The 72,089-nt window shown below is 34.8% G+C and overlaps 1 protein-coding gene across 2 annotated transcripts; it reads left to right on the top strand.

Annotated features, from left to right (window-relative positions):
* The first annotated feature begins 14,349 nt into the window (after positions 1-14,349).
* Positions 14,350-41,606, top strand: LOC149531949 (uncharacterized). Of its 2 annotated transcripts, none has more exons than XM_089808613.1 (5): positions 14,350-14,890; positions 24,818-25,027; positions 25,194-25,578; positions 25,759-25,907; positions 41,249-41,606. In XM_089808613.1, exons 1-5 carry the CDS (start codon positions 14,663-14,665, stop codon positions 41,315-41,317), a joined length of 1,041 nt encoding a protein of 346 aa, XP_089664739.1. In that variant the 5' UTR covers positions 14,350-14,662; the 3' UTR covers positions 41,318-41,606. The 2 variants fall into 2 exon arrangements, with proteins under 2 accessions (XP_089664739.1, XP_089664737.1); XM_089808611.1 differs by lacking the exon at positions 41,249-41,606 and adding an exon at positions 26,079-26,692.
* The last annotated feature ends 30,483 nt before the right edge of the window (positions 41,607-72,089 follow it).

The raw sequence follows: 72,089 nt of genomic DNA, 5'->3' as shown, positions 1-72,089 counted from the left end.
GTGTACTCTTTATAAAACCCACAATATTCCCTGTTGCTTTTGGCCTTCCATCAATGTATATAGCCACACTTTTACTTTGATTATTTTCTTGTTGTTGTATATAATTTGCCGAGAGGGCATACCTACGCATACTTTTTTTATATTGAACAGTATGCATCCAACTTTTGTAATCGTAACATGGTCCAACATACTCCATCAATTCAGAAACTTTGTTGTAAGACACCTTTATGCCGTCAATAGAAAATAGGCCCAAACCATGTAATGATGATGGTGTTATGTGATATATCCTCTCGTTAACACAAAAATTAGTGTTAATTGGAGGAAGTTCCTTGGGTACCCAATCTTTCTGTAGATGTTGGTACCTCAAGGGCACCTTGATGTCGTCTTCCATCTCATCATCATAAGAACATGACCCCCCTTGAGCAAGGAAAAATTTCATGCATTTGTTGAATTTCCTTCTAGTCCTTTGACCTCTAGTTAATCTCCCTGTTCTAGATAAACTGCATGTCTCACTTTCCTCTTGTATTCCTATATTTCCCTCACTTGAGGAAGACACTTCTGACAAATACCTATTCACTGGTACCTGCAAATGGGAGAGATCTTAGAAGACATCAATCTTACTATTGATAAGTGTATTAAATAGATTGTCTACAAGGAGTATTGACTTATACCTGTCGATCCATGAGACTGTGCGGGATGCTCCTGAAAGGGGTTCAATTTCTTGTAAATGTAATTCAATTATCGTGAGCATAATCACATCATAATCATAATCACATTCATCATAAGCATCACATAAAAATTAAAAACATTAAAAGGTACACAATATGACACTTAAATCAAGCTCACATTATAAAACTATGCAACCATATAAGACAAACTATGTAACCATATAAGACAATGAATAAACTATGTAACCATATAAGACAAATATATTTCTATCAAGAAATGAATATCAAATAGACTAAGGATTGATGGCATACCTCTAAATTTCATCATCATCATCCTCCTCCTCCTCATCATCATCATCATCATCCTCCTCCTCGTCATCATCATCATTGTTATCATCATCATCATCCTCGCCATCATTGTCATCATTTTCATCGTCGTTGTCATCATCAACATCATCATCATCAACATCAACATCAACTTCATCATCATCATCATCAGTAGCAGCAACATCGTCATCATCTTCTTCTTCTTCATGAAAATTTGTGTCAGGAACTTCATCCAATAACTGTCAATCGTGATCACCATCTACATCATCTTCTACTTCTTCAGTGTCTTCTTCTTCCGTCGCATTATACTTTATTGGCCTTCCTCTCGGTTCATGTCTAACAACAAATGACCAACCCAGTTTATGTGGAACCTCTGAGTAAAATACCTGCTCACATTGGCTTGGAAGAACATAGGGCTCATCCCCAACTGGCTCAAATGACCTTGTATTAACCATTGTAAATCCATTATCATGTTCAATAAAAGTTCTATTAGGATCATTTGGATTAATTCATAGCCTGTACCATTTGACAATGAAGAGTACTAATTTGAAGGAACTAAAGTCACAGTCAAGTATATCATCCAAAATGCCATAGTATCAATTTTCAGATAAGTCATTTCTAGATGAAATATTAGTCACTTGAAAGACTGCAGTTATTCCTGAATCACAAGTTTTCTTTGTGTCATCCAACACTTTGACGCAAAATTTCTGACCATTACAGAACATAGCCTTGTGGTGTTTAACTTGCAATAATATGTGAAACATGTCAAAATTACTGTATTGTGAGTTGATAAACATATGGGTGATTAATAAATTTGTACGTACCTAGAAATCTCTTAAACCACGTGCTAAATCTATTTCCATTTGCATAACATTGGAATCTCCATTACAATGAGCTTCTTTAACCAATGAAGATACACCTTCCCATGTTAATGCGCGACCAGAATGTTGACATCATTCAATCTATACCATCATCCAATCAAGATTGTTTGCAATATACAAATGTAGTGCATCCCACTCTCGAGCACCTGTACAAAAAAAAATAGACAACTTACAACCGATTTATTTTGAAGATTAAGAAATAATTTATTACAATAACATCTTATAATTTATTACCTCTCACTTTCCTCAATGTGCATTTCCCCATCAAGTACTTCCCTTCTAATTTTTAAAAGGCTCGAGATCCCAAATGCAATCTACATGGATATTTGATGCAAACTTAGGAAGATATTTAATAATGTACACCATAGTCTGGTATACCATATATCCCTCTACCACAGATCCCTCAGGATGTGCTCTTTGTTGAACTAAAGCCTTCAAAGATTTCAAGTGCCTCTCAACCATCCACATTGACCTAGTGTGTACAGGTCCACACAATTCAATGTCCTCAACTAGGTGTACGAGGTAGTGTTCCTGTGCATTGAAAAAAGTTGGAGGTAGACACTTTTGCATTTCACACAGTAAATGAGGAATTCTTCTCTTCCAATAGTTTATATCTTCTTTATGGATTTTTTTAGATGACAACCACCTACATTAAGAGATTCAAGTCACAAAAAATATATAGATACGAGACTTTACAAAATAATATACAATATATTACATATCAAGAAAAACAAATCGTGAATATAATAAATATATACAACAAATTGAATAGATATTATTGCTTACCTCATGTATTTTCCAAGATTGTATATCACTTGTTTGATGTTATTGTTGAAGTGCTCTGGGAGAGATAGAGGAAGCACGTACTGCAGTAATTATAAACCAATCATTTCATTGTTTTCCAACATAAAATAATGAACAATACACGTAGTTTATGAATATATTGTAAATACAAAAGAACATAACTTACCTTGATGAAAGTATGCCAATCATGTGTTTTGAGCCCTGGCCCAAATTCACTTTTTTTTAATATATGAGATTGTTTATGTTCGCAGCAAATCTTGTGGGAAATCAAAATTTTCATATGACTTCTTTTACGGCATCACTTTGCTGCTCCGTTAATAACCAAAGAAGGGCACTTATATTAATCTGATCTCTGTTGCTATTTGAGTGAATGAAATTCTTCAATGCATGATTGGATTCATGAATGTCATTACAAATTTTGACAATTTTTTCTTTTAGACCTGTCTTTAATGTTTCTTCATTGCTTTTAAATGTAAAACCCTGGGTGTTGAAGGGACAGTGACGGAAGGGAATTTTTTCTTTGTCATGTGTTCCATCCAATATTTTCCACAATGTCTCTGTTATATCCTTTCCAATATGCATAGTATCAAACAAATGCACAATTTGTAAGTGTTCATAGTAGGGCAACCTACTAAATTGTTTGAGATAGCTTTTTAGTCCCTTTGGAAGGTTGTCAGTACTGCCTTGATGACCTTCATGATCATCAATTACACAATTAGTAAACAAAAATCACAATAGAAATATATAAATTACAAACACAAACCATTAGGTGGAACGACATTACCTTGACGATTAATTCTATTATATTCCAACTTCCATAAGCAAGGTGACATTCTTCATGGCTTTGATGTAGTCTCTTCTTTTCCATTGAAAAGATATTTTTCTGTACTTTGATACTTATGATTCCTGTGGAGGAAGTGTCTACACTCATCAAACACCTACTTTCCTAAACTTTTTGAATGACGAGATTTCATCTTTGGACCACAAACTGGACATGCAAATTTTCCCTTTGTTTGAAGACCTACAAGATAATCATATAATTGGATTATTAAATATGTTGATTTTTATAATTAGAATTATCGTGCGCAACTTGAATTCACTATAACATACCACAAAAATGTGTTAGCCCTAGGGTATCATGTATTGTCCATGCAAGTATTGCATGCAATTGAAATTGTCTTTGTCCTATTGGTCTAGACACGTCATACATAGTGACACCATTCCATAACTCCACCAACTTGTCGATAAGAGGCTCAATATATATATTTATATCTTTAACTTGATATTTACCTACTTGAATGAACGATAACATTACATAATTATTGTGACCATTTTACTGCAAGATTTGTAAGTACATGTAAAGTAATAACTATCAAATGATAAGATACTTGGAACAATCATTGCCAACATAATGTGCTCCCTCTTTATTGACATCCACGGAGGAATGTTATTGTTGATAACAAAAATAGGCCACACCGAGTAAACAAATATCATCTCTCCAAATGGATTGACACCGTCCGCTGCCAATGGAAGCCTAAGATTATGAGGTTCTTCTTTGAAGTGTTGCCACTTTTTCTCTATGTGCATAAATGCCGAACCATCTGCAGGGATTCGAATAATGTCATCTCAACTTCTATTGTGTGCATGATAATCCATAAATTGAGCCAAGTTACTACACCTAAATAATTGTCACATCCATGGAATAATTAGGATGTAATGAAGAACCTTTTGAGGCACCTTTTTTGTTAGTTGATCTGTTCAATATCTACTCATATGACATATAGGGCATTGTGTTGCAAATTCATGTTCTTTATAATATATAATATGATCATTGGGACAAGCATGTATTGCTTCATACTTCATTCCAATATCTTTCATAACAGCAGATAATTCTTGATATGAGCGAGGTAGAATATTTGATGGTGGTAATAGAAACTCGCATATCAATCTATAGCAAAAAATATAAGTTGTTAATATAAACAATATTAGTGGTACATTATTCGCCCTTTGTTAACTATAAAGACATATATGACATACCTTAACATACATGACATTGTTATGTTGGATAAACCATTCATAACCTTCAAGTTCAACAACAACAATACAACAGAGAGAAGAGTTGTTTGGGAGTCTTTGTATAGGGGTTCGTATGCCTTCTCAAGTAGAGGTACATCGAGGCTATCATCATCATCATGATCAGATACGCTCAAACTAAATGTGTCTTGGATCAATGTATTTATACCATCATCTTCAATTGTGTTTTCTATCACATGATAGTCATCTTCCATGGGATCATTATCTTCACCTTGGATATTCGCACCTCCATGTTCCTCCACTTCAAAAACCATATTCTTCATATTGTTGTGGTTCATATCATGTACTTCCCTGGGGAGATCAACCTATATAAAATTGATTAACATAAATAAACCATGATCATCAACTCATCATCAAGGGATTTCATATGTATATAAATTTTTTAAATGATATAATGAACAACTTACCAGTGGATGATAGTCATGCCCCCCTTCAATGTGACCATTCTCCCTACAATGTCTCTTAATTGTTTTGATTAGCAATCTTCTACGGTTTAATCCCTTACAAATTTTGCAAGGACAATAACATTTTCCATCACCTTTTCTTTTCAAGTTAGACCACAATCTAGCGATTGTCTCCCTATTTTGTTCTTCACTTATATTATCTGACATGATCGTTCTTCGTAGGAAGCAAAAATTGGGCTATGAAAACTTTGGTCTACAACTTTCACAAGCTAAGAAAAATTGTCGAAAGTACACAAATCTTGTTAGACCTAGTTAAATACTTTAATATTTTAAAAATACTTTCTTTGACTTTATTCCTAAGACATTTAACCCAATCACCTTTTATAACATTCAGTCAATTGCTCTAGGCAAATTTGTGGATAAGATTATTTGTAAAACTTTGACCAACTGCTTGAAGATCTTATTTCAAGAGACCTTACAAAATTAAGCCACTAAAAGCAATTTCAAAACATATAAGCTAAAAGTCTAGTTAAAATATACATTAGATTAAAAAATATACAATTTTCATACCCGAGCGCGCGATTATAACTCGTGCAATGGTCTTCTTGCTTAGCTCTAGAAGCTCTCCAGCAATCAAATTATATAAGCTACAAGGCCTAACATCAATTTCAAAACATATAAGCTACAAGGCAAGACATATTACATGGCATGGCAAAAGGAACAAAATTTACAAGCTTTAGCAAGACATATTAAACGCCATCATAGTGCTAGAGAGAACACAATTATATGAGTCAAACATAGTCATGAAAAAGCACATAAATTAGTTATTATACACAATTAAAAGATATATAGTTAGATAGGGACATCCATAGGGCATAGTGAAGAAATGAAATGGTCATATAGATTTCATATAGGATTTTGAAGATGATAGTGTTCTAAGGCAAATAATCCATTCATATGACCATAATGACATTAAATGTTTAAGCATGGACAATCATCAAACATCAAAATAGAGCAGCAATAAATCATTAGCAATAGTATTTGCTTGAAAGTTTCTAAAGCCTTTTCAAAAAATCCATTTTGTTCTTTTAACTCTTAAATCATTTGCTTTCGTTTCTATCATGATACAATAGCAAGCAATGTTATTCAACATTATATTCAACAAACAATTCGCAGTGTAAATAGCCATCTCCTTTAAACTGGACTCCAGACACGAGGGGGCATGCACATACTCTTCCCCTAAAGGTATCCTGAAGAACAAAAGCCACTATTCTTGAGTTTGTGAATTGCACCTCGAGATGAATGAAGCTTAAAAGGAATGAATTTTTTTTTCATACTTTTAAATCAAGATGTAATATTTATTCATAAGTATATACCTTGCAAGCACTCATACTAGTGTTTGTGTGTTGCCAGCAACGACCATTATTTGTCAAGCATTCATTTGTCTCTATAGCTGTATTTATAAATGGGAAAAATGGATTACATCAGCCAAGAGTTTGTAAAAATATGGCATTCCAGATAAATGTGTAAAATAAATTGAGTCAAAAAAGGAATAAAACAATATACTATATTCTTTTTACCAAAATCAGTTGTTTTTAAGAAATCAATTCGGAGGTTTTCAATTACCATGAATTGGATTAAGAAAGCCTAAACACCTATATCCTAAACACCTATATCTCATGAGACTACATATAAAAGGTGTTAGGAATCTACCTCCAGTCAATCAAATTAGAGGTTTGGTAGTTTCTTCAAATCCTGCACATATGGCCTTCAATATAGCACTTCTCTCTAGCTTGCCTCTCACAATAGAAGAAAAGATGAAATTAAAATGAAAGCCAAAAATGTTACAAAGAGAATGAGCTTTTTTATATTGATTGTTTTTCATGATATTATAGAACTTCGTATCTATAAATGCTAGCAGGGTATTGAAGTGGGTGGTCTTCAAACCAGCCTTGGCCAGCACATGAAACACCATTTCATAATAATATTTTATCTCTACCCTCCCTTAAGCCACATTGCACCCATACCATAAGGAGTAATACACACCCAGGTCATATCACAAGCAGCATAAAGAACATTTAGATGTTTCCGTAGATAACACATCATGAAATGAAATGAGTATAAGTTATTATGTCATTCAAATTGTATTTGTTTGTGTTTGGCATACAGAAAACATTTTATGTCTCGGTTACTCTAAGTCTTGCTAGGCATTTTTGGTCAATTGATGGACTAATTTGTAATGTTTGTAATGCCTATCTAGTTCTAGTTGGGTCTTCTGTGTAATCTATGTTACTACTAAATCTTAGCATGCTTTCCTGAGTTTAATGTTAACTAACAAGATACAGATTTGATTATGGTAAGACTAGAACTTACAACATAGGTAAGAGTAAGTCAGCAGCACAAGGAACCAAAAATGAAAAGAAATACTTCAAAGTTTCATACCAACAACATGGAGTAAATGTACAAAGACATATAATTAAGCATCATACAAAAGTATAACTATACAAACATAGTAGAGAAAAGATCTGCAGTACATGGTACAACTCATTATCATTTGTATAAATCTTAGTATTGAGCATCCTACAGCCAGCATGTAAAATCCTTAACATTTGTGTAATTTTCACTAATTCTCCTTGCTGTTCAAGTTTGATGATATTTTGCCTGATTCCATCTTAAAAAAATAGTGCACTATAACAACAGAACCCAGCAAGTTTTTGCAAAAATTTATTTCATCACAATCCCAGTTTATCATGCATGGTTTATATACAGCTAGTAGTCTCTTTTGAACAGACCTTAACACAACACAAAAATATATATAGTCACTCTACACACAACTGCAATCCAGGTGTTTACAATAGGTGCCATCTTCCCAACCCACATTTATTAGCTGTGCAAGATTTAGTTTCTATGGAGTCCTCAGCTCCTGGGGTTTCATTATACATAGACCATGTCTCCTACTCTATGAAATTTAGACAATAGTATATAATATATGTATACCCAACAAGAGTACAGGCTATCACCGACGTAGGCGCCATAGCAATACATCCATAACTTCATTACCAGCAAGCATTTGGTTTAGTTTTAGGGGGAATATGCTTCAAGAGTTCAATGTTTGTCAGTTTGGGTCTGTTTTCATTCATAAACATAACATTTTGGCATACAAACTACAACATACTTAGTAAGAATTAAGAACAATGCATAACGAAAGGAAATTTTGGAATTGTTAGTATGTTGCATTGCTATGGACGGAGAGGATAATAGGTGATATTCTCTATCAATTTAACCCTAAACTGGTCTCTAAGGTGGAGTTATTTAGAACCTATGGGTGTTTCTCTATGGTTTCCCTCACATAAAATGAAAACCTTGATACCCTAAGATACACATTACCTACAGGTATGTTCCACAAAACGAAACAAGGAGAGAGAGAGAGCATGGAAAAAAAGAAAAGTTTCATTTTTATTGCTATCTATTATTTTCTTTCTGCAAGAAAAGGAGGAGGATTTAAGGAAACCTGTGATTAGCAGCCTCCACTCTGAGGAATTCCTCCCTTGCCACTGCAAATGAAGATCCCCCGCCCTCTATCTCAATGTGTAATACAATTACAGATGCTCGTACTTTGTCTATCCGTGCCTCCTCTTGAACAACAAAACAAAAATAAAAATTACAATGGCAATATTATGAGCAAGGTTTTTTTTGGTTTTCTTTCTCTTGCCTTGAACTCATGAGTTTCTGCCAAATGTTACCTTGGCCCTTTTGCCGCAAAGATGCCTGTGGATTCTAAACATACAAATTACCCAAATGAGCAACATTTTTTTTTCTTATATCCCGTTAGTGTCGCAATTGCAACGTTGTCGGGTTATAATTGAAAAAAGAAGAAGCCAAAAACACATAACATTTGTCTGTCGTCGCAATTTCACCCCAAATGTATTAGTGTACATTGGGGAAGCCTCAAGGCCGACTCAATTAATTGTTTTAGGACTTGGTACAAAGGAAAGATGTTTTCCTTTGTTGTAAGTGTCTCATGTGTTATTGTGAATATATGTAAACTTTGGATGTGAATTTGATGAGATCATAGCAGAGGATGATGTTGATGATGTGTTGAGAACTTCAAATGAGCTATATTGGAAAATAATTTGTTGTATTATTCAATTCACCCTTGGATATTTTATCCTGATAATTGATTTGTGAAGATAGTTCTGAAGCAATTTGGACAATGGGTTCAATTAACTTCCTATCAGCTCCTAATAGGGTTGAAGCAGCTCCTAACAAGGTTGGAATCTTCTAGCAAGGATTAAAAGTCTCCTAATAGGGACCACATGTACTGATTGTATGTAATTAGCTCCTAATAGAGTCTTACCTTTTCACAAGGAATATTTATATTAGTATATCATCTTGTGGGCATCATTCCCTCTAAGGATTTCCCTTTGATCAAGGGCTTGTTGGTGGACTTTAATTTCTAACAAATATAACTAGTTGAATATACAAAATAAAAATTTTGAGATTGATTTTAGTGTGTTATGAATGCCTTTGTCTTCCTATTTCAATGAGTTGGGTGGAGAAGGGGCCTCAAATGAACATCAAAATGTGGATCAAACAAAAATAGCAATGGAATACGAATAAGATAATTATGGAAAGACTTTTAGGAAGGGGTGAGAAATTACAATTTCTTGGAGCTATCCAAGATTCTAAACTTAGAAGAATTTCCCTTCTCAGCTTCAATTGCATGGAGGATCATGAACATGGGAAAATGCATGACCTTTTTATGTAAAAACTTCACTTAGAAAGGATAAAACATGAATGTCAAGTAGATGGTTAGATATGTGCAAGTTTTGTTTGTAAAAGAAGTTTCTTTATGTAATTTACATAATTATCAATATAGGATTCCACTCCCATAAAGATATAGAAAGAGAGACTGGGTTGGGAGTGGGTGGTGGATAATTCTATGTGTAGAAAAAGAGTAACTCAATAGATAGATCTTGTGTTGAGTATATTTAGATAAAGAATATGATAATAATTTGTATCATGAGAAATCATGCATATTCCAAATAGATAGAATTAATCATGATAGTCATAAGGGCTTTAATGGTGAATAAGCATGCTAGTGTTAATGCATTCTACCAATACACTATGTGGAATATATTTGAATAAATGAATATTGTATCATTTTCTAACTTTGAACATTCTAGAACATATATTTTTCTACAACACGTAGTTTTCCTTAGATAAGCCAATTGCATTCAACGTATTTATTTCCATGGTCCCATTAGATTAAATAATTGCATATTCCTCAATTATTGTATCAACATGAATTGAGTAAATGTGTACAGAACCATCACACCACATACATTCCATATTAGCATTAGTATAAGCATCCCTTGGGTTCTAAAATTTATCCACGTACTCATTAAACATTTTGTCACTTACTATTTTAGAGTACATGATTGTTACTTCTGTTACAACACTTAGAAAAACAAATGAATAAAGTGAAAGATGAAAAAATCACAAGTGAATAAGTTATGTTGATTGAACAAATATATAATATGAAACATAATAATTATTATACAAATAACTTATATAATCTAAAATTGTTACACTTTATACCCTGTACTTCATGTCAAAGTCCATTTTGGGTTTGAAAAATTTATAACAATTTTAATATTCAATAAGTACAAAGAAAAAGTCACTCACTTTTGGATCTCTTTCCTTACACATGGAAGACTAATTGTTTCCATACATACAATATTTCTATTTTTGATAGAGACTTTATTTTATGAAATATCAATTATTCTTGAGTTTCTATATCACTCTACTTCTCCTATATCTTCTCTATTTTCTTCCCCCTTCCCCCTCTCTCTCCTCATGTGTATGTGCACATTATACACACACAACCTGCTTCTTCCTCTCTACCCTTATCTATTTATCTTATCCCTCTTTATCTTTCTCCCTCTTTCGTTATATCTTTCTAACACCTTGTTTCTCTTCCAATATTGACATTTTTATCTCTCACCTTCTATTTAGAATTTACTATCTATACCTCTATCTAATTCTATATTTCTCTCTTCCACTATCTTCATTTTGCTCCTCTCTCACTTTATATCCATATCGCTCACAATATTTCCCGATATCTCCTTTGCTTATTCTCTTCTAATATCCTATTTAATATTTTTTACCAAATGGTCCATCAGTTGACTCCTATATTCCACAAACATATGCAAACAACTAGAGCAATTTTTTTTCCTAAGGGCTCATTTGGTTGCGGAGATACAAATTGACAATTGGGAATTGGTATTCTAGAATTGCTATTATGGAATTGGATTTTTTTCTCTTTGTTTGGTTAGAAAAAATAGAAATGAGAATTTCATAGGCCACACCAATCCCATACTCCAATTTTCAAAGAATTTTGTCACTAGAGGTATGAGCTTCAAGGGCCATGGCTATGGTTATGGAGTTGATGCTGAATCAAACCTTGGATGAGCACATTGAGAAAAGAAATAGGAAACTTCAGATCATTAAGTTTCAAATGTCATAGCAACCAAAATTCAACTTTATTTTTTGATTAAATTTTGTATTTTTTCTGCCATTGGGGTTTCTTCATCTCTCTTCTACAAACTGAGAATTTATTTATTTGAGGATTGCTGGAGGTGGTGCAGGAGCACCTCAAATGTTCAAGCCACAGTTGAAGGTTATTAAGACTGCAAAGATCCTCAAAACAAATTAGAAGGAAGGAATGTATAATCAAGGTCATCAAATCAATTGGGCAGTCTTGGAACCTATAATGATGCTAAAATAATATTAGGTCTTCAAGATAGGTTTAGGTATAGGAAAGAGTTTAATGTTTAATAAAACCATTGTATGGCTTTTCAAGTTCAAACATTAAATATAAAAAAGGTAATGGTTGGTTTAGAGGGAAGTTTAGGTTGTAATAATTTTAAAATACCCAACTCAACGATGATAGTTGGTTGGACTCAATTATTATAGGGTGTCTTATAAATTGGAAAGAGTCTCTGATGTAAAGAGGAGAGAAAATATTGGAAGACTGGTATGTATGGACTCGTGAACAACAATATTAAAACTTAGATATTCTACAACTCAAATTCCATATTGTGGTCCACAAACTGATTGGTTGGCTCTACAAATGTGTTAATAAGGTTTCCTTCATCATTCCAAGTACTTTGTTGATAAGTTTCATGTTATTATAGGTTTGCTGTTACGCCTGTTGCAGAACTAGTAGATTTCTCTTAATTATTTATTTGTTGTAGTAGGTTTTAAAGGAAATGAAGATCTTTCCATGAGGATGAAGGCCTGATACTCATGGAAAGAGTTATTCTAACATTTATGATATATTACTAACCAAGCATATGTAGAATTAAACAAGATAGAGATTCTACCCAAACAAGGGGTTTATTTGCTGATTAGAGACATTAAACAATGCACATGTGAAGGTGAATTCATTGTTAGTTGGGATTGGAAGTGTGTGTAATCAAGTGATTGAGAAAACCCTAGTTCAAGAGTAAGAAGTGCTAGGAGGAGTCTACCATATGGTTCCCTTGTAAATTGTGTCATTTATTATTTTATTTTCATTGTTGTGAGCTCTCTCCACATCAGGAGGTGTGGTAGAGAGGACAAATTTATTTATATGAGGATTGTTGGGGGCGTGACAGAGAGGACGAAGTGCCCTCGTCATGATTGTCCGCAACCCATTTCACATCATGAATTGAAACGGTCCAATATCTTGTTGGGCATGGACTTATGAGCTCGGGATTGTCGATATCGAGATTTCCATAATTCTAAACTACGATGACACGAGCTGTGGATTTAGTAGTTGGATTTTGTGAAGAATGTCTCCTCGGTGATTGCCAAGATACTTTCTTAGTAAAAATGTATGCTTACAAATCTTTCAATTTTTTTCTCAGTATCATTAGTTTGAAGTGGATGTATAAACAATATCTAATAAGAAAAAATAAAAAAGGGAATAGGAATAGCTATTCCAATGACAGGTATTTTTTGGAATGAACATATGCTCATTTGAGGGGTAAAATAGGAATATGTATTCCTATTCCCAATTCTGATTTGGTGCACCAAACAAGAATACAATATATATTCTAATTTCCTATTCCTATTCCGGTTGTATTCTAGTAACCAAACATGCCCTAATAGAAATTTTACAATTCTTGAAGACAACCATTAGACACAAAGGTGCATTTCTAATATGTTTAATACAATACAAAATAAAATATTAAATAAAAATAAGAAAAAGATAAAAAATTTCATTCTTCAAAGATTGGACATAAAGGTGACTTTAGTCGCAAAAAGTTGATTAAGTTTTCCACACAATGTACCAAACAATAAATGTATTTAAAAAATAAAATAAAATTGTATAAACATTTTTTTAAATAGCTTTACAATATTAAAAATTTAAATCATCTAAAAGGGATGAGGTTAAGGCCACGATCGAATTTGGCCAATAGATTCCTCTAGATCTTTGGTTCTTAACCAAAGAAACTAGACGAAAAAGCTGACCACCATTAAAAATAAATAAATTTAAATGATGAATACAATATACTAAAATTCAAAAAAAATCTGTTGCATTTTCCATATTTACCAATATACATTTGTAGAGAAAATTTCCACATTTTCTTCCATATAATCACCAAGCCATATATAAGAGGGAAAAAGGGGAAACGGAGATGTGACCCTTATATAACTCGCTCAACGGTGAAGATTTCGAAGAGATATCGTCTTTGAATTTGGGAGAGAAAACCGTCGAATACTGAAAAAGTGGGCGCCGGTGCACAATACCAAGTTTAACATTGGTACGAAAATTCTACGTGGAATTGACGTTTTCACTGGGGGCACTTTTTACCCGAAGTCAATTAAAATAGCAGCTTTTCACTGGGGGCCTTTTTCCCCGATGTGGGCCCGCACCCAATCCCACTCTGTTCCACACAATATTTACCCCCGCGAGAGATATTTTACATTTTACGAAAATATCTCCATCACAAATATCTCGGAGTGCGGGCCCCGCCGCCGAGCAGATATTTCCCAGCGATATATCGAAGTGTCAGTTAACTGTTTCTTTTCCGACATCTGTAAAACACCAGTTTCCTTCTGAGTCGGTGCCGTTGGATCGATTTCCTCACCTCTTTTATCTCTTACATCCCCTATTTTCTCGTCTTTCTAGCACTGCTAAAATTGGAGCGGGTAGGTTCAAGTGCAGACGTACGAACCAGATAAGTACTTTCAGCTGTACATATTCATTTTCCTTTGCCGTGTGTGGGGATTGTGCGGTGGGCGAGCTCGTTATCTCGGATTGCCTCTCCGATTGCGGAAATGGGGAGTTCTGTGAGCGCCTTTTGTTGATAATTTCTCTCGATTTTCCTGTTTTCTTGTGCTTGTCGATGAATCATGTCCGATGTGGGCAGAGAGGGATGTGTGTATATCCATTGAATATATTGATTTTCTTGGTGTGGAAGGCTAGTTGGCCATGGCTTCTTCTGATTCTTCGGCCGGTGAGTATGACGCAGATCCTCTGCCGCCGAAGCTGACGGCAACTAATTCTCGCTGTAGTTCGCCGTTAGCTGGCAAAGACTATGAAGAGGGTGAATGTTGTGGGGATTCAGGTGATTTGGTAAGGGCTGAGGAAGTGGGTTTCAAGCGAGGAGAATCTACTTCATCCAATTCAGGAGGACAAGATGAGTCTGCCAGTGATTCGGTAAGCCGTTTTCCTTCCGACAGAACTCTTAATTTAAAACATCTGTGACTCTTTATTCAAAACATCTGTGATCTTTTTTTATGTCTTGTTTGAAATTTGTATGATGACTGCTTTTATGAAATTTGACACCACCTTTTGGTCTCATAAACCGAGTTGAAAATCTCAATTCGAGCAAAACTTGGTCATCGATGTGACCTTTTAATCCGAAGCATTCTTGCTCACTGGTACAGTCTATGGAAATATTGTGTCTATTACCCACAAAATTGTTTTGAAGTAGTGGGCATTTTAAAAGTTCATCCTTAACAACAGAGAGATTGGTACGTCTACAACAAAAACGATTTACCACCTCATGTTGTTGGTGTTTTTCTGATTACTTTATTCTTAGTGACCACCGATTCGTTATCCCGAGCGTTTTTGACTGTAGCGAAGCAACAATCTTTTTTTCCGTTTGGGCCTTTGGAAAGGTCCAGCCAAGGAGTGAACCCTGGCTAGATTTAAAACTGATAAACACAGTTTTCTATGACAATGTTTTAGATGTTCATCTTTATGTCTGCAAGTTACCAACACCCCTCCTTCCCTTGTTTTAGGGTGTTAGTACTAGTGGAAAAATATTCCACAATAAATAGTTTAGAACCGCCTATACATTCTCTACTCGTCGGAGGGCATCATTGTGGATTTTCTTAATTGAGGTGTCTTGAATTGGAATTTTTTTTAATTCTTTAATGATATGAAAAGTTGGCAAGACATTTCTCCAAGTGGCATGCACTTTGGGATAAATTTTCCCTTTTGGACTCCATTTCCAAGGGAGATTTTTGTTGTTTGAAAAGTGACTTGTTTTCTGGAACCTAATGATGAAAGTTGCGGACGGCCTAAGTTGGTCATGGAGGGAAAATTGGATAGAAGAAAGAGCATATGGATGAAGCAAACGACAATTAGATGAAAAAGAGAGATGTTAACATTTAAGCATGCCTCGTTAGCAATGAAGAAATATGAAATCTGTGAGAATTATTTTGGAGTACCATATGCTCAAAGAACAATGGGTGGTAATAAATATATTATATAAAAGAATTTCTCTGCATGGTGGATCACGAGGAATAAACATAAATAGGGCAAATATTAAATGGAGAGCAAAGATGCTCATAGCTCAACTTAGAAGTTAGAACTAGTTCTCACCATTTGAGATGTGAAACAGATAGATGGCTGGTGCCAAAAGAAGAGTGAGGAAATAGGACTTGTCTATTTTGCGTCATGGAGGTGGTTGAGACAGAGCATTATTTTATCATGGAGTGCCTGGCTTACAATGACATCAGATTTGGGTATGTGGAAATTTTATGAGAACGCAGCTTAGACTAGCTATTTGAGGGAAAGCAATTAGGCAGAACTGTGAACTTGACTATCAAAATCCATCGTCAGAGAGAAGATTTAATCAAGAGGTTACAGCTGAACGTCTTAGGTTCTTGGCCTCTTTTCTGTGTGTGTGCTGGCTTTTGTGGGTCCCATAGGCTGCTTTGGCTTTGTGGGCTTTATTAATATCTTTCATTGTTCATTCATACCTGTTATTGCCTCACAAAATCTCAGTACCTTGGGAAATGTAAGGAGAGCTCCCCCTTGGTCCTTGAGATGCCTTTTGCTCATCTCAGTCTATATTATTATAAACCTTGATGCTGATCACCAATCTGCCAAGAGTCCTGTTCTCGGAGTCATTCCAATCTAATTTACAGCACAGTCAACATAGATTGCTCAATTATTGCAGGTTTTTTAAATCGACTGTTGAGTATATCCTTATGAATGAGGGGACTGAAGGGGGTGGATGGAGTGGAAGTAAACACAGATTCTGAAATAAATACAAAAATATATTAACTCAGTGCTACAGTACTGTTTTTCATTAATCAACATAACTAAAATCTATTACATCTCCTTTGAAATTTAGAATGCTTCAGCATTCTTTCTAGCAATATTTTTCATTAATCAACATAACTAAAATCCATTATATCTCCTTTGAAATTCAGAATGCTTCAGCATTGTTTCTTCCACTCATGACCCACACTGATCAGATATAGATCTGTTTCTTACATCCTTACATAATGTGTCTATTTGTACAGGTCTTAGAATGGTCTAGAATTTTCTAGTCATACTGCACAGTATGGATGGTAGTTGGCTGGAAAGTTTTAGACAAGCGCTGGAAGATGTTTCCATTGTAAATGCAGTGTTTAATAGACAATGATATTTAGTAAGAGAAGTTTTGTACTTTTTACATTTGTTGACAATATGAAGAAGTCTGGTGGCAGAAATTAATAATGCTCTGCAACACTCTCCCTTAATTTCTGCTACATAAGCCTGCAATTTTCTTCCCTACCACAGAAATAAGACTTTGCCCTCTTCAACGATTAAAAAACGGCAATCCTTCTTTGGTATAAATGTTTGTTGAAGCTTGAACAATAGATTGATCTTCCCTTTGTCGACGGGGATTAAAAAGTTAAAACCCTTGTCTTTTTTCCTTAGCAATTCTTCCTTTCGATGGCAGCTTCCAAACAAACGGCTCTGTCATTTCCTTCACCATGTTCAGATCCCCTAATTCTTCTTTTACCCATTCCTCTGTATTTTTGTGACAAAAGGATTTACAAAACTAACTTTGAAGATAACATTAAATGACTAAGTTACTTGGCTTGTCTATCTCTAGTTGATCCAGTTCTGGAATACACCCTCCCATTTAGAAGGCTTTAGGTTTCCAAAATATGGCAATACACTAGATGAGATATGAATTCTATCTTATTTCTTTCATACCTCTTAGTTCTGCATAGCTTAGCCATTTCAAACCAACATACAACTTTTGCCACTGTCCCTCTACTTGCCCTTGACTAGAATAACTGTAGAACTATTGGATTATTTAACATTTGTGCTTTGTGGTTTATTGAGATATGACTTCCATCTTGGTTTTTCCATATCCCTTGGTTCTGCATGGCTCAGCCCTTTCAAATCAACTTACAGCTTTTGCTACAGTACCTCTACTTGCCCTTGACAATGAATAACAGTAGAAGTAGTAGATCATTTTGAGATATGACTTCCATCTTGGTTCTTCCATACCCTTTGGTTCATTAATCCCTGGCCCTTTGAAATCAACTTACAACTTTTGTGACAGTCCATCTATTTGCCTTTGACTAATAACAGTAGAACTAGTAGATCATCTAACATTTTGTGCAATGGCTTTCAAACCAAATAAGAACAAAGAGTTGCTGACTTTTGCAAAGCAAAAGAATGATAATAGGCAGTGTCTTTAAAACCATAAGAACATGCTTTACTAATCTATATCTAGCAGAGGAAATTTGTTTTTCCTCACTAATATATGATGCTCCTGAAATATTGCTCAAGTTGGGCCAGCTCATGTTCAAGTGTTGTCTTCGCATCTCCTCTCATATTGAGTTCTCTATATCTGTACCCTCACCTTGATAGAGGGGTTGTTGGAAGATTTCATTTGCAGTGGGGGTGCATTATTCGTAAGAAACAACTCCTCCTTAGCTTTGGATTCCTTAGGCTACTCTTATTTTCACCAAGAGTGGTACCATTGCCTTTTCTAGCTTCTATGACCTTGAAATGCTTGCCACATCCTATAGATTGAGAAACCTCTCTTTATCCCCAAAAGGTGGTGCATCATGTGTCATGCCACTGTCTTACCTAGTCTCTATATTTTATCTCCTAGCAGATAAAATAAATCTATGTCTCCCCTTGAACTAGCTGGCCTGGTATTGTTCCAACGGCTTGGAAGGATCTAAATTGCTTCTTTAGTGTCTTTATCATGATTTGATACACAAGGTTTTTTTTTCCTAGAACAAGGCTTATGAGGAACTCCTGCTTGCCTTTATTGGCAATGACATTCAGCAGACAAGCTCTTCAATGCTTTCACACTAACATCTGCACAGTTCTCAAAGATTCTTATATATTACCAACAACATGCCTTTACAACCAACATTTTTATAACAAAAATTGAACAAGGAAACCACAGTGTAAGAATCTAGAAGGAATCTTTTGAAAACATTCTTAGTTGCAGTGAGAGATCATAGAACTTGCTCTCCTTGCCCACTTTCATACATGCAATCCTTGGCCATTGTTTCACATCTTGAATGGATAATCTGTAGGAACTATTGTCATTGCTTTGTGTCAATTGGGTGGTTACTGCTAACTCAAATCAAGAAATGTATTTTTTTAATCTAAGCTCTATACTAGTTAAATTTGCGATAAAATTTATTATACATCCTTGTGAAGTCCTACTTGCCTGATTTAGACAAATATAGAACCAAGAATGGGAATTTGCAAAGTAGTTTTATCATTTCCATCATTGACCAAAGGAGCTGGTCAACATTGACAACATATTTGCTCATTAAAAAAGTAGTGGTTTTTTGAACTAGACATATTTTTATTTGCTTAAATAAAAATAAAACCATGTTATTCCATATGAGCATCTCTTTTTGTAAGGTTTTGAACCCGAAACACCAAAAAAATGGATCCTAGTCTAGAGTATGCACTAGACGACAATAATACTGGTTGCTACTATGTGCTAAAATGTTGACATATTTCTATGAGTCATTATATCCAAGATTTCTTAAGAATGAGATCTCAAATGACGATTAAAAGCTCTCTATTCATTGAGTGCAAGGGTTTGTAATGGAGGTCCTCAATTTGACCTAGTTTGTGCCCATGCGAGTACACCATAAAATGAGAGATTCCAAGAGCAAAATGTGCATGCAAATGAAGATGCAAGCTGATCTAAATGATAACAATGCAAAGCAATTCAAGAAAGGAAATAACAATGCAAGATTAATCTATGAAAGCAAATATGACTAAGCTGATATGAAAATGCAAGGATGAAGCGTGATGATGGAAGCCATGGATGCATGAGAGAAGAAGACAAGAAGAGAGAAGTTGCAATGAAGCTCCAATGTCCAAACCCTAAGGCTCAAACTCCTTTTCCAAAATCGCTCTCCAAACCTGCAACATAACAATACTATAGCAACTAACATCCATCTAAATGAGAAGGAGAGAGCTCCTTATAAAGGAAAGTGTGGAGGTGGGAGGCTTCTCGCAAGAGCAATGTGGGATAAATCCCTAAAAAGGCAAGTAAGAGGAAAACAGCCCACCACTTTTCAGAGTAATGACTACCATATTCTCTTCCTCCATGTATGACTAGTGACCTCAAACTAATCTTTGATGTTCTTAATCTTCAGAAGATTATTGTGTAAGGATATGTGCTCATCCATAATAATTGAGAATAGCAGATTTCTTAGAAACAAAGCTCTTCTTTTGTCTATAGTTTGGTGGAGATTGTTCATATAGTCCAGATCTCTATAGTTGTCTTGCCAAACAACACTTAGAGGCAATTGATCATCAATAACTGAAAGCTTAATGAGCATAACAACTTCATGGTTATGCTCATTAAACTTCCCTTGAGTAGCATCGATTGTGGTAGGATGAGTCCTGGTACCCATAACAATTGTCTCATGGTGGTATTCAAAGATCATCATCATTCTCCTCTTCCAAGTGTTGTAGTTCTTTTCATTGAATTGCTGACTGCCCTCCAAGAGAAGATTGGTGAGCGATGCCATGATACATCTGCATTTTTCGATGCAAAAATGTGAATATTTGAGAAGGCACAAACTTAAAGGCAAATTGATAGAGGACCCCAAAAAATGAAAAAGACGCCCAGAGGAAAGATTGAAAATTCCAGAAGGAATCTGATAGCTCAAAAATTCAGGCACCCAAAAAATTTGGATATTGACTCAGTTGAGCTCTAGAAAGACCTACCATGACTTTGCAAATAGTTTTTTAAAAGGACAAATAATCTGAGAGTATAAAAAACCTGACCATTTTTGGAAAAAACCCTAAAGAATTGCAGAGAATTGAAACAATGATGGAAGAAGGTCTGGCTGCAAATCAGAGATGTAGGGTTTTAGAAACTCTAGGGTGCCAAAAGAGCAGAAAATGACCATTATTTGATTCAATATCTCAAAAAAGCATTGGCAAAATGCAAATGTGAGCTGATATGGGTGCTAGAAAAAATATGAGCAGATGCAGGTGCTAGAAAAATATTATTAGACGCAGGTGCTAGAGAAAAGTATGATTTGCGGACCTTAGAAAAAAATGTGGTTTGCAAGGAAGAAGCATAAGTCTGGAAAAAAAAATTATGCCCAACATTTAAACACTAGTGGCAGACCAAAAACAACCCAATAATGAATTCGACTTTGCACAGTAAAAATGCTAGGAGTTTTTAGAGAAATCCCTAGTTGGGATTTGATAGAGAGACAAGTCAAACTAATTTTTGGACACGCCTAGGCAAAAAGATTTTGAAAATCTATCGAGTCTAAAATTTCATGAAGAAACTAAAGTTTTTCTAAACCTATTTCAAAAGAAAACTCCAACAAGTTCAATAATGAAATTATTATTCTTTGAAAAAAAATAGTTCTGATATCATATTTCACAAAGTAATTGGTAAAATAATGAATGTGTTATTAAACAAAGATCATAAATGATCTATATGCAACAAGTATACACAAGAATGTTTCTATAACAAATGGAGAGAGAGAGGAATAGAAACATTTGGAAGAGAGAAATAGAAAGGGAAAGTTTCCATGTTGAATAGAGAGAATATGGAAAGATAAAAGAGGGGTGACCATTAGTAATAGAAATAAATCTACGGAAGAGAGAGACAAAAATAGAAAATTTTAACTCTAATAGGCCATCAGAAAAAAAAAAGAAAAGTCAGTTTTAAATTAAATGTTCAATAAATTGGCCATCTAGCCAAGGGAGGCTAGCCCACTTATTTGAGGACATTATTACAGTCCCCGCCCCCAGGTGGTTGCTTGTAGCAACCCTGAGTTTGGATGCTCAAAGATCCCTAGCATCCTGTACCCTCTACCATTACACAAATCCTTTGGAATTTGGAAACATAATCATCTATGGTGCTTGTTTGTTTGAGACGAGTCAATTCCTGGAAGTAAGGCTCAGGATCTTTTTTGTCAAAGCTTTCTGTGAGTTTATGCCTGAAATCAGCATATGTCATTATCTGTCCAAATCCTTGGGTTACCAATCTATGGTGCTACCATTCATGGGCTAACCCTTGTAGGTGTAGAATAGCAAATTTGATGGCTTCTTCTTCGGTCATGGGACTGAGAGAAAAATAGGTATCCATCTTCTATATCCATGCTTGCACAGTAACCTCTCCAGAGTCATCATAGGTTGGAAGTGACGTTTTGCGCACCTTACGTTGGAAATCTTTATTTGAGAAGTAAGCTGCCTGACTTCCCTTTGATCCATTTCTTATGTCGTGGAATTGTATGAAGGGAAGTTGGTGCCTTATCTCAGGATCAATCTGCATATAGGCATCCATACCTGCATTTATGTCCCCTTCTGCTAGCCTTGGCTCTTCACCCCCATTGTTTGTCGTATGCTTAGGTAGTGGGCTGTGTGGGGTGTGAAACTCTCTTGCTTTGGATTTCAGATCTGGAATGACTACCCTCAGGACCATTGTTTGGTCTATTATTGTTGTTTTTGTCGTGCATGGATTGCATCATTAACTACATTACTTGGTTTTCTCCTGCTGTTTGACCGTCAGTTCTTGCATCTAAGTCATCTGCTTCAAGAATTTCTGAAATTGTTCACGTCTGTCTGCCATCCATTCTTTTCCAGAAGTCTCAGAAGCTGCCTTCTTCCTTTTCCTCTCGATTGCTCTCAGCTCCCTTTGACTTAATTTCATAACACCCTCGGGCTGGCAGGTCTGAGACTCCTATACCACTGTAAGGTTCCATACTCGGAATGCCAAAATACTGGATAAAATAATAACCAATTGTTTTTTACAGAATTAGGACAGATTTGTGCATTCTGGAGCTATGCACCAGATGACAATAATACTGCTTGAGCAGCGATGCCCTCAGAGCAGACAAATATATTTGTCTTAAAAAATGACCATGTCCAACACAAAAATTGCAACCAATCCAAATACTTGCCATGAAGGCCAGGCCCAAGGGGGTCGAAACAGAATTTTAAATCAAATGTTCAATAAATTGGCTGTCTACCCAAGGTAGGTTGGCCCACTTATTTTGGGAAATTACGCTTTCCTTGAATCCAAAAGTTCAGTCCTCTTTCTGTAGTTGAAGAGTTCTAATGACATGGTAACCTCTATTTATGATAGGAATCCACTGCACATCCAGTTGAAAGTGAAGTTGTATAATTCAACTGATTAGTCATTAGGTTTGTGATCATTCTTGTTTCATGAGATTAGAGATAGAGTTGTCAGTTGTGAGGGATAGGATTTGATGCCTGTTAGAGTAGGCAGCTTGTAGGTTAACAAGGGCATCAACATTTTTTGTCGGTTTCTATTCACGGTTGAAGTCAAATGAAACATCGGATGGTAGTGGTGTAATTTCTGTGTGTGTGGATAAATTGTAAATGTCTAGTGGATAAGTTTTAGACTACTTCAAACTTTATTTTGAGCAGGTGAGGATAGATTCTGTATTGAGAATGAGAATACTTGCTGAGAGGCAGACTTTCAAAATGGAATAATAGTTTTAACTGGAAAGGATTACAAGATCACTTTTAAGGTCATCTTTTAACTTGTTTCATAGATACATCCTAATGGGAATGAGTTTGTTATTTATTCTTATTTACAGTTTTCTGTTGGTGTCTATTTTATGAAGTGTTTACCATGTCATGGTAAATGGCAGGTCTGAAGATGACCATGCACTTATAAGGGAGATTAAATGTTTTTAGAATTTTTACAAGAAAATAAGGGCAACTTGGGTTGGAATCTGAGAAGAAACCTAAACTAACAAACTTAGAGCCTTCTTCCAGGTAATTCCTTGTCATCAAAAGAGAATAAAATCTCTCACTGACTAGTGGAGAATGGCATATATCTTCCTGAAGTTAAGTTGAAGCAGATCTATAAAAGCTAATTCAAAATGATAAGTAATATATATGGCAAGAAGAGTGCATTCATGAAAACAGTTTTTGACATTTTGTTCTGTAGTTTACTTTATAAAGTAAGGTGAACGGATGAGAGGTAAGAGGAGTTGAAAATTAAGTCAGGCAATTGACCCTGGAAATCAGAAAAGAAGATATGGTAGAAGTTTCTGATGATACGATTTCACAAATTACCACACAAACATGATATGATGTATGCCACAATATTAACGACTGAAGACCCTTGCATGGCTAGAAGTCTTATCCATTTTTGGTGTCACTTTATATCATAGAGATCTGAAGCTATCTTAGATCGAAGAGCAGAACAACATATTTTGGTGTTCTTATTGTTATAGCCTACTTTGACAGTATTGTCAAAGAAAGGTGTATTCATTTATAGGAAAAGTCTTAAAACTCTAAAAACTCTCTTTAGCAGAAGACAAGAAATGCATGTCAAGCCAGGGAATTTGTGAACTGTTTGAAGCATTTCAAAAATAGAATGTGAAATCATCAGGGGGATGATATGGTGAAGTGGAAAGGAGTAGCCTATAACAAACATGATTTTGCCTAACACTTTGAAAGTTTAGAGGTCCACAGGTTATTCCAGATAATTTATGAAGTGTTCAAAGCTATTCAGAAAGACATTTTGAGAGCATCAGGAGAATAAGATGGCGAAGCAGAAGGAAGTAGCCATGGATAAGGCATAATTTTTTTAGCACCTTGAAAGGCTGAAGGAATGCGTTTATCCTGGCCGATGATCTGAAAATGGGCGTAGCTGTCTGGTTTATGTTTTCCCTGCACTTTTATAAAAGGCCGTTGCTGGATGGTTCTCAATATTGTCTGTTACAGTATATGATTTAAAGAATCTTTAAATGCATGGATAAATTCATCATTTTGTGCTCAAATGTAGTAAGTATACTGTAAATGGTGCATTATTTTTTCGTGTCTTTTTCATAACAAAAAAAATTTGTATTTTTTCAGATTCCGGATTTGGCGGATTCTTTGGAGACAGAGTGGACAAATGAGAAGCATAGTTCATACTTGGATTCAATTGAGGCATCTTTTGTGAAAAAAATGTATGACAGAGAATATTGTTCCCTGGATTTATGTGGCCAAAGTCCTAAAGAGATGGAGACCCTTGATCCAGACAGTGCAGAATCAAGGCTTAATTTTCCTTCTCCTTTCAATGAGGTTACTCCTAAATTATGATTATGCTCTTTGAGATTTGTTCCCAATGAATATGCTGTGTTATTCACATTATAATTCTTTATGGTTGTCTTTCCTGTTGCAATGTAAGGATAGGATTTTAGAATTGAATCTTTTTTGATTTTTTAAGATGGATATCTCTTTCTTGCAGTTTAAAGTTTGGCAGAAGGGATGTTGGCAAACATTACCATATGCTGATAAGTCTCAAAATTATTCTTTTTTGAGGATTGGGGGAAGTAACTGGATACAACACTTCAGAGCACCAGTGTCCAAGAGCCAAGCAATCCCAGCAAGTACTGTCAATCAATGTCAGAGAAGTGATACAATTAAGCGAGTAGTAATGTTAAAACATATGGGTCCTACAAGTGCTGTAATGGAAAAACCTCCAAATGCAAGCCAAGGGATTCATGCATGGTCTTATAGGCTACAGAGCAATCATAGTTGCAGGCCACAGAGCACCTATAGTGGTTCTGCCAGCTTTAAGGACAAAAGGAAGCTGGGTACTACATTTGATGGAAAATTTATTTCTGCCACTGGTATGAATCTGAATGAATGATGCACCGTTTGTGTTGTATCCTATGTATATAGTCTTTTCAAGAAAATTTGCTGTAAAAACATTTTGCTTTTGTTAAATATAAATGTGTAATGTACTGTTGATGTTTACACTTCTCATATTAGTCAATCATTGCTAATAGCTGCTGATTCATTGGATGCAGATTGGAATGTTAAGCGTGATGCCATAACAGAAAAGAATCAATGGAACAAATCACGAGAGGCAGATCAGAATCTTGAAGATCGCTCTGAAAGGGAACTGAGTCCAAAGAAACAGAAAGTAAATGATGCCTGCAAGTCACCTGAAGATCAGGTATGCTTGTATTCTCATGTTTAATTACTCATAATCAATATAGGCTAAAACACTGAGTGTTTGTTTACCTTACTTCTTTTATAGGTCTCTATAGTGGTCTTTTTCAAGGATGACTAGTAATTTTTAGATCTATTTAGCTATTAATTTTTCATGGTTTTATTCGAACTTTAGGTGGTTCCATTTGTCAGGAGTGCAAATGCCAAGGAAGCAGGGGATTGTAATTATCCTTCCAACATTCAAGGCTTCCGTGCTTATACTAATCAACAGTCTAATGATTCTATCAATTTCTTAGCTGGGAAAAACAAATCTAGAATTTCTTTTTTGAAACATAAGCAGCTGCCACAAAATGTTGGCAATTTTTTGGAGGAAGAATATTCAGGCAAGCTTATGTTGAACGAGGGAGAAGGTTGGGAGTCTTGTAAGGAATGATCACTCATACCAGGACAGGAGAACGTGATGCCAATTATAAATCATGTGCTGAGATACAATTTGGTACCCCTTATAGTTATTCCAACTCGTACAGATAGAAGAGTATACTGATATTTGTACAGACAATTTTCACATTTATAAAAAGTAGGCAGAAGGTACCCATTTTTTCATATTATGTTATTCTTACTTGAAAAGACTATAACTAATAGACAAAGGGTTATTGTATCCTGTTCAAATCTGCATATATTGCAGATCCTTAAAGAACATCTTAACAGTGCTCTAGTTATATTGACCCACTATGGGTAAGCTCACTTTGTGAGCCTTTTCTATATTTTTAATTGCAATTCGTTATGTTAGCTCTTGCGTCATAACATTGTTGCATTTTTTATTTCGACTCCTGGAGTACTCCCCAGACCTGAGAGGGATTGATTGATAGCTGAAAGTATAGAAGCACGAATTGTTTTCTTGCTTTTATGTTTATTTACTTCTTCTGACTGTATCTTTTAGTATATTTTACCGATGATTTTGTATTTTTTTGTTATCATGTTGACAATTTCAGTTAAGCCACACATGTAACCTTCTTTGCCAGACTTTTTTTAGTTACTACTGAGAATATATCATACTGTCTGTCAGTGATTTTCTCAATGAGTAAGTATTGATTACTATATTCCCTGCCTACCTTTCTATCCACAGATTATGCTATTTATGAAAGTTTGACAAACTACTGTTTGACTTTCATTGAGAATCAATCGACAGATTCACTAGAACGATTTGACCCCTGCAAAGCATGGTTCTTTTTGAAGTTCAAAGAGGATAGAGCTCCTCATAGTGTCTATACAAAATGTCAAATGATTGAAAGAATGATGATAGAAGGAATATGCTTTCTTTGTGAGAAGCCTCTTTTGTAATGTTAATATATGCATTTAATGTATGACAATAGTTAAAAACTTAAATGGGATCTACTATAAAAAAATCACATCTAAACAAAATCAAATAAAATGAGTTAGGTATCTCTCATTTTGGTAGCATTTTTATATTTATTCTGCATTCTGGAATACTTCTTGAACTATATGTTTGAACCATTTACATGTGAAAAACTAAGGGTACAATCAAGGAACTTTGGATACAACCAGGGAAAATATCCAAAGAATTCCCGGACCTGCCTTATAAAAAGACAATGGGTACAATCAGGAAAAATATACAGAGTTCCTGAATCTTCCTTATAAGTGAAAACTATGAGTGCAATCAGGAAGTTGAGCTAGCTTGCAGTTGTCATAAAGGTTATGTCATTGAGAACTTATTAGTTAGAGTCTAACTAATTTAAAGGCTGCTATCGAACTCAAACCTGTGGTAAGGGTGGGTTGGATGAGGGAAAATGATGCTCAGACTCTTTTCTAATTTTGAAATTCTTATCTATGAAATACGACCTCCACAAAGGATTGAATCAAATCAATTGTTGACAGAAAATAAATTAGTCAACCATCTCTAGGATCTTAACCAAGGATCCAACCTGCAGAGAGGTTTGAATTGGATTAATTGTTAAGGGCAAGTAACTTGGTCAATGAGTTTGTTATTGTGGTAAGGAACCTACTCAAAAGATCCTGTCTGCTTTAGGAGTGGAATTGGTCTGTTGTAGTTGTAGGTCTATTGGAATTGGTCTGCTTTAGGGGTTGAATTGGGTCAGTCATGCAGAGAAAATTAACTTAAGACTCTGAGTGTACTGTAGATCAGGGCTCTAATGCAAGTAATCCAACCTGCAGTCATGGTGGAATTGGTATCACTTTGTTGTGGAAATAAAACCTAATGAATGATTATGAGTGTATAAGGATCTTACTGAAGGAATATAACCTGCTTAGGGGTGGAATTGGATTGATTGATTGAGGGATGATCTAGGAGTATTACACAGTTACAAGGGTCTTAACCAAAGAAACTAATCTTAAGTCATAGTCATGCTGAATCAATCTGTTGTGAGAAAGTGATCTAAAAAATTGAATGTAGTTCACATTGTGACATATCATTCCAGCACACATTGCCAAAGAACCTATTGGTGTAGTTTGTCCTCAAATCATTCCAGCACATAGGTTGCCAAAGAGCCTATTGGTGAAGTTTGTTCTCAAATCAGTGTGCAGGAATGCTTTGGACGTTAGCCACCTCATTTCATGTTTATGGATGCTTGGGATGGTAAGGGGGCATCTAGTAATTTTCATTGGTGTACGAGACATTTGTATAAACTTATTCCTGTCTAAAAAATTTAGTCTCTTTGAGGGACGTGATGAACGGCTAGATGAAATTCCTTGGAAAATAGTGCAATTTCAAAATAAACTGCATCCATTTTTGAATTCGTATGCCAAAGTTGTGGCATTTGGAAAATGCGGGCAAACTTGGGTTAAACATGTATTCAATCGTGTCTGTATTACTGATAAAAGGGGCAATGTCAATTTGGATGAATGTGACTGTCCACGGGCAGAGAGTTGGAAATCAAACAGTAGTGGAAGTTTACCCATGCCTTGTTCTTTCATAGGCCATGCAAGAGGGGGCCCTATTTATTGTGTTCTAGGTGGTCAGCTCTTGTTTCAAAAATTTGGTTTTTTTGTGAGGGGACAGTTTTGTTTGGAGGCAGAGCAATCAGTTGGAAGGAATTGTATGTTGTTTAGTTGTTCCATTCAGCTGATTAAGGCTTTGTCACGCCTGTAAACTTTGTTGTACAGGCTAGAGACAAGATACTGCATTCTTCTTGTAGTTTCTCCCCCTTACAAGGTGTACCCAGCTGGAAATTGGCGTTTTCTGTTACCTTGTCTCTTTTCATGCGAGCATTTTCTGGTCTGCATCAATTAATCTGCTTAGCTATTTGACATGGGAATTGGCCTTTTTTTTTGTCTCCCGTCTCTTCATGCCATTTCCTGTCTGTGTTGATTTGCGTAGCTATTTATTGGCAGCTCGCATCAATTGGTGGTTTGTGTAATTGCATAATGCTCTATAATTTCGAAGAGCCACAAATCCTTTTGTTGATGATGTAAATGCCTAAAGCTCTGGAATTTGGAAGAGCCAAAAATCCTTTTGTTGATGACCAAGGTGTGGTGTAGATACTCAGTTTACAGTTGTAACTTTCTGTTGTGTATTTTGAAGGCTCTTATATCGCCCATGGATTCTAACCCACAGGATGTTGAGCGGAAGCATGCTTTTGGCATATATATTGTTTTTGATTAACTCTAGCATTCATTTGCGATCATTATGTTATTAGTTTTATAGTTGTTAGGCTGTTTCATTGTTGTAAAGTAAGCAATCCTGCAATATGTCTTCCATTGGCTCAACAGTAGAATGATGATACAGTAGGAGAGCCAAGAGGTTTATCAAGCCTTGTTGATGCTGTGAGTAGAAAGAGATCAGCAAAGAGAGGAGAGAGTTTGATAGAAGAAGCTTCTCCTCTCAAGCACGACAGTCCCATGTCTTGGCTTCCATTCGTTTCATTTCTTGTTTTACATGGAAATGAGGGTCAAATTTCTGCCCACCATAGTTGCCATTTTTGTGTGCTGGTGATGAGCTTTGTAAAACCTCGTTGTGAAGTAAAATTGGAAGTGCAGAGAAAAATATGAGCATTATGGAAAATATGTTTGTACATAGAGGAGAGATATTGAGGATTAAAACAAGTCTTGAAGATTGTTTTAATTTTCATGTAGTTTTCTTTCCTCGTTTCCTTGAAAGGTATGTTCTTCTGAAATGTGATTTGGTCTTCCATTGTTGGGCCGTGAAGAGCATCTTTTAATGTTGTGCAAACCGTGTTTTGCTAAATTCTAAATACATTGTGATGTTTTTTTGTATGAAAAATATGTCATTCATGGTTAGTTCATGAAGAGCAATTGTTAATGGAGAGCAATTGTCAATGTGGTGGTGACTGAAATATGGTTTAGATGTATTTGTTTGCTGGTTTGCTGGTTTGTAGAGTTTTGACTATTGAATCTTGCATGTCTACTACTAGGCTAGGTTGGAGGTTTACTCTGAAAACCAATTGTGTGTCTTAATTGCAAACCTTGCCTTGCTAAGTTCTATGCATTGTGGTCTTTTTTATTGGGTTGTGAGAGGAGGATTGTAGAAGAAGAGCTTGAGCTTAAAATCCATTGCCAATGTTTACCGTACAAGGTAAAAGGATACTTATTGCATGTAGTATAGCAAGATTTAGCACAAAACAGAACATATACTTTATTCATATACGCAATATGCACTCAACGCTTACAACCTGATTATACTCATTCCAATGATGATCCAAAGTCCCTTCCGGACGGTGTACATATACTTTCCCGAAGGGGTGACTCAACCGTCACGTGCCAATTCGGATACAATATAGAATTTACCAACAACATCATCCCCCCCAAAAAGTAAAGATGACAATTACAAAATATCTGAGATAGATTAACAAAATAGAATACACTAACTGTGACCAACTATAACGGAATAGATCTTTTTCCTTCACACCACTTTCACATTCGTCTTGTGCTTGCACCAAATTGGTCTTTGAAACACGTTGCATTTGCAGCCTTTGCTAACACAATATTGTCTTCTTAGCTAAGCTGACCTTGATAGCCACCCATGCCGCCTTCTCTGCTTCCAACTCCTGGGTACACTGGGCCAAGTGTTGCTCTATTGCCTCCAACTGGATGATCAGCTCCTCCGGAGCTTTTTATGCATCCAGCAAGATAGCCTTACGTCTAACACCTACTTTGAGTGCCTCAAAGTGTAGCACCCCTTTCGAAAGGCTTGCTCCAGTGCTCTTTCCACCTCTGGCGCATAGATACTCTATGCTTGCAGTAGCTCTAGGTCTCATCAACTAGTCACACTTCCCATGACTGATAACTGAACTAACTAGGGGTCTAGGGGGAAACGTCCCCAACGGAGTTGAGGGATAGCACCCCTGTGGGGTCTGCCTCAGGCATGCTCTCGTGGGGTCCAGGGGATCCGCCCCCACTGCCAAGACATAATTAGCACTCTCAAACTCACAGAATTCCATAGAACACATCATTTTTGTGATTTTCTTCCGATCACATACTCTTCCTGCCAACCACTAATGTTTTACTACCTGTTTGTCTTTCCTTTCCCTTTGGTATCATACATTATTCATTATGGACTGTTTTGATTTGTCATTTTTTCTTCTTCTTAGAAATCTCCTATCACCCTTCTTCTATGCCTGTATGGTGGTTGTCTCTTGTATTTGAACTATTGTAAGATGTTCTGTTGCACTGTACAATGGTCCATCGCTGTCAATATCGTATGGTGTACGACTACACCATACACTGCCTCTACATAGTATTCCGTACAGTGGATCACTAGTTCACAAGGTTGGTCGGTTCAATATTTCCTCTATTGTATTCCGTACGTTTGTACGGCCTTGAAATTTGTCACTCCCTTTATATTTCCTCCTCTTGTATGGTGTTCATCTAAGTGCTTCTTGCGTACGGAGGTTCTTATTCCCCATGGGCCATACGGTCAAATTCTCTTTCCCCAACGTTTGTACAGTCTCCTTCAATATGTGGCCATAAGGTCAAGGTTCTTTTTCTCTAGTGTTTGTACAGTCTCCTTCACTATGTGGCTATACAGTGTCTGTTTTTCTTAATGTATTCTCCAAGTCTGTATGGTATCCCTTGCACTGGATGGCCGTATGATATGCATTTCCTTTTACTTTTGAGTGCTGTATAATGCCTTAGTAATGTCTCCCTTCTTCTGTATTGGGCCGTACACCACACTTCTGTGTTGCCAAATAGCTGTATAGTGTTTGTTTCACCCTCCCTCTTCCATGCGGTCATACGGTGGTTGTTTGTGTGCACAATTCCTCTTTGCACTTTCATGAGCCGTATGGTAGACTGTTCCTTCTCCCAATAGCTGTACGGTTCTAATTTTCTCCTTTTTAGGCCGTACGGTCCTTTAATTTAATAATCTTGGTCTTTATTACTTTATTGCTTCTGGGTTTCAAAAAATATGCTCAACTTTATATTTTATTTACATTTACTTATCTTACATATATACATTATTATTTATTATTTTTATACTGTCTCTTAGTTGTTTGTTCACGGGGGTGTGTTATTACTTTCGTGATAGATTTCCAACTTCGACCCATTCATTGCATCGGCTACTTCTTTCTTGTCGATCATCCATAATTTTATTGCTTTGTTATCGCCTACTTCGCGGATTTTATATGGCCCAACCCACTTTATTTTAAATCTACCTGGTTTGATCTCGTTGCGCATCTTATACTTCAAAACTAATTGACCTGGTTGAAATTTGTTTAGTTTTAAATGCTTGTCATGTCATGCCTTACGCCTATTCTTTGTAACCTTTGTGGCCTATTGTGCTTGCAGTCATTGCTCATCAAGTTTATTTAAATTGTACAATCTCTCAAACTTTCCATATCTCCTAGTTTGTTTTTGATCGGGATCCTTAAACTTGGTATCATGAATTCTGTTGGCTGCCACTCTTTGCTGTCAATAATTGTATTCTTGATTTTAGAACCCTCACTCTGTACAGTTGAAGTTTTTATTAAGCCTTTCCTCTTTGTTTCTTGTGTAGACCATACGATGTGTTTTCTTTGTTGTCGACACCTTTCTACTATATCTATGGTGCAACGTAACATTTTCTTTTTGCGTGGTCCATTCACTATGTATCGTATAGTGGAATCTTTCATTTTGCTGGGTTCGTATTATATGTTCTTTCCTTCAGCTTCAACCATAACCACCTTCTTCCGCTTTTTTGTATTCCTTCAGACATTCATTTTCCTCTCTTTTCTCACCTTTGTCGACACTTAACATATTATCGCTTGGAAAGAGCTCATAATCCTCCATCTGCCAGTGGAATAGGTCGTTCACCAAGTCTAGGTCGTCATCATTCGACCCCCCTCCTAATCTCAACACTCCTCCTTCGTCTGGTTCCATTCTCTTCTTTCCTTCATCGTCACCTTCACCTTCATCATCAGAGTCTGACGGCGCTGCCTCCTCACCTACCATCTATGTGGGCAGGTCAATTATAAATCTTCGGCCTCCATGTTCCATGGTTAGGGTATTTTGTTTCTAGTCATATTTCACTTTTGCTTGTACTAATCAACCCTGTCCAAAGATAGCGTCATACCCTTTTCTTTTTAGTGGGATGACCGCAAAACCTAACAAAATGGTTGCGTTCCAATAGTTACCAGATGTGCCATCAAGGTTCCCAATGGTTTGATTCCATGCTGATCCATTGTGAGTAACTTGAATGTACGTGGCCACAACGTAGGTTGTCCCAACTTTTTTCATATATCTTCTGGTAACACATTCACGCCTAACCCTTTGTCCAAAATTGTGTCTGTAAGTATAGATCCCAGAATATCCATCTCGACTACTACCGGATGCCTTTTTGTTGTGGGTGCCAGTAGCATTGGGTCTGCTGTCATTGTTCCACTATCGTCTTTTCCTGTTTCCTCTGCCGCTTTTGGAAGTGGTGTCATATTCAGAGTGGTTGTTTGTAATTGTGGCATTGTGAGGTCATTTAATTTAATAGGGACTTCCGTTTGCATTACCTACTTTATCATGTTTTGTTTAGCTAAGTTCTTTTTCGAGTTATCAGCCATGTCTTTTACTTGCAACTTTCCTATTTCCATTTGTTTCTCCAACTCCGTTTGTGCTTGCTGCAACCTCTTTTTTTCTTCCTTTGAATTAGGGTACTTTGCTTGCTCATGTGTAATGGCTAGTGTTTCCTCATCGCATGTTTTAATGCTTAACAAATTTACCCCTTGCTTTGGGCATTTTGAATCTTCATGGTCTCTTGGACCACACCATTTGCATAATAGTTGTGGCCTCTCCTTTGTGGTACAATCTCTGGCGAAGTGCCCCTAGAGGTTGCATGCACGACACTGTATCATTGACCGTCCATTCGTGTCGTACTATATTTGGCTTCGACCTCCATTTTTATTATTGTTATTATAGCCACCCCTTCCGCGTCAATTATTATTGCGATATCCTCTTGAAGTTGCATCGTTGTTCGTTTTTGTTTCAGCGGACACTTCCTGTTTCAGTAATACTTTTTGGTGTCCTTTTGACTTCATGTTGAATGGGCACTTCTTTATGATATGTCCCGCAACCTGGCAGATATCACAGAATTGTTTTTTCGGACATGAACCCTTTGTGTGGCTGTCCTCTTTACAGTGTGTACACCACAATTCTTCCTTCATTGAGTTCAGATTTTTTTTTCAAATTTTTGAATTCTTTCATCATCTGTAGCATATCCTTCTGTAACGCTCAAACTTTCTTGCTTGTTTCTTCATCACTGTTGCTACTTTTGGACGATGAATTGTTTGAATTTGACAATTTGTGCTTCTTCTTCTTGTTTTTTGTTTGCTTTCTAGATCCATTGCCCTATTATACGCATCTATGTATGATGCTGAAGGCACAATCTTCATTTTCTTTTTCAAAGGCAATCGTAGCCCCTTCACAAATCATCATTTTTTTCAATTTGTCAGCCGGTTGACTCTCCATCTTCCCCACCAACTTTTTCAGCCGTCTTGCATAGGCACAGATTGTTGCGTACTTTCCTTGCTTTGTGCTTTATATCTCTACTACAATTTCATTGTCGTCTCTTAGCAGTTGGAACTCTGCTATAAACTCCTTTCTAACTTTTGCCCATGTAGTTAGCTTCTTAGGATCTGCGTCTGCAAACCAATCAATTGGTACACCCTGTAGGGTTGTTGGAAACTATCGGACCCAGTCATCCTTGTTTGTTACACCATTTGCCCTCCATATTGTTTCACACGTCTTGCAATGTTTGATCGGATTTGCTGTCCTGTCACTCCTTTGGTCCTACCATTACTACTTTCCTTTGATTCTGAGGTACCTGTTGTGTACCCGCACTGTTCTGCACACCCACGCTGTTCTAAGCACCTGTTCTGCACACTCGCGTTGCTTCCAACAACCACATTACCTGGTTAGAAAAGATTTTCAAGTGAAGTTGTTTGATTCTCTGTCAGTATCTGTTCGTCGGGTGCATCGGGAACAAAGAGTTCACTTCACGCTCGTGCTCCCTTGGCACTTCGAGTTGTGCAAGTTGCTTCCCTTCCATTCGAATACTTTACCTTTGGCGTATACAAGTTAAGGAACTCCTCCCTTGTCTCTTCCACCAAATTTAGTCGTTGTCGAGTCTCTTCTAGCAATTCTTCGACACTCCTTGGTCTACTAGGTGAATGCACTCCCTCCATCTGTGCCCTTTCACCCCCTCAATGTCCATCGGCAATCTGCTGATGCATTTGTCTGCTCTGCTTGTTGTGCTAGAATTAAAACTTCTTGTGTTGTGCGTATTTCATCCTTATCTTTTATCTTATTTCTATCCTTGTTAAGAAAATTCGACATTAATCTTCATAACATTTCCTTCATTTTAAGTTCAACTGGTAACGACACCAAATGTTTACTATACAGGGTAAAAGGATACTTATCGAATGTAGTATAGCAAGATATAGCATAGAACAGATACTTTCTTTATATATGCAATATGCACGCAATGCTTACAATCTCATTAAGCTCATTACAGTGTTTTTCCATGATGATTCCAGTCCCTTCCGGATGATGTACATATACCTTTCCCGAAGGGGTGACTCAACTGTCATGCACCCTTTCGGATACTATTCCACCCGTTAGTTACAATATAGAATTTACCGACAACATCATCCCTCCAAAAAAAAAAGTTTGTCTCTGAATGACAATATAACAAAACTAAAAAATAAACAACTAATTACATCAATGTATAGATACTAAGCAGAGGGATTGTCCCTAGCGTAGTCGTTTGTGCTCGTAGTTCCTTAAGCTTCGCTCGTAGTTTGTAGACTTGTTCCTTTCGAGCTTTCAATTCCGCCTCTGCCTCCATCTGAAGCTCTAAAGCTGACTGCATCATCCCAACAATCTCTCCTAGCTCTTTCTCCTCATTTGCTACTCTCTCCTTCTCTGCTGCTATTTGTTCCTTCTCCGCTACCAATTTCTATAGCTTGCTCTGTCTATCTAACAAGGTTGCTCTCTCAGATTCTCAGGCAACGTCGCCAAATGTTTGCTGTATAGGGTAAAATGATACTTATTGCATGTAGTATAGCAAGATATAACACAAAACATATACTTTGTTCATATACACAATATGCACTCAATGCTTACAATCTGATTATGCTCATTCCAGTGATGATCTAAAGTCCCTTCTAGACGGTGTACATATACTTTCCCAAAGGGGTGACTCAATCGTCACACCTACATTCAGATACAATTCTACCCGTCGGCTACAATATAGAATTTACCAACAACAGCCAAGACAAGATACTATGAGAAAGAAGACACCAAAAGATCCAAATAGAAGTGCTGCTATTAAAAAGAGCCAAGGCACTTAAAGAAAGACTAGTAGAAACAATAATGTGATCTTATAAGCTATCAAAAGAAGTTGCATTATGTAAATGTTGTAGAGGAGGATGAAGATAGAGAAAAATTGAATCTACTTTCATGACCAATGCATTGAGTCTACAACTTGGTATTTCAAATTTGGTGCATATCTAAACTATACATCTCAAAGTGTAGGGAGAGCATTTAGCAACTCAAAGAGTACTTGCAAAGTTTGCAAACTATGGTTTGGGTGATGAATGGACTCACGCAGTAAAAGAATGTGGAATGTTTATAGAAAGCTTCCTATTGATAAACAAAATCAATATTACTTACCTTTTCTTGTAAGTTTTTGATCATAGTTGCTCGTGCTTGACTCACAATAGCTAACATGTCTCTTGTTGTAGGCGATGCCCATGCATTCTTAACATTATTAATCACTTCAGTTGTAGTTGCCCTCCCTTCTTCTATGGCACTTCCTTTAGGTTAGTCCCCTACTATTAAAGCTACCTTCCCTACTCTTGTTGAACGAGGTTGTATTGATGTTGAACATAAGGCCCTAAGGCCTCAATTGAAGTTAGAAGCTTGGGCCACCAACCCTTATGTGCTTAGACGTCTTCCTTTTTGGCAAGGCTTCTTCAATGATTGCTTGTGGTGCCGAGGTAGCTGCTCAAGGAAAGCCTTGGTGTCATTTCTCTAGCCTCTATAGCCCTCCCATCTAGATCTATACATATAGGTACTCTCTTCCTAGAAGCTTGTTAGGTATGGTAAGATTGAGCTTTTCCTTTATGACAAGGTTTCTTCATTATGCATCGTCTCTCCAAAAAACCCTATTTTTCTTCTTTCAATCCCCTTATTGAATGTACTTAATGTGTGTTTAGGTTAGATTGCCAAATCTTCTCAATTTAAATTTTGCTATGAGACCATTGAAAACTCATTTGGACTATATTTGAAAATGGATGATTCCAATTTTCACATAGTTTATTCCACCTTTGCTTGCATGTTAATTGACATTGACACCTCTAAACCTTACCTTGGAGATTAGAGATAGGCCTTAGATATAGCCCTGATAACAAATGGCTTTCCTTTCATTGTCATTGATGCTTGGCTTTTGGTCACTTGTCTTCAAACTATTCTCTTTAGTATCGGGAAGGAACTGTTCGACGAACTGCCAACGTTCCCCTTCGGGATTCGCGACATGGCTTAATTGCCTCCTGTGTTCTATAAGTCTAGTGGTTGTATCGGGCATTGACAAATCGGTCTCAGAGCTTGGTCATAGGTTTCAATCTCCTCGGTTGATGCTGAGGGGGGGATTGTTGGACTAATTGTCAACGTTCCCCTTTGAGATTCGTGACATGGCTTAACCGCCTCCTGTGTTCTATAAGTCTAGTGGTTGTATCGAGCATTGACAGGTCGATCTTTTGGTGCAACGATAGCTCTAGCTTGTAATAGTAACTACTTGGGGGAATAATGCAAAGGAAGATCACTTGATTGTTGAGGTTCCTTCTAATGAGGATTGTTTTTCTTAGGATCTTGTTGAATGCTTGAAACTTCCTAGTTTGACTCCTATATTATGTTTGAAAGGTTCCATGGTGTCTTTTACCTTTTTTTGTCTACCAATGCCAATTTTGGTGCCCCTAGATAGCTTTTGCCTCTTATGGTTGACAACTATCTCCCATCCAATGTTACACCCTCCCTTGTGGAGGAGCCATCTCTTCTTTGTCATTATAATTGGGTCATGGATGATAGCATTTATTGGACTTTAGTTTGCAAGAGGAAAGGCCCTTTCCCTTCTCCCCTTATGCATTTTGATGTAGTGAAAAATAATTCAAAAGATTATTGTGGGGATCCTAGTCTCCTATCAGTTATCAACTAAGAAAACTTTCCCTCTCTTTTTTTTAACCTAGTCTTATCTCTTGTGAGGTTTAAGGGGGCTAGGGTATTCTTGTGCTTCTCTATTCAAAACACGTAAGATCAATAGAATCCTAATCTTTGGTTGAATGATAGAAATGCATCATAAGTAATTTTTAAGATAACGAAGTGATTGGTATTAGTCCTGGAAAAAAGTGATTGTATATATTGGTTGATCTTGAAACAAAAAAGGCCTATGTTAGTATTTGAGAATAACAAGAAAATTTGTCTCAAAAGACATGGTCAATTTGAATTATCGATATTTGTTTAAGTGCAATAAAACTAATATGGTGGATGAGCTTTTATCCATTCAAGAAAGAAGGTATGTATTGGGTGTTATATGCTACATTGTGTAACCTCAATCTGATATAGAAGGCATTACTAATGAAAATGGTTTTAGATCCATTACATGTTGAGTAAGGGTTGATTTGCATGGTCTTCTGAATAGTTATATAGTGTCTAGTGCAAAGTATTTCTAGCTACTTGATGAATTTTCTAGAAAAAAATGGTTTATTATGTGCAGAATAATCCCAATTATTTTCTTTATGGCATAGAAGGTATTTGTTGAAAAAACCAAACAAGTAAATGAATTGAGACGTTATAATTAAATAAAAAATGGAGGTGAGTTCATCTTTTATTATTTCAAAGATATTTTCTAGTAGGAAGGTTTTCATCCATGATATAGTACTCCGAGCACTTTAAAACATAATGGTCATAGAAAGCAGGAATATGATAGTCTCCCATATAAGCACTGGGTATAAGCTATGAAAACTTTCTATTTCCTTAAAGAACTTCATGTTAAATCTCACTCCTATGAAACTAAACCTTTTGTAAATTTTTGGTTGTGTTGCTCTTGAAAATATACCTAAAGAATAGAGAAGCTTTCTATTTCCTTAAATAACTTCGTGTTAAATTTCACTCCTAAGAAAGCAAGCCTTTTGTAACTTTTTGGTTCTGTTGCTCTTGAAAATAAACCTAAAGGATAGAGAAGCTTTATATTTCCTTAAAGAACTTTGTGTTAAATTTCACTCCTAAGAAAGCAAACCTTTCTTAATTTTTTGGTTGTGTTGCTCTTTAAAATATACCTAAAGAATAGAGAAGCAATTTAGAAGAAAAAAGAAAATCATATACATCTATTAGATATAATGAACAATCTAAGATATACACATTGCTAGATGTTTCTTTAAAAAAATAGGCTTAGGCTAATAGCCATATTTTATTGTACACATTAAAATACCGTTCTTTTCAATTATTCAAAATTTTATAGATACTAAAAAATTCGTAGTACTAACTACTCTTGAATAGGGAACAAGTTTTGTTGTTGAACTAAAAAAAACAGATATTAAAAAAAATCACATTTCAAGGAGGGACCAAATGTAGGAGTGAAATATTGTCTACACAAGATATTCAAGAAGGCCAGCCAACGAAGGAAACCCAATTGGTACTATACTATGACAGTACTATTCTTCCAGAAATCTATTACCATGACAAAACTTATCCTCTATAATAAAAATCTATGTAAAGCCTTGTTAAATACCACTCTTAAGAAAGCATGATCTAGGAAAACCTTTGGTAATGTTTGAGTTTTTGATTGTGTTTCTCTTGAAACATTCTTAAGCTAAAGAGAAGCAATTTAGAAGCGAAAAGTGCTGGATATAGTGAACAATCTAAACCATACAAACTACAAATGTTTCAAAGAAGTTGTACGTACAAAATTTGAAATTCCATTGCATGGGAACTTCGCTGTAATTTAGGCAGTTGATAATTTTAAACTGTATCTATCCTTTGCAATCTAAATTTGGCTCTTATATCTATTAGTTTTACAGTGTCCAAGCTGATATGGGAAACCCAGGTTGTGATCATATACAAGTTGTGCATTCTGATGTTTGTCCTTCCTTGAGAGATAGTAGCTTCTTCCTAATGGAGGGCGATCTTTTTTAAGTCTTTTACTTTGTATGGTACCATATTTTTAGAGACGGGGGTGGTTTCAGAGCAATTTTTAAATTTGTTTAATACATACTTTGAATTCCTCTCATAGTTTACCAATCGAAGTTTTCAGCTGTGAAGGAAGATCGGACAGAGAAATGTGGGTTCATTTAAAATAATTACCTGATAATTCATTAAAATCACTATAACAATTACCTGCAACATTTTTACTATTTTAGATATCCGTGAACATTTTTCCTATTTTAGATATCTGTGAACATTTTCATTATTGAGGAGGGGATAATTTGAGGACACCTGTTCTTAGGTCATTCGTGACCAAATTGTGGACATTCATTTGTCGACATATCTCTTCGTTGACGTCAAAGAATGATTCCAATTTATCTTTTCTCATTTATCTTGTGGCTCTCACTTATCTGGTATAATTCTGCAGATGTCACTTATCTGACATATGCTATCTTTTAATCCTGTAGGTGTCACTCATGCTTTCTTTTAATCCTGTGCATGTCATTTATCTGATATAATATTTCTTTTAATCCTGTAGATGTCGCTCATGCTTTCTTTTAACCCTGTGCGTGTCACTTATCTGGCATATGCTGTCTTTTAATGGGTCAGTATAAGCGAAGCATACCATCGAGGATTCAACACGCTTTGAAAAAATGATAACCTATTGACTGGCTCAAAATGTTGAAAAAGTGTCACAGGGACAGGAAGATTGTCCGATTCGCGCACAAGGAAGGATTGCCACGTAATAACACATGGTAGCAATATTATTGTCTGTACTTGCAACCAGAGAAGGATTGGTGACATGAAAAGTTGCAAAAAGCATTGATAGGCATACTAATGAAGAGGAGAGGAGTGGAGAGGGCAGATTGCAGTAACATACGCTGCTTTGTTAAAAATATCATTCTTAACAGGAGAGGATAGGAAAATTGTACACGGGGTTTTATTGATACAAATTATTTGCAAGTTTTATTGGTACTTGCATTTCCGACTGACAGATGGCAAGCTCTGTTTAATAATTAAATGGTAATAGTCTTGACTGTTAAATTGATGAACTAGTGAAGTTAGAATTTGTGGATTGTTTGTTCATTGAAAGTGAAAATATTGTGAGTGGGCAGAAATAAAATTTCTTCCATTTTAATTGTTATATGTAGGACCTGGCAAAGATTATTTAAATATTGTTAGTTGATGAATATGATATCTTTGACTGAATATGCAAAGATAGTGGAAGATATATTTTACTTTTATCTTTAAAATTAGAGTATTGAAAATTTAAGCAAGAGTGAGGTATATGGTTATCCACTATTTCAATAATTAGTGTAGTCTTAGGGCTTTTGGACACACATTCTATTTGAGAAAACAATATTTCATTTCGACGTCCTTTATGGGATAGAGCTCCATGCTGAGCTCTCCTTTTTGTATTTCTTCTTAATTTTTTACCCCTCTTTAGTATAAAAAACAATGCATAGTTTCAATCTCTTAACTTCTTTAATTGTCTATTTAAATATTATCTATTTAATAACTCTAAACATTTAGTTGCTTTTCAAATTCTCTAAAATTATAATATTCTAAAATGCTTTTACAACATGTAATCATGCCTTTACAAGTTGGAATAAAATGTGAAAGAGTGCTACAAAGTTGAGAAGTGTAGACTTCAAAATGATATTGGTTTTCTCATCATAATCACAATTGTTTGAAAAACGTTGGGCCTTCATTTTGTTATTGAGGTTGTACAATTGCACCTTTTTGATTTGTTTATTTTACTCAATGGCTCTCCTTTAAAACACTTATTCCTATATATGAACATAATCTAGAAATTGTTCTTTGGTTTGCTATGGATGGATCAATTAGTATTATCGTTGAACAAAGGTCTTGATGTATGTCCAGAGAGAGATCTTATTCTATAATAATTAAAACTTTAGTAAGAGATAATTGTAAGTTAAGAAAAAGTCATCTATATGATCCCTATTTAAAATTATTAAGTTAAGATTATGACTTTTAAATTAAAGGGCATAAGTATCATCAAATATAAAGAGTTGAAAATAAAACAGATTTGACTAGTAAGAGGAGAATTTTGATTGATATTGACAATAGCACAAGAATCACATGATTTGTTGATTCCAAACTTGACTCGAAAAAAAAATGGGCATGATATGATTTTTCAACCTACATGTTAATGCCATTTTTTGAAAAATTTCTTATGGACATTTTTTTTATTCTATTGATATTGCATTCATTGCTAAATTAAAGTGATTAAAGTGAAACAAGTAATTAAATGGCTTGAGGATTATATAGAGTATAATAGGGGAGAGGACCCAATACTTGAATGGGTTCCAATGGTTGTGATAGGAATTGTTCATTTGATATCTATACTGACTCACTTAATGCCCAATTTTTTTGACAACATTTCCCTAATGCTTGTGACTTTAAAGTTGTTAGTACAATGATGATTACACATAATTGAATAAAATGTACCTTTTGTTTTAAAAACTAGCCAATGATGTGATGCCACATCATTTGTGCAAGTATGGGTACCTTTTTTGCATGACCACTAGTCTCCCTTTTATTTGGGCTGTTTTGGACAACTTGGCAAAAAGAATGCTGATGTGACATCATAATTGATGATGTGGAGTTGAAACCTTAGTTATAAGTAGATGACTCATTGAGTAAGCTATTGTTAAAAAATGGAAGTGATTTGAAATTTCCAAGTAGAATTTTGGTAAGCGCAAATTAGAATGTTCAAATAGTAGGTCTTCTCCCCTAATTAGCTATAAGCTTTTTAGAATTCACAAATGATTTAACATCCTATCAGATGCATAGACATCATCTATGCTTGTCATGTCATCATCGACTTTGAAGCAAAAGCTGTACTCATCTATCTTAGTGGCTTTTGCAGGTCATAAAAGTATTGGGAGTTATTGAGACACAAGAGAAAGATGAGAAGCAGATAGGAGCCACAAGTTTGACCAATACATGGCTATCGGTACCTAATGCACACAGAGATTAGAAGGAAGTCAACGATCCCAAAAATAGACGTTGCAGAACAATCGAAGAAATCAGTGATTGAAACATACTATGCCCCAAGACGAGAGGAATGATGGCATATTGGTTCTCAAGATCAAATCTTCATGTGTGGAGAAAAAATTATTGGAAGATATAGAGAGTACAATAGTTAATAAATGCTTAGTACAGTCATATATAGAGTAAGAGTTAGAGTTAGGATCCAAGGTTTACAGTTTCATTTATATGACACTCAATGTTATGGTTAAGGTTAGTAAGTGGTTAAATGTTACACTAAAATAAGGGACATGGTTAAGGGAAGTATGAGATTTAGGTGTAGTGTTGGAGTATTTGGAGTACAACTATGGTCAAATTTGGGATATATGTTATACAAATGACTCAAATAGTGCAAACCTTTAAATTCATGAAAGGGAAATTATAAGTCCCAACACAACTATTTAGATGATGTAAGAAGTGTGAAATAATATATAAGAATCAATTTTATTTAAATTATTTCTGCATGATAATGTGAGAACATTATATATTGTTGAATTTTTAATAATGCTAATGCAATTTTTATTGCAATGATTAAGAATAGTAATCAATAAATATACTTATCATTAAGGACATCTATCTAGACTTATGATTTTCTTTCTTAATTAACATATTTAGTAGCCACATCATTAAAGAAGTATTTTGTACAATAATAAATTTATTTTTTCTTGTTCTCTTCTTCGTGAAAGTTACATAGAACAATGCAGAAACAAAACTGCCAATACAACTAATTAGAAGTAAAATTCTAAAATTGGAGACAAGAATGAACCATATACAAAAAATAAAAATCTTTGTAATGCCGTAAATACATGTCACATTCTTCAATGATTAGGATTCTTTTGTTTAAACAATGATCATGGAAGACTTCTTTCATCATTGAGGGAAACCCATCCACTTTTGTAGATGTGTCACATATGAATTTTTATGCATCTTTCATATGCATTACTTCTATTTCCCCAACATAGTCAATTGGAAATATTGCATTCTCCATTACTTTAATTATAGTTGTGCACATCTCTTTAATTATTTGTAGGCATTTGTCAAACTCGGTCTCAAAGAAATCATTTGAGTTTATTGAAGTAGTGAGGCTAGTATCAAATAATGTTTGATTCTTTGTTCGAGGCATCCATAACTCAAATAGTAACCTACAAACTTATAAACAAACACCAACATATAGAAATTATCAGAATAAAAAAGTATTCATAATTAACACAAATTCTTTCAAATGAATAATTTTTAAAATAACATAAATAAAAATCAAAACTATTTCAAATGAAATAGTTTGATTGTAATGCTTGAAATATGGTGGCATTGTCTTCCACTTTTCAAACATTACAAACATAAATATTAATAAAAAATTATATATATTGTGAAAAATATTTAAATAAAACACATAATTAATCTAATTAAATAATGATAAAATATAAACTAAGTATATGATTTGTTTATTTTAAATTTATCATTAAATTTAATAAAATACAAATTTTATTGATAAGGTGACCTTGCCATCCACATTAATGATAAAATTTAATTATGAAACATGAAAAACATAAATATTTTGAAACATGCAAATATAAAACTATTATGAAACATACAAATCTAAAACATAAAAACCAAAACCATTTTGAAATATGAAAATCTAAAACTAATATGAAACATGCAAATATTATTCTAAATTGAAACATGCACTTTAAAAATGTGCAAATGAAATGTATAATCAAATATCTAAATCAAATAGATTTTGATTCAATTTGAATTCTAAATCTAAATCAACCATGCAAGGCTAAACTGTAACTAATTTTGAAATTAAATCTACATTTAAATCTAAATACATAACTACATTTAAATCTAAATGCAAAATTAAATTAAAAATAGAAATCTCACATGCAAAAAATTACTCCAAAACTTTAATCTACACCTCTTCAAAAACTCTAATCCACTCCAATAATCTCCACCTCTTCCTCCCTATAAAAACACAAAATGAAAATGAAATGTGGAGCATTTGTTTTATAACCCATGAGAGACTCCTCATATCCCCCAATAGATGTCTTTTGAAATTCCACGAATTTGTTTCAAATTCTCCCACTCCCCACGAAAAATAAGCATGAATGTGCATGCAAAAATAAATTTAACAAAAAGAAAATGTTATATATTTTAAAATTTAATGAAATTATTTTAGTCCTATTTTTTTGGCCTTATTTTTTTGGGTCCTATTTTTGGCCCCTTTTGTTAGGCCCTATTATTTCAGCATCCATTTGGCTTCATATGATTTTGGCCAGCTATTATTTGGAGAATTTTTCTATATTTTACAATCTAATAATGATAAAATATATACTAAATATATGATTCATGTACTTTAAATAAAACATTAACTTTAATAAAATATAAATTGTATTGATATGATGACATTGTCGTCCACATAAATGATAAAATTATACTTTGAAACATGAAAATATAAATACTTTGAAACATGCAAATGTAAAACTATTATGAAATATTCAAATCTAAAACATGCAAACTAAAACTATTTTGAAATATGTAAATCTAAAACTAATATGAAACATGCAAATCTAAAACTAATTTGAAACATGCACTTTTAAAACATGCAAATGAAAAGTATTATAAAATATATAACTCAAAAGATTTTGAATGCAAATCTAAATCCAAATCAAACATGCAAGATTAAACTGTTAAATGTAAGCGTAAACAATTTCGAATATAATTCTAGAAATCTAAATAGAACTAATTGAAATTGAAATCTAAATCAAAGTAGAATATTATAACTAATTTTGAATCTGAATCTATGTCTACATCTAAATCTAAATAGAAAATAGAAACCTCACCAGCAAAAAAATTACTCCAAAACTTCAATCTATTCCTGTTCAAAAACTCCAATCTAATCCTCCAATAATCTCCACCTTCCTTCCTGCAAAAACATAAAATAAAAATGAAATGAGGAGCCTTTGTTTTATAGCTTGTGAAAGACTCCTCATCTCCTCCAATAGACATCTCTTCACATTCCACGAATTTATTTCAAAGTCCCCCACTCCGCACAAAAAAAAAAGCATGAATCTGCATGCAATATTATATTTAACAAAAAAAAAATCATATTGAAATTGGTTTGTCCCTATTTTTTTGGGCCCTATTTTTAGGGGCATATTTTTGGGCCTATTTTTTGCGGGTCCTACTTTTTGGGGCCCTATTTTTTCGGGCCTATTATTTCGGCCTCCATTTGACATCATATTATTTCGGCCAGCTATTATTTCGGGTGTATTTTTATTTTATGATTTAATAATTTAATATTTAATTTAGAAGTTTGTAACTCCTGCCTTTTCTTTTTTATTGACAAGGAATCTTGGCATATTCCCGTGCTGGGCATTTGTGCTGCCATTGTATAGAATGCCTCTCGGCGTAATTAAGAGAAGGAAGATGTAGGAATGAGAGTTAAGAGTTGGCCCTTGGCTAAATAGTCAAAAAAATGTACTTGACTTGATTGTTTTGTGAATTAATTAATTAATTTAAAATTTACAGAACCAAAGTTCTATGACTTTTAAATTAATCAATTAATTTAGAAAACAGTCAAACTAGGTGCAAATTTTCTGCTGTATAGACATCGTCAGTAGAGTTGTGTAGGAATCCATTCAAACATGAAGAAATGTAGAGTTATGGAAGATGTCAGAATGCAGAGTTAAGAGTTATGAAATTAGGAGTTTTTTTAGGAGTTATTTTATTTTATTTTATTCGTCAATTTACTGATTCTATAAATGTGAAGCAATAGAAAAAAATAAGAAAAATATGTGAGACCTCACCTCAACCCATCATAGCATAGATAATGTATTTCCATTTTGTTATTTAGGATTGGATATCTCGACATATATTTTGATATTTGATGGACAGTAAATGTTGCTACTTACTCGATGATATTTCCTTTGTGGTCTCCCATTATGATATGTATTAGGACTTATTTGGCATAGTTGATGGATTAATGGATATTTATTCATTATTTCACTTTTATGATAAGAAATGGAACTATGATGTTGTTCAAATATTTAATTTGATCTTGTTAGGAAAGTTAGTAATAAGATGCTGTTTTTGAGGATTAATGATTAAATGCTTTATATGTAAATGATGGAGAGTAGGAAGTTGATTATGCAATGTGTTATATGTGAATGATGGAATAAAAAAATTATTATGTACCTTTACTTTCATATGTATTTTATATGTGACTTTTCATTGGACTACAAATGCTCGAGTTTAGTGTGTAGGAAAGGAACCATGGAAACTTAACGGGGAAACAAGGTATAACACATATTAATATGACACTGCCAAGGTAAATCTTTATAAGATTCGTAAACCTCGTTGTGATGTGTTTATTTTGTAAATGTGAGATGTATGTGTGTAGTATGTATTTCATGTGTAGATTCTGAATGTGTCATGTGTGATGTATAGTGAATTTTGTGTGTGTCACTTGACACTTGGACTTGTTATGTGAAAAAGACATGTTCTTTGATGATGGATCATGTGGCCACCTTATTCCGAGTTAAATACCTTAATTAAGAAATTTGTCTTATTGCCTTAAATTAGTAAAGAGAACAAGGCTACCACCATAGGAAATTTGAAATTTGAACCTGCCTAGCATTGTGAGGGCCATAAAGTAGCTCTAAGGTGAATTTGTGATAAAAATAAACCCTACCCATGTTAATACTTTAATTTGGGGGGCTAATAATGACCACGAGGGTGCCTAGAAGACCTAGGAGAGCCCAAAAAGAATGCATTTTATATTGAATTTGAAAATGAGAGTGATATATAGAGGCATGGCCAAATTATACTCACTTGGCCACTCTCTATTTTTAAAGACAACTAGGGTTTGGAGGAAGAGGATAAGGAGCTCTAATACAACTTTTCATTTGCCATTGCTTGGAATGACGTTGGTATCCATGATCCATGGTGTTCTTCATTTGCATGTAGAGTAGATATGGTGTTCTTCATTCCATGGTAAATTTGGTGTATTGTAGATGTGGTTTGTGGAGAAAGATCTTTGGTTTGAGTGTTGCATGTGAGAAATTTATGTGATTTCTTCCTTGAATCTTGTTTTGTTTTCATGTTGTGTGTTTGTGTAATGGGTGTGAAGCATCACTCACCCTTGGGAGGGAAGAGATGCTTGGGTGATGGAGTTAGTTGGGCTCACACGTGTAGTTGAGGAACTCTCCCATGTGTGGGGATGATTATTATGTGTTCAATGGAATATGGACTTCTTGTTTACATGCATTTTGGGAGGTATAAAGAGGTGTGTGAAGAGAGAAGTCATTGTAAGCCTCAAAAGGGCATGTTGATAATGAGAATATGTGCATATTTTTGAATCATTGTTTGGAAATCCTCCTCATGAAGAGAGCCCACCTTCACCCTATTACTTGATTCAATTGTTGAATCTTTGTTCAAGCCTTGTGTTGGGTTATCTTGTAATGTATTGTGTAGCGTTTTGTTATAATGTTGAGATCATGCATGTTATGTGAATGTGTAGTGTGCAACCATTTGTACCTTGTTTCCCCAAGCTTGGTGGGTGGCCTCCTTGAGGCCTAGGTTGGGAGGTGAGCCTCCATGATTCTACATATGTCTCTTATTCGTAGGTTTTTGGCCTGAGCCCTTGGTCATTTGGAAATTGTGAAGTCTTACCTTTGCATAGAAGAAAAGAATACCATTGTTTTTGTGTTGAAATGGAGGACAATTCCATCTTATTATGTGAATTCATTGTATTGTAGGAGTGTTGTTATTGGTCTCATGCATATGCCAAATAGAGAGAGATTGTGAAACACCTTGCTTGTAAGGTCCTTCCATTGTATATCTTGACCCTATTGCTTGCTTGATATTGGGTTTAATGTAAGTCTTGAGAGGAACATGAAGGAAGAATTTCATTGTTTGATGTTGTCATTTCGTTACCATGATTAGAATGTATTGAAGAAAATAAATCTTAAATCATGATATACATTGGAAGAATGAATAGGATATTATCATCTTGTTATCCTTATTTCCTCAAGTTTCATAAGAATAAATTAGATGCATTTGTGCTTACTCTTGAATCATTTCAAGTGTAGAATTGGTTGCCTATTGATAATGAATTCATAGAAATGATGAATAATTCACAATAAACTTGGAATTATGGAAGTTCATGAAGTTACAAGTAGAGGATTGTATTGTGTTTGATGCAAAATTATCTTGCAATTTACATTGATAGTTTTAAGGCATTTGTCATACTTCAATCTTAGATTTCACTATATGGAATGAGCTTGAATTTCATAATACAAACTTCAAATTAAGTTAGTTCAATTTATGAGTTACCATACAGAAAATTATAAAGAAAATAAGGCAATAAGCTACACAAAGGATAAACAAAGAGCCTGTAGATGAATATTAGTTTCTGGAAAATGTATGGGCAAAACCAAATAATGTCTCATCCTATTATAGTCCATTAAAATAATAGACCTTGAATAAAATATTAATATCTTGAAAATTGATGAGTTAGAAATAAATCATTTTCAAAATCCTTCCCATTAATTATGTTAGAGTTGAGTGAAGAAGTCCTTGATTCATGATATGACCCTATACAACAAGAAATATACACAAAAAAAGCAAGAGAAGAAAGTAAATCTTTTATAATCCTAAACTGACCTAACATAATAAATAAGGTAATATATTTTATGACCTAGCCTATTCCCCCTTACCTAAGGGTACCACATTTCATACTATCTAAAAAGCAACCCAAGCAAAAATAAATAAATGACTAAATGATGATGGGATGTCCTAGGTGGCCATATAAGTGGTTGATTTTGGTAGTGTATTTAAAATCAAAATATCCTATGTTAGACAAGGGACAAATACTCTCCCTAGGCACCTAGTCTTGGGAGGGTTGAAAATAATTAATAAAAAAACAAACTAATTCCTCTTTCACCACGCCTAGGAACAAATGGGAGCCTTGGGAAATGTTCAAGAAAGTTCATGTTGAAGTTTAAGTTTAGTTAATGCATGTTGCCTTGGAGATGCAACAACCCATGTCCACCTACCTCAAGCTACTCCCTAGGCACCAAGTGGGAGGGACCCATAAAAAAGAAAGATAAAAGACTTTGCTAGCAATATTTAACAACTCCATTAAAAGCTTAATTCGCCTAGCTATGTACCATGCACTTGGGAGTTGGGAGAAATCGTAGACATTGGAGAATATTCCATGTCAGCTCCGTTCCAATAAGATTTAGGTGTCAGAATTTCCCCACCTTGTCTAAAGTGCATTTAAGTAATGATTAGATCCCTGTCAAAGTTTTGTGGAGGTTGTTGTATGGGCACGTGACTCTAGGATTTCTTAGATTTCGACTTGTGGGGGGGGGGGGCGGGGAGTTGAAAAGTATATATATTAATTTAGTTTTTAAGTTAGATGGGTGGGCATAGAAATATAGGAAATTAATGTAATTTGTTTTTAATTTTAGTATGTCTTCTATTAATGTCTTTTTTGTTATTGAGCTATAGTTGGAATAGAATAAAATTTGGATATATGGCATTATTGAGATTAAGGAAAGTACAATTAAGGTTTATTAAATTACTAAATTATGTTGCTTAATAGGATGTTTAGGAATACATTATATTAGTGGAAGTTATTAATTTCCCTTTAATTAAATAAACAAATAAAAAAATTGTTAGTAATGTTAGCCTTAATTATTTATATCTTTTGTGAAGTATCATTTAAATTCAAATCAATCAAATGTATTGTTTCACCCTTGTATTTAGGGGTTGACACTATTGATGGATAAATAAATGAATAAAGAATTTAATTTTCAATACCTAATTTGAAACCTAAAATTTGATAAGTAGATAAATAAATCAATTTAAAATTAATTAAATAAAGGAATATGTACAACAATTATTCTTGGGATAAGTGCCCTAGGAAATAATCAACATTATATCAACACTTCGTACACAAAACTATAATATGAAAGAGTGTAAAACAATTATGACCCATTATGACCTCTAAGGATAAATTTATGATTGTATCGTAATGGAATCACTAACAAGATGATAAACATGATGATAGTGAACCTTGTTACCTAAAGACCTATGTTGAAGTATCAATGTACCTAGGAGTTGTTAGGCTTTTCCTCTGGCACATGAATGCATTCATGATACCCTAGTGTACTTTAGAACCATGAAATTGTAGATTTCTACCTTTGCTCCAATCATCAGAGAATATCTACTGCACATAGGTACATGTGTAATTGTCCCTTGTTGTACTTTAAAAAAAGAAGAAGTTGTGTTTTTGCCTTATAGAAATATTGGGCATGACATTCTGGTATCAAAGCTTTTGGTTTCAACGCTAGGAGCCTAACCCATTACGTCTAACCTATGAAATATAACTTGTGTAGGATGCCCATAGTCACTCGCAACGGTCACTGGAGAGCTAGTTAGAGAAAACACAACAGGCCAAGAGGGGGCAGGACAGGATGTGCGAGGACTCCCACCTGGGAAACCTCCAAATCTTGATCAGGTTTTGAATGCTATCAATAATCTTATTGGGGTAGTGCAGTAGAGATTACCACCTGTCATTTCATAGCTAGGACAGTAGGAAGCAGAAGGGCATGGGAAAAATATTAAGGAAAGGAGTAGAAGTCCACCACCTAGACTTGCAGAGGATCAAGGGGATGCATCAGTACATTAGATAGAGCCACCCCTTGCATTAGAGTGAGCACCAGTGAGAGCACCCCAAGATATTGGGGATGAAATCAGTGACCTACTACGACTCAAGCCACCAATATTCACCAATACTACAGATGGCAGACATGTGGAGGAATGGCTACAAAGTTTATAGAGGTGCTTTGGATTGCATACCCACAGGAGCAATCTGAAGGCATGACTGGCAATACACCTATTACAAGAGGATGCCTCCACCTGGTGGCAGCAGGAGGGGACCGTAGGGAGAGTAGACATAGAGACACTCACATGGGAATCCTTTATGGATCATTTCAGAGACAGATATTTGTCGGAGCACTTTAGACCGAGGCAAGTTGAGGAGTTCCATGATCTTCAGCAAAGGGGTCTCATGGTGGCCTAGTATGAGAGCAAGTTCTTGGAGCTACTTCCTTATGTGGAGTACATGAGAGATGAGAAGCTATGCATCCATCGGTTCATTAAGGGCGTTAACTTATCTCTCCAAGGATCAGTACAGTTGGTATTTCCTACCACTTGTAGAGAGGCAATTGAGATGACATTGGTTTCCGAAGACATTCATACTAGATAGGAATCTCAAGATAGGTCCCATAACCGAAACCCCTCCCAGTAGGCAGCACAACAAAAACCCTCTTGGAAGGGTAATTAGAGCCACTCAACAGGGTCCTCAAAGGCCCCATAGACACAACAGAGAGGGCAATAGGATACTAGACAAAGGTCATCTCAAGGTTACCAGAGCTCTAAGCCCAAACAATGGTAGTCACAGGGCCCCAGACATGATTAGAGGCCATAGAACTAGTATACATAGCCAATCAGGACTCAACAGTCCTCTAGGGGAGGCTTCAGTGGGTCTAGTAAGACCGTGGGTCAACAGTAGTTGAGGCCATAGGGAGTACAAATTCAGACCCATGGGCCATGTTATGCTTGTGGTGGTATGGGTCATATTGTGAGAGAGTGTCCACAGGGTCTCACAATAGGTAGTCAGAAAGGAGCCACCTCAGAGCCTATAGTAGGTGATATGGGCAGATCCCATAGGGTGTTTGTAGCGGTTGATAATTGCCAGGCCAAGCACTAGGCCATAGTGATTGAGGTTATAGGTATGATTAGAGGATATGAGGTTACTATACTATTTGACTCCGGAGCTACAAACTCTTTTATATCCCCATTTGTAGTGGAGTGATGCAGGCTAGTGGTAGCTAGACAAGATGTTAACTGGGAGGTTGAGTTAGCTTTAGGGGCTAGGGTGTTAGTTGATTCCTTGATCCATGAGTGTTTGATTCAGCTTGGAGACATGTTCACTACATTAGACTTGCATATTACTCCCTTGGGATCCTATGATGTAGTCCTTGGCATGGATTGGCTTAGTGCCCACAACGCCAAGATGGATTACAGACAAAAGATAATCGAGTGTGTAGATAATCATGGTACACCTAGGGTGATTTCAGGAGTTCAGAGGCTAGTATCCCTTCATATGATTTCCACCATGTAGCTTAAGCGATGCATGCAAAAGGGGTGTCAACTGTTTGCCATCACCATCAATGATAGAGAGGAGGATGTAGGGGAGGAACCTTCCCTTGATGACTATCTGATATTATAGGATTTTGTAGATGTGTTTCCATCAGAGCTTCTTGGTATGCCACCACCAAGGGAGTTGATTTCCATATTGATCTCATACCAAGAGCTGAACCTGTATCTAGAGCACATTACAGGATGACCACCCATGAGCTCAATGAGCTTAAGATTTAGCTAGAGGAACTTTTGGGGAAGGGACATATCCAACCTAGTGTATCACCTTGGGGAGCACCGGTGATTTTTTTAAAGAAGAAGGATGGATCACTTATATTGTGCATTGATTACTGACTTCTAAATAAGGTGACTATCAGGAACCAATACTCGTTACCCAGGATTGATGACTTATTTGATTAGTTACAGGGTGCCCGAGTATTCTCCAAAATAGATTTGAAGTTAGGGTGCCATCAGTTGCACATCGTGGAAAGTGACATCCACAAGACTACATTTCATACAAGATATGGTCACTACGAGTTCACAGTGGTACCTTTTGGTCTCATGAATGCCCCAACTGTATTTATGAGCCTCATGAATGGGGTATTTTGAACATTCCTAGAAAAGCTTGTAGTAGTGTTCCTAGATGATATATTGGTCTATTCTCATGATGAGAAGGAACATGAAGAGCACTTACGACAGTTATTGCAGCAGTTAAGGGAGAATCAACTTTATGGTAGCTTGTTGAAGTGTGCCTTTTTTCAGATGGGAAGTGCATTATTTGGGGCATGTGATATCAAGGGATGGGATCACAGTGGACCCATCCAAGATCTAAGCCATCATGGATTGGCTAGCACCTACCAGTGTCACAGAGGTCAGAAGTTTTATGGGATTGGCAAGATACTATAGGCGGTTTGTGGCAGGTTTCTCTAGGGTAGCTCACCTTAGAAGTTTAGGTGAACAAAAAAGTGTGAGGAGACCTTTTAGAAGCTCAAGAGGGCACTCACTAGTGCACCCATTTTAGCAGTACCCGACCCCTCATTGGACTTAGTAGTATGCACATATGCTTCCTTGGATGGAATTAGAGCTATCCTTATGTAGGAAGGTCGAGCCATAGCTTATGAGTCTAGGAAAATCAAGGGTCATGAGCTCAATTACCCTACTCATGATCTTGAGCTCATGATAGTGGTCCATGTATTGGCACAATGGTGTCATTTCCTTCTAGGGCGACAATTTGCACTTCATTCAGATCACCAGAGCTTGCAATATATTTTCACGCAACCAAATCTTAATGCTAGGCAAAGGAGATGGATGGAGTTCCTATGTGAGTACAATTTTGAGGTGCATTACATTAAGGGTAAGGAGAATGTAGTGGAAGATGCCTTGAGTAGATGACATCATGAGCTCGCTTCCATGGTTACAGGCACAAATTTGAGGGAGTGTATTATGCACCACCTACTAGAGGATGAATTCTATGTAGAATTTTGCCAGCTAGTCCACTCTCACAGACCCCTTGAGGGTAAATTTGCTAATTATTCATTGGATTTTGAGGGATTATTATGACATAAAGGATGCATCTATGTACCCTCCACAAGTGACTTGCATGAGTTCATTATTCTAGAGGCTCATTGAGCACCTTATGCATCACATCCTGGAGTTAAGAAACTCCATGCAAACTTAAGGCAACTATGTCATTGGCCGGGTAAAAGGATGCAGATTGCTAATATTGTAGCTAGGTGTCTTGAGTGTTAGAGGCTTAAGGCAGAACATGGACATCCAGATGGACTCTTGCAGCCCCATGAGATACCAGAGTGGAATTGGAACACTATTTCCATGGATTTCATTGTTGGTCTTTCGATGTCTTCTCAACGCCACAATGCCATCATTTTGATGATTGACACCTTGACCAAAGTTGCCCATTTTGCACTAGTTCAGACTAGCTTTACCGCCCCTGCAGTTGCATAGGTGTTCTTGCAAGATATTGTTAGGCTTCATGGCATTCCTTGTAAGATCATCTCAGATAAAGAGTCCTTGTTTACATCATCATCTTGGAGGGAATTACAAGGAGCTTTGGGCACCAGGCTCAACTTCAAAATCGCTTATCATCCTCAGACGGATGGACAAACATAGAGGGTTAATAATATTTTAGAAGATATGTTGCAGATGTATGTGATGGATAACCAGGTTAAGTGGGAGGAATATTTGCATCTTGCAGAGTTTGCCTACAATAATGGGCATCATTCTTCTATTGGTGTGCCACCCTACCAAGCCTTGTATGGTAGACCCTACAGGACACCCTTGAGTTGGGATAGGATCGAGGACAGAGTATCCATTGGACCATAGTTGGTCAAGGACATGGAATAACTAGTGACATAGATTAGGCAACGACTTAGAGAGGCTCAAGCTAGGTAGAAGAAGTATGCCGATGCCAAGAGGGCGGATAGAGAGTACATGGTGGGTGATAAAGTATTGTTGAGAGTGTGACCACATAAGTGTCCAATCCGTTATGGGAAGGGCTCTAAGTTAGCTACCTCAAGCTACTCCCTATGCACCAAGTGGGAGGGACCCATAAAAAAGAAAGATAAAAGACTTTGCTAGTAATATTTAACAACTCCATTAAAAGCTTAATTCACCTAGCTATGTACCACGTGCTTGGGATTTGGGAGAAATGGGAGACATTGGAGAATGTTCCATGTTAGCTCCCTTCTAATAAGATTTAGATGTCATAATTTCTGACGTTGTCTAAAGTGCATTTAAGTAATTATTTGATCCCTGTCAAAGTTTAGTGGAGGTTGTTGTAGGGGCATGTGACCCTAGGATTTCTTAGAATTCGATTTTTTTGGGGGGGGGGGGGGGGGGGGGGGGGGGGGGTGGGGGGAGTTGAAAAGTATATATATTAATTTAGTTTTTAAGTTAGATGGGTGGGCATAGAAATATAGGAAATTAATGTAATTTGTTTTTAATTTTAGTATGTCTTCTATTAATGTCTTTTTTTGTTATTGAGCTATTATTGAAATAGGATAAAATTTGGATATATGGCATTATTGAAATTAAGGAAAGTGCAATTAAGGTTTATTAAATTACTAAATTATGTTGCTTAATAGAATGTTTAGGAATACATTATATTAGTGGAAATTATTAATTTTCATTAAATTACATAAGAAAATAAAAACATTGTTAGTAATGTTAGTCTTAATTATTTATATCTTTTGTGAAGTATCCTTTAAATTCAAATTAATCAAATGTATTGTTTCACCCTTGTATTTGGGAGTTGACACTATTGATGGATAAATAAATCTATAAAGAATTTAATTTTCAATACCTAATTTGAAACCTAAAATTTGATAAGTAGATAAAAAAATAAATATAAAATTAAATAATTAGAGGAATATGTACAACAATTATTCTTGGGATAAGTGCCCTAGGAAATAATCAACATTATATCAAGACTCCATACACAAAACTATAATACGAAAGAGTGTAAAACAATTATGACCCATTATGACCTCTAAGGATAAATTTATGAATGTATCATAATGGAATCACTAACAAGATGATAAACATGATGATAGTGAACCTTGTCACCTAAAGACCTATGTTGAAGTATTAATGTACCTAGGAGTCGTTAGGCTTTGCCTCCAGCACATGAATGCATTCATGATACCCTAGTGTACTTTAGAATGATGAAATTGTAGATTTCTACCTCTGTTCCAATCGTCAGAGAATATCTATTGCACATAGGTACATGTGTAATTGTCCCATGTACTTAAAAAAAAAAAAGTTGTTTTTTTGCCTTATAGAAATTTTGGGCATGACAAAATAGTTTTGTTAGTACAATTTCAAAATTAAAAGTCATGTCTTATTTGAAATTCTATTGGAAAAAATTGAGAGAAGCATTAGTTATTTAAATAAGATTTAGCTATGAAAATATTTGCTATTGCTTGACATGTATGAACCCTCCATCAAAAGAAAAAAGATATGAAAATATAGTGATGGTTATGGGAAAAATATTAAATAGAAGGTAGAACACATGGATGAGACAAAAAATGAATGGATTAAAAAATGAGATGTTAGTATACAAGAATGTCTAGAAATTAATGAAAAAGTCTACTTTGTCAAAAAATTCATTCCCATGAGAGACCATGATGCAAAATTCTACATAGGGGCAAATATTGAATGGAGCAATATGCTAAGAGCTCATTTAAGCACCAACTCCCATCCCATCCAATGATGGACAATATCTAAAGAAGACTAGGAAAAGAGACTTTTCCTAATTTGCAACATGGGAATAGTTTAAACTGAGTGACATTTTTTCATGGAATGCTTTACATATTTATTACATCTTCATGCCAACTATGAAATTATTTTGAAAAAAAAACAAAAAAACAACTCATACTTCATGTGGAGAAACAAATATGAGTAGAACAACAAACATACTAGTCATAATTCACTATAAAAGAGAATATCTAGAAAAGAGCTTACCAATTGTTAGGGCATTTCATGTTCATGTGTCCATAGGCTATTCTAACCTTGTGGATGATGTTAATTTTTTTTTTCATTTATTTAATTATCTAACTTGATTATCAAATGTTTAGATTAATGATCTCAAAGTACAATAAAAAGGTGGAAGAAAGTAGACAAAAATAAAGATGGAGACTGGTTACCAGACTAGGTAATTTTAAGGGATGAATATTACCAAATTTTCTAGTTTTATCCATGCCAACTTTTTCAATTACAAATATTGATTAAGAAATATTTATTTTTGCGAAACTTTGCTTCCTCAAATAACTCATATAAACTATCTACATTTAAATTGTTTACATAAATATCCTCATATGTTGCATATGCACTATAATAAAATAATAGATCAATTTATAGTTCTCATTTTGTAAATATTTTTTAGAGCCAAATAATAAAAAACACATAGCTCAAGAATAATTCCCATTAGAAGTTTTAGATGCCTATTGCTTCCGACAACCTATGAACGATGAAAATACATATTTAGTAATATCAATTCCAACCAAAACTCAAATGGTAGATTAGTATCTAATTCAAAAGAGGAACCCATTCTTGTACAAAAATATGTTGGTAGTGATACTCATTGAGCATGTATTGTAGATATCTATTTATACAAACAAATTATGAAAACAATCTTATCTTGTAGATTTGAGAAGAAGAATGCGCATTCAAATTTTGGTTAAAAATTGAGCATTTGCTATTCCACCTAAATAGATGGAATTATAATAACAATTGCTGTTCCAATTTTACTTTTTCAAATTTGATGAAAATTTGAAGTCCATTAATCCACTGCTTAACCAACACAGAGCTACGGATTCAAAGGTAACATTTGAAATTTTCTTCTAGATCTACACACTCTTCAACATTTTATCCAATTCTTCTCATGGAAATCAACTTCTTCAATGCCCACTATTTTTCAAGTGGATTCACTCCAAGAGAAGAGAAATTTTGTCCCTAAACCACAACTCTTCAAGACTTAGCTTGTTTAAGAAAAAGGACAGAGGCTTTCAACTTGGAGTCTCAAAAATTCAACTTAAATAAATATAGGTACCACCTTTGAGCAATTAGTCCAAAGATTCTTTCATGACCTTCAAATAATCGAATAATCAAAGAGGTTCATAAAAATAAAATAAAAAATTATAATTAGATATGAACTTTTGACAAGTTATGACAATGCAATAATGATGTTATATTGTTGGATAATTATCATTTTGAAACTATTATTAAATACCAGTATAGATATCTTAAATAATTCTATCTAAAGAAATGCCGATAGATTTCCACTACAAAATAATTATAATTTAATTTACTACATCTAAAATTATTTCTATTTCCTTTATCTCTTTTTATTTAATTTTTTACTAACTTAATCTTTTTATTTTAATTTATTAAAAAATGGATGATTTATATCTCCAAACATTATAATTTAAATGTATATTTTATGTGGTATTTATTAAGTTATTTTTTCTACTTATAATAAGATTTAAAATTTTGACATGTAGATGGTTGTCAAATTTAATCTCGAAGAAAAAAGTTTACATTAACACGCTCACACCACCCCACTCTCCCATTCTGCCATCGTAGAATTCCTATTGGCATTAATTAGTAGTTTAATTACTAATTAAATATAGTTAAGCATATGCCAATGTCTATAATTTTACATCTATATGAAACTAACAATTATTTATTTTTCAATATCAATATTTGAGTCAAAGTGCCCTTGGTCTATTAGTGAAGTTGAAAGGCTCACAAAAATTTATGCATTAAAATTGCATAGATATTTAATTATGTTTCTATTTAAAATGAGAAAATAAAAATTGATCTTTTTATATTTCACGTACAAAAACATACACACTAAATAAATTCATATTTAATTAAACATATTAAATAAAACTAACTTCTATAATTAAATAAGTGATTGATTAAAGTTGGTGTCTAAATATTTTATTGATTAATAATTACAATTAAAATATGAGAATAGCTAAACAATTAATAACTAAAATGTCTCACCCCAACTTCCTTACATTAATTCTATTACACTAAAACTTTAAACCAAATTCAATGTATAATTTCAATGCACTCTAACATTTAAAAACTTATGTCATTTGCTTTGAAACTGATTCTCACACATATCTAATACACATTAAGTCCATAAATCAAAACTTGATCATCAAAACAATACAATTTTAAGTGCATATGTTAATCTAAACACTTAAATTTTTTTAATGTAAAGAATCTACACATAAAATTAGAGTCTTAATCAATTCATAACACTAGTATTAATTAAACAAGATCCTTAACTTAATGTAAAAATTTGAAAGAAATGATTATGAATCCATTTTCCTCTTTCCAACAACCTATAATGGCTTTATAAACTGATTGTCATTAGCTAAACAAAATGCTCATTAAAATCAAACTTTGAATACATTTGATTTAGTAAAAAGTTTTCAATAAACAATGAATGCAAACCATTCATAATGGATTCATGATCATTTTATCATTTCAATCAAGACCATGACAAAACTCAATACAATATTACTAGTGCTTTGGAAAAGTCAATAACCTTTACTATGAATTGACCCTTGACAACTAATAGGCCAATTTTAAACTTGTAGTTCTTGCATTCATAACAAAATAATACTACGGAGGGAAAATAATTAAAACAACTGTACACCAAAATCGACTATCAAAACTTTATTACTTAGAAGTGACCACAATCAAGGTTTACGAAGGTTACTTTCAAACCAACTTCCAGCCTTTATAAGAGTCTACGGTAGTTCCAAATTGATTTGAGTTAGTATTGATTATTTTATGAGTTTAGTAGTACAACTTGCAAAATATCATTTTGCAATGTTGTACTTACATTTTTCACGTGAGACCATAATACATGTAAACAACAAAGACTACATGACATGTAATAAGGTTGGCAAATAATATTTTGATAAAATAAATATTTGAATTTTTAAAAATATAATAAAATATTCTAATTATATTTGGATAAAATAAATATTTGATTTTTTAAAAACATAATAGAACATTCTAATTTAGAAACATTACAAAAAAATTATTATAGTGCACATGATATACTAGTCCAAAAAATACTAATAAATTATCACAATTTATACAAATGCTCTCTAAAAATTTAAATAAATTCTTAAAAAATATCTTAAAATTTTAGATACATATAAATAGAATAATCTTATTAAAAACCCTATTTCAAACTCTATTCCAAAGAAGGGGAGATAGTAGAATGATATCCTTGATATGGTTTTTGGGGACTTTCATATCAAAGAGTTTGACTCTAATGTGTTTTTATCTATATGGAAGGCTAGGCTTGGTGTCACATTAAAAATATGATCAGTTCTAGGTATGTAGTGGGGAAAAACCCCTATTACTATTTTGATGAAAGGTCTATCCGGTGGGGCATTTACCTTAACAATAAACCTCTTGATCTTACTCAATGTTGCTCATCAAAAAAATGGTATTAAAAAAAATATTTATCTCATTCAAGATGTACTGATTGACAAGCAAATGAGGTCCTAAAAGGCCATAAACTATAACAATTATAATATCCATGTGGCTCAAAGAAGACTTATGAACAAGGAGTTGCTACTAAATGAAGTGGATCATATAACAAGGGAATAATTTGACACTATTGTCTACTATGATGACAATCACATAATGAACTAAGAGTATTATAGGGGACCCAGAAATAGGGTAGCCATCAATTAATCTGAAGTCAACTATGAAGATCTAGTGCCTACGGTTGTGTAATAACCCTCCTCAAATCTCCTCTAAAAAATGCTGATGAAAGCTCAAGGAATTTCATCAAACAATTCACATGCAAGGGACGTATGACTGATATAGTATTTCAGCTGGCTTCAAATGACTTTTTCTTCAATTTGCATCAATGAGAATCTTGTGCTAGAAGACTACAATGGACTGGTTGTAGATGGTTGTAATAATTTCCTTCAATGCTGCCCTTTCTGTTTTGTTTTTTTTGAACTGCTTTTTTCGGCCTGCTTTTTCGATTTTGCTTTTTCGTACCCGCTTTTTCAAATTGCTACTATGTTGAATCTCAAGACCATATCTTTCAATGGCGTCAAGATTTTTAGCTTGAAGGGATTTCGTCCTTCAAACTATTGAGATATAATCTCCACAAAATTTTCCAATTTCTTTGATATTTTCAAGCATGAATAAATGAGAGCTATCCTCTTTCTTTTAATCTCTTCTTCACTTGCTCCATGCTTCCGTCTTGCCGATGTGGGATAATACATGAGTTTTAATATTACTTATTTTTTTTCTTTTTACAAATTCCATGTATGTACTCAAAGGGAGACTCTTGATTTTTTATAAAGTGACTTTATGAAACATTATAATATTTAATTTAAATAGTCACTTTACCGTTGTAACTTCAAACATTAAAATAATATACCAAATAAATTCGAAATCCCACATATAATAGCTCATCAAAAAGAGCCCAAAAAAATGCATCTCATCCTGTCACTTAAAATTGAAGGCACTGCATCCTCCTATTGGCTTACTAAAAATAGTAAGTCTTTCTAAAAACCCAACAAATGAACTCCGTTTGACCTGTAATTAAATTTGACTAGGCCAAATAACCTCAGGATCCCTTTTGAAGTCCTAGTTAGCCCTCGGGACCATACAAGAATGGGCTAACGACAACATACCTCCAAATTGGCTAAGTGGGGGACATTACAGATTGACAACTTAGGCTATTAAGCTAGCTTTGATCATACATTTAGATATTATAATCATTTTGTTTCAAGAGAATATGACTATATTGTAGCTTTATATATAGTTCAAGCATAGATCTAGAACTTATAATCTTTTTGGTAGTGGTCAGCAATTTTAATGGTTGTATTCTCTTGGTTGTTTTATGCTAATAAACTTTTTTAATAAAAAAAAAGACAAATTATTAAGAATAATCTTACTAAACAGATTATTATATTTTGTGTAGATTAAAACAACCAATCAATTAGAAAAATAAACATTCTTAAAAATATTAAAATAAAAATTAGATAATTCGAAAATATTACAAATGTAACATAATATTTTTGGAGTACACAAAAATTAGTTGTAGAATCTCCCTCTTTATAGACAAAAACTAATGAGACATTTCAAAACATTCTTCATGTAATATTGTTAATACAAATTCAATCTAATAAATAGAAATCATTCATAAAATATCTAAGTTATTTTTTATAGACAAGTCATTTTAAAGAAAATTGACAAGAAATACTAATATCATTTATCAAATATCCAGGTTCTTAAAGATAAAAAATGAAAAGACATCCTGTATGCACCCAAAAATGGTCGCCTAGACTACGGGCCCCCATTATTCAATTTATCAATTTATCAAATTTTCTGAATCAATGGTTTGTAATATATTCAAATCAATTTCCTTGATCAAATTCGATTTATTTCATTTCTAAGATTGATCATTTTATTCCAAGTCTTATTTAATTAAAAGAAAATCTTCTCTTTTAATTAAATAAAATAAAATCCCCATTTAATTAAAAGAAAACCTCTCTTTTAATTAAACAGTTCATCCACATTTAATTAATTAAGAGAAAAACCTCTCTTTTAATTTAATTAAATATCTTCTATTTAATTAAAAAGAACTTGCTCCCTTTTAATTAAATAAAAATTCCACTTAAATATCTCTTTTGATGAAAAAAAGGAAATAAAATAAATTCTTTTTATTTAATTTCTCTTCACTTAAAAAAGTGATCTAAGTGGGATTTATCTTTCCACTTTCTCCTCAACCACTCCTCTTTTCTAATTGGTGGAATCTTGTCTCACATGGATCACCACTTTCTTCTCAACCACTCCTCTTTTCTCATTGGTGGAATTTTGTCTCACATGGATCAAGCTCTATTATCCCATATTGGTTGTGAGAAACCTCTCACCTCCATAATTTCCTTTATAAGGGAGAGCCCTCTCCTCATGTTAGACACCCATGATTATGCTATCGTTATGCTGCAGGTTTGAAGACCAATTTTTGAAAGAGTTTGAATACAAAAGCTTTTTGTGGAGAACTTCTATTTTCTTGTCTTTTTCTCTCTTGCACCCATCATGGGCTTTTAGCTTAGATCTTGCATTTATAGATTAGATTTTGCTTTCATAGATTAGATCTTATTTTCATGCATATTTGAAGATCATGGAGACTAGCATTCTTGCTTTTCCTCTTTGAATCTCTCATCTCATGGTGTACTTGCATGGGCACAAAAATAGGTCAAACTGAGGGCCTCCATTGCAAACCCTTGCACTCTATGAGTAGAGAGCTATGGATCGATTTGTGAGGGCTCATTCTTGAGTTTTCTTACATGTAATGATTCATAGAAGTGTGACAACATTTTAGCACACATTTTTGGCGCCCACCGTGGGGCTTGAATCAAGTTTCTAGCTCCATTTTCTTTTATTTTTCATCTCTGATTTTTTACAGCAACATATTGGATCTAATCAAGTGCTTTTGTAAATTTTTCACTTTGGTTTTAAGGCCAACCCATATATAGATTGGTTTGCAGGCCAAAAATCTAGTTGGTTTAAAAATTCAATCATATCTTTTAAACCACTTAGATTTTGGTTCTGAAATTTTTTTTGTGGTTTGGGTATGTGCCTAGCATGTCCTAGTTCGATTTTTAGAGCATTTTGACATGATTTGCGTGAGTTATGAATTTCTCTTTATTTTTCATAAAAATCTGTTTCTGATCGTAAATCAACGTATTTTTTGAAAAAATTTATATTTTCAAAAATATTTTTGAATCCTAAGGGGGGTTCTTTCTTTGTGTTTTGAATTTTAAGGCCGTATTAAGGATCAAAAACTCGATTTGATGAATCTGGCCTATTTTAAAAAATTGGGTCCCTAGGGCACAAATGAAGAGATTTTTTTGAATTTCTTACATTTTTGGAAAGCTCTTTAGTTTTTAGTAGGGGTCTCTTCTTTTCATTTCTATTTTTGAGTCCAAAATCATAGCAAAAAAAAAGGTCTAATCATGTTGACTAGGTTATTCATTTTTTTTTTTGCAGGGATTTTCGTGTTTTTCTGGTTTTTTCTGCTAACTACTCACTATTTTGGGTTTTTCTGTGTTTTCTGATTTTTTTGGAATAACATAGCAGCAAGTTGTGATTTCATTGGAAAAACATGCTAAAGTTGTTAAAAATAGGTAAGATCTACTAAGCGCGTTGCGAGGACTCCAGGTATTCTTCTTTGGCTGATAACACTTTGATTTGGAACCTTAAAATGAACCTCTCATGTGTCCAGCTTGTGTGTTTTGCTTATGCTTTTATTTTTCAAACACATGCATAATTGATACTAGGTTGTAATCTCCATTGATTTTTATTTAGCAAGCTTGATTATTAGTGATAGATTTAGATAGCTATATTGGGTTATTGGACTCGCTGAATCCGTTGGCCCCTCATTCCACCCCGTGGTTGCAAGATTAGCGCCACATTAAAGGGGAGGGGTCTACATGATAGAAGCGTTAAGTGCTCCACTTGGCAACCCTCTTGTGCTTTCTAGAACTCACTAATCTTTGAGTTGTGGACTCGTTTTCTCTTGTGTGAGGGGTTAAGTGTTCCACATCTTTGGACTCACCTTGCATTAGTTAAAGCGTTAAGTGTACCACCTTGTGCTTTTTGATTATTCTTGGATAGATTTTCTTTTGGGGAATTAACATCTGTACATACATAGTAATTAGGCCCCATGAATACTATTCGTGGATCTTGAGGTAGTGAGTTTCTAGTGAAACTCCTCTCAAAGACGGATTCCTTGTGGGTGGGGAGGATACTTTGAGAATCTCTTAGATAGATGGATCTTCAACTTGGTGATTGAGGCATCCTTTCTCCGGAGAGGTTGATAGATCACTAGGGGTTGATATCATAGATCTTGAGATAATCTTAGTTAGTGTGTCGGATTAATCTGGTTGCTTTGATTGGGCTAAAAGTGAAAAGGTGTCAAAACCTTGGATCTGAAAGCTAAGTCCCCTTGTGGTCCACTATTGTGAGTCGGTCACCTTTAGAGAGGGTTAACCATAGCAGACAATCCCTATACAGGGAAAACTGCGGACGGAACCTCAAGCGGTAATAGCCACTTCTGCCGTGGTTGCAACAATCGCTATATAAATGTCCTCGTGGAAGAAATCTCCATGGGGTATGGTTCATTGTGGGTTGTCAGATCTCCCTAGCAGCTCTTGAAGATTAAGTTCTCAGACTGTGTCAAAACCTCGATGCGTCGGGATTGGAGGTCACCCCTGTGAATCATAAAAGTTGCAGAGTCAAACCATTACTAAAAACCTTAGAGAGGCCAACTTTTATTTCCTAGGGATGTATGCAATGATTGTGAAACTCTTTGAGAACATAAACAATTAGCTCTCCTAGGGATTAGCATAAACTAAGTCACTTGATTGCTCATGCGCAAGGTTGCTTTGCCCCTTGTTCATTGTTTGAAGACTGTTTGCTTGAAATCCCTATTTTCTATCTTGCGTGCTTGGTTTATGATAAAGAATCTATTGATACATCTAGTTGGATATTTAAAAAAACAAAATCTGAGTTCTTTAGTTGAGACTTTACGATCGAATAACTTTGTTATCCCATTATTTCTAGTCTCCCTAGGTTGGTCCTATTTGGATTAGGCTACTTTTCTCATTGTTAAAAGCCTTTTTGCACCTTAGGTTATTGTGCTTTGACCTCTTGAATTAGTAATCATTGATTTCACAAGAGACCTTGTTTGGAGTTGGTAAGTTAGAAACCGTTCTTATTGAGAAAGATATACACTTGGATCCTTTGATATTACACTTGGAGAGTCTTAGTAATCTCTTGTCCATTCACTTTCATCAAAATTCAATTTTAATTATTTATAATTTGGGTCAATCATCCTCCTGGTCCATATGTGCTAGGGTATTCACCCAAAGTTGTGGGCACCTCTGTGGTAGTGTTGGTTTACACCTATTGCAAAATTCTATCTTATCACATCTCTTTTGGACAAGTGAGAGCTTTTACTATCCTAGTTTGGTACCAACGTGTCTTAGGGTTATCCTATCAACTAGTGCCTTTTCTTTCATGTTGATTACAAGTGCTATTACATGTTGCTCAACATTCAAATGATCTCAAATGCTATCAAATTTTCCAAAATGACTCTTGGTCTTCTTTCTTCTTTATCTTCCATGTCTTTCTAATCTGTCATTTCCACTCTTCCTCGTCTTCATGTCTTCTTGATTCTTTTCCTCCTATTATCATATAGTCTACCTTCTTCTATTCATTCTTTCTCTTCTTCCATACTTGATTCTTCTTCTTCTAGAACCATGGATCTTGGATATCTTTTTAGGGATCCTCATTTGAGCTCAGATGAAATCCACCTCCTTCTTGAATTTGAAAAGTGTTGTCACTCCAATAGATGCATGGATGCTAATGTTGCAACAAAAATGATTAAAAAAATGGATAAATCAGACACTTTTGCTAGGATCATGTGCAAGATTAAATCACAATATCCTTCTTCCAAATATTTTCCATCTTCTAAGTCTTATCATGATTCTTCTAAATATCATTCAAATACTTCATTTTCTAAATCTTATCATGATTCTTCTAAATATGATTCAAATTCTTCATCTTCCAAGTCTTATCATGATTCTTCTAAATATCCTTCACATTCTTCATCTTCTAAGTCTTATCATGATTCTTCTAAATATCCTTCACATTCTTCATCTTCTAAGTCTTATCATGATTCTTCTAAATATCATTCAAATTCTTCATCTTCTAAGTCTTATCACGGTTCTTCTAAATATCATTCTCATTCTTCATATTCTAAGTATTATGATGATTCCTCTAAATATTATTCATGTAGGTCTTCACCTACCTCTTCCTCACAATATCATTCTTCTTCTACTTCTACCAAGAGTCTTATTCCTCTTATTGAGACATATGATAATGAACAACATGAAAAGTCTTGTGATATGCTTATCTATAATTCTTCTAGTGACAATGATTATGATGGTGATGATTATTACATTCCAACAGTTCCTAAAAGTCCTCCTAGTTCTATGCTTGTGCTTAAAGGGGATGAGTCACGAAAAGATATTGATGGTAATTCACATGAATCAAATCTTGAAAACAACATTGATAAATTTTGTGAACAATACCTAAATGATAAATCTGCAATTTTTGATGAAGAGAAAGCATTTTTTTGTGCTGAAATACAACATCAATGGGATAAGAGTTCCTCTTCTAAGAACCCTCATGCTGAAAATAAAGATTACACTCTTGAGCAAGATCATGTTAATGTTGAACCTTTGTCTTCTGATGCTCCCCTTCCATCTTCTACTTCCTCCACTATACATACATTTCCTAAAGATTCTAAGACTCTCAAATCTTCTACCAATCATTCATTCAACAAAGATCCTAATGCTTTTCATGCAGTTCCCTATAGTTATCCTCAAGGGCTACCTCTTAAAGAAACTCAAGCTAACCTTCACTTGGCTGCAAATACTTTTGATAATGCTAAATCTAAAGATCCTAAGCCTTCATGTGCTATAATGCCTACTTCAGCTAGTCCTTCACAATCTCCTCCAAAGTCTTCCATACAATTCCAACATGCTTCCTTCTCCTTAGGAGTGGCTTCATGTCAAGAGGACTCTAAAAATGATAAAGAAAAAAATATAAAGAAAGATCAAGATCAAGAACCCTCCTTGTCATCCAATTATTTTCACAATGTCTCTGATACGTTTCATGGTTCTTTTGATCCCTTACACCCTTCCTTATTCATTCCACCATGTCTTAAGTCTTCTCCTAAGCAAGATCAAGATACTACTTACACTACTGAGCTTATTGACAATCAAAATGACCTTAATATAGTTGCGCCTTCCAAAGATGATACTTCCATTAAGGTTATTAAAAATAGTGTTGTTACTTCCATTGTTGAGCCTATTGAAAATCAAGAGAGAAACTCTACACTTATGCTATCCAAAGATCCTTGTCAAGATCAAAGTATTCCATCTTCTTGTTCTTCCACTCCATGTTCCCTTCCACTTTCTACTCTTCCTAAGTCTTGTCAAGCTTTAAGTAATCCTATAAAAGAAGTTTCTCCTATCCAAGATGTTCATGATCCTGTTGAAAATCCTAATGCTCACTCTAAAGATGCTGATGTCCTTGATTGTCATATAGATGTTAATGAACTTATTGATTATCCTTTTGCATCTTCCGCATCCATCCTTGGACCTCCCCCACCAATACTAAATCCTTCACATTTTCCTTCCATCTTGGGTCCTTATGTCCCTTCACTTTCCCCTCCCAATTCTCCTAGTTCTTCATCCATTTTGGGTCCTTATGTCCCTCCCTCTCCTATCTTTCCTCAAGATCAACATAGATGCATATCCTTGAATCCTTTTCATCCACCCACTCACCTAAACCAGTCATATCATCCTTCTTCTTCCACAAGTCCCAAGTCTTTTGGAAGTAACTTGAATGTTCAATACAAGAAAAAGAAGCAATTCAAGAATCCATATAAAAAAGAAGACCACCATGTCTCTTCTAATCGACATGGAGGCATTAAGTCAAAAGAGATATCTAAGAAAAAAATTACAAGACAAGTATGGGTTCCAAAATCCATCATTGAAGATATTATCTCTAAATCATCAAAAAGAAATGAAAAGAAGCCTAAGGCTATATGGATTCCAAAATCTCTCTTGAGAGAGTGTAATGTTGAACAACAATTAAATTTGACATTCAAGCTTCCAAAGAATTCCGCTTCATCTTCTTCCAAAAGCATTCTTCCATTCCATGTGCCTAAACTGCAACCTTTTCTATCCGCTCACCATATTCCTTCACATATTCCTTCATTCACATTTTTTCCATCCTTTTGCCACCCTTCAAGGTGTGTGTTGACGTTGATCTTGCCTTCATTTCTATCTTCCAATCTCACTTGCTTTGCATAAAGCCATATCCTCCATTTTTTTGTCTTCCATCTTCCTTTCCCTATCAGCATCTTTGAGCATATCATTTCAACTCCTTTGCATGTCATGGTTTAAAATTTCAAGGAGCATTATCTATAAAGCTTGACTTCTTCCAAAAAAAAAATTGAAAAATATTGAAATTTTTTTTTTTGAAAATGTGCCTTGGTGAAAACCTGGTAATCAGGCACCTTGGTAGCAAAAGTAAAGAGAAATAAATTCATCCTATGGTGAAAACCACTCCCTTGTGGTGCCTTGGATAAGTACCATGATGAAAACCTAACAAATAGGCATCATGCGTAGTTCTTCTACATCTTTCATTCATTTCGTCTTCTCTCTTTGATCTTGACAATGTTGACCTATAGACAAAACATTTGGCTATCTTGTGAGATATCTTATGATGATCTTGTTTTCATTCCTTTCATGTTTAGCCTTCATATCTATTTTCCTCCATTCATTCTAGTCTTTTGCTACCCTTTTCCCATTTACCCCTTTGGTCTTGATCTAATCAAATAGAGTAAAATATGATGCTATAAAGTCTCTTGACATGTCTACTTCTTTGGATTGCATCTTTCCCACTTTTACATTATGCTTTCTTGAATTATCCTATACTGGTCTTTCATTTCTTGTCCAAATGTTCTTTACATGACAAATTTTCCCTAGTTTGGGTACTCTTGAGGAGTCAACCTTTGAAGATCACTTTCACTTGCTTCATACACTCCTTGCTTATCCATAATATCCATTAGCTTATTGCTTCATCATGTCCTCCACCTTGTTAGACATTGGGACTGCACGATGTGATCTTGCTTAAGATTTTAATGCCCATTCTGTCTAGGGGTATCTTTGTACATATTTATTGATCCTGAAAAAAATCCAAAAAAAATTGATATATTTTAAAAAATCCAAAAAAATGATATATTGTAAAAATTCTAAACATTGAAAAATGTCCTGAAAAAAATGATCATCTTAGTGACAACCTAGCAAAAGGCACTTTGATGTATCTTCAAAAAAAATTATATATTCCAAAAATACAAAAAAAATAAAAAATTCAAAAATTCAAAAAAATAGAAAAAGCGCCTTGGTGAAAACCTAGAAACAGGCGCCTTGGTAGCAAAAATACAAAATTTTTTATTATTATAAAAAGTCCTAAAATAAAAAAATTAATAATAATAATAATAAAATAAAATCCAAGTGGTGAAAACCTGGAAACGGGTGCTACTTGAGGCCTTTGCACCCCTGTTTCTTAGCACATGTCCTCGACACTTAGCCTTTCTCCACCATGCCTTGTCCTTGTTACCTTGGTTTGGAATTGGTCTTTGTCTAGGGGGCATAACTATGTTAGCTTTGGTTTCTTAGATATGTGAGTCTTTAGGACACCTCGCAAATGGTGTTTTTCAACACCCATTGACATCGAGTGTTTTTCAACACTTACTGGTTTGGTCTTACCCAGTATCATCATGTGATCTTAACTTCCTACAAGCATTTGATCCTTGTCCTCAGAACTCAGTATCAGTTAACACACTTAAATTTTTAAACGCAACACTTAATGCTTGACTTATGTCATGATCTTTTCTTTGTGTGCTGACTGTTATTGATTTTTGTTGAGTGTCCTTGTTTGATAAGTCTCTCCGGGATGCATCGCTAGAGGACTTGGGGCATGAGACATGTTTTTATTTATTTATTTTTGCTTGTGGGTGTGGTCTTGAACTCTAGAGTGTCTTTTTTTGTCCCCTTGAAACACTTAGGAGATTTGAGACATCATCCTTGATTGTTTTTGCACAACCATT

This window comes from Cupressus sempervirens, chromosome 11 (genome assembly GCF_028749045.1).
Source record: "Cupressus sempervirens isolate cs-2001-9-10 chromosome 11, ASM2874904v1, whole genome shotgun sequence".
Lineage (NCBI taxonomy): Eukaryota > Viridiplantae > Streptophyta > Pinopsida > Cupressales > Cupressaceae > Cupressus > Cupressus sempervirens.
The sequence above is the reverse complement of the archived record's forward strand: the minus strand, read 5'-3'. Positions and strand labels throughout refer to the sequence as shown.

Excerpts from the sequence above, each read along its gene's own strand:
- LOC149531949 (XM_089808611.1), top strand. The coding sequence starts at position 14,663 with ATGGCTTCTTCTGATTCTTCGGCCGGTGAGTATGACGCAGATCCTCTG. Across the intron at positions 14,891-24,817 it reads ATGAGTCTGCCAGTGATTCG|ATTCCGGATTTGGCGGATTC; the intron begins GTAAGCCGTTTT and ends GTATTTTTTCAG. Across the intron at positions 25,579-25,758 it reads AAAATTTATTTCTGCCACTG|ATTGGAATGTTAAGCGTGAT; the intron begins GTATGAATCTGA and ends CATTGGATGCAG.